The sequence below is a fragment of the Phyllobates terribilis genome, unplaced genomic scaffold (genome assembly GCF_046119375.1).
Source record: "Phyllobates terribilis strain yellow unplaced genomic scaffold, ASM4611937v1 Scaffold_3__8_contigs__length_932513732, whole genome shotgun sequence".
Taxonomy (NCBI): domain Eukaryota; kingdom Metazoa; phylum Chordata; class Amphibia; order Anura; family Dendrobatidae; genus Phyllobates; species Phyllobates terribilis.
The window spans coordinates 480,182,511-480,254,599 of record NW_027362763.1 but is presented as its reverse complement, the minus strand read 5'-3'; positions in this window follow the sequence as shown (position 1 = coordinate 480,254,599).

Sequence of the window (72,089 nt, the reverse complement as noted above, 5' to 3'; positions counted from 1 at the left end):
TTTCTTGTTCTCCTCTCTCACTCTCTCTGGGCCTGGGGCTGCTCTGCTCCTCTGCTTTCTTCCACTGCTCTGCAAAGTCTTCACTACAACAGGCTGACTGACCCTGCTCTTAGATGGTGCCCACCTTAAATACTCCCTCTATGTGTGAGCTCAGGTGACCAGCACCCAATGAGCTCCTAACTTTACCCAGGCTGCTCCCCCTATCTGCCCCTACACTACTGGGATGTACCACCCCCCTCCCACTCCAGCCAGGAACAGACTCGGTCGTACCTGCACATTTCTAAGTGGGAGTACCGTTGGTCCGTTCCTCGGAAATGGGATGTGTGTAGTGCATGCAGCTTTCTGAGCTCAGTTCCACACTCCATCCTTACCCGGGAGTGGAATACCACACCTCTGGCTTGAGGTGCAATACCCCTGTAGCAGCCGAATCCTCAGGGTGCTACATAGACATTGTCTGGTTGGAGCATATGTTGTTATAAAACCTCTATATAATGCTCAACAGTGATAATGCTTTTCAAGATGTGTAAACTGCCCATGCTATAAGCACTAATACAACCCCGTACCATCAGTGATGCCGGCTTTTGAACTGTGTGCTGATAACAAGCTGGATGGTCCCTCTCCTCTTGAGTCTGCAGGACACAGTGTCTGTGGTTTCCATTAAATAAAAAAATCAAATTTTGATTCATCTGACCACATAACAGTTTTCTATTTTGCTTAAGTCCATTGTAAATGGGTTTTGGCCCGGAGAAGATGGCAGCATTTCCAGATTGTGTTGATATATGGCGTTTTCTTTGCTTGATAGAGCTCAAATTTGCATCTGTGAATTGCAAAGAGAACTTTTTCCACAGAGAATGATTTCTAGAATTGTTTCTGAGCTAATGGAGTGATTTGAATGATCGAATCATGCTTGTTTTTAATGCAGTGCTGCTTGAGGGCCCGATTACGAGCACCCAATATTGACTGCCATTCTTATCCATTGTGCACATGGATTGCTTCAGAATCTCTGAGTCTTTTGATAATACTATGTACTTTAGTTGGTGGGATAGTATTTGCATTATACATGGAGGAATATTTTTCTGAAATTGTTCCACAATTCTTAGACACAGATGTTCACAGATTGATGAACCTCTGACCATCTTTGCTTCTGAAAGACTCTGCCTATCTAACATGCTCTGTTTATACATTCTTGTGACCCTCCAGCTGTTTTTCATTAGCACCACTTACTTTTCCAGCCTTTTTTAATCCCTTTCCCTTTTGCTTTGATGCAGGCTCGCACACTGAACCCGCATTTTCCCCACACATGAAGGTTGATTTAATCAGCCATCATGTGCTTTAAACAACTGCAGGTAGAGAGGAGCTCCGCCTGTGTCTGTTAACCTGTTATATCCCACTGTCAATCTCTGACAGCGGCATTTAACATGCGCCGACAGGGGGGATGCATCATTCCACACTCCCATCAGTGCGCCCATGACATGATTGCCGGCCGTCGATGGGTTGCCATGACAGCAAGGTATCTGCTGATGGATGACACCTGTGCCTGTCATAATTTTCCTCCTTTGAAAGCCAGCCTGTAGTTGGCATTCATAGGAAATCGTGATTTTCACTAATGCAGAGCTATGTATAGCACAAGCGATCGAACAATCGTAGCTTCAAGTCCCCTAAGGGAAATCCAGTAAAAAGTGGAAAAAAAGTTTTTTTAAATATGACAAAAATAAAGAAAAACACAAAAGGTCAAATCACCCTCTTTTGCACTATTAGAAATAAAACAATAATAATAAACATATTTGGTATCACTGCATTCGTAAAAGTCTTATCTATCTTATCAATCAAAACATAGAATAAATTAATCTGATCGGTAAACAGCATAACAAGAAAAAAATCAAAACACCAGAATGACATTTATGGCTGCTGCAACATTGTAATAGAGTGCAATAAGAGGCAATAAAAACATTAAATCTCCTCCAAAATGGGATCACTAAAAACGTCTGATCAGGGTACAAAAAATAAGCCCTCACACAGCCCCATATCTCGAAAAATGAAAATGTTATGGATCTCAGAAAATGGCGACACAAATGGCTTTTTGTTTCTTACAAATTTCCAAGTTTTTTTCACCACCTAAATAAAAAAAACTACACATGTTTGGCATCTGCATACTTGTACTGACCTGGAGAATCAAATTGCAAGGTCACTTTTACCATATATAGTGAGCATGGTAAATACAAAAAAACAAAAAATTGTTGTGGAATTGCACTTTTTTTGCACCTAATTTTTTTTCCAACTTTCCAGGGCATCACATGAAAAAATGAATGACGGCATTAAAAAGTACAACTTGTCCCTCAAGAAAACAAGCCCCCCATAAGGCTATGTTGATGGAAATTTCAAAAAGTTATGGCTCTTGGTTGAAGGGGAGGAAAAATGTAAAAAAAAAAAACAATGGAAAATTACAAGGTTGTGAAGGGTAAGACTTTTTTTAAGATGTGTTGCTGTAATCAAAATCCATTTTTAAATTAATTAATATTTTTGGAAAAATGTCTAACTTTCGCCGTCTGATCTGTGTTCTATGTTCTATTGTAAATAAAATGTATATTAGAGATGTTCAAGACATAATATTCCTGTTTTATTTACATTTTACACAGTGTGGCACTCCAGGAGTCCGGTTGCCACATTGGCATTGCCTCCCTCACAGGGGGTGATGCCATGCCTTGAAGCAAGGAGGGGTCCCCTTATCAGGTAACACCAGCATCCAACACATTTCCTGGCTCCAGACCAGAAGGGGGAGCTCTAATCCGGTTTCAGGGGAGCTTCATCTTTAAATTGGAGCCTGGAGGCGGGGTTTAGAAAAGTCGGTTGGAGTGAGAAAAGGCAGTTGGAGACAGGCGAGAGATGAGGGAGAACCTGGGGAGGGGAGCTGAGACCAAGCTTGCCCCAGAGAAAAGTGCAAGAAACCGGACACCGGAGTCAGTGGTTGTTTGGGGTACTGAAGTCCCGGCAGCTAAATCCGGAGGGTAGGAGACTGCAGGTCTCCTGGCCCCACCAAACGCCTAGCGGCTCAGCAGCATTCTAGAGCCCGGAGCCACCACGAAGGAGCGACACCTGAAAAAGGCTCGAGCTGCCTGCCATACGGGCGAGGATTAAACGATTGCTCAGGAAAGAGGGTCGCAGCATAGCTTTAAGCAGCAGGGCCAGAGAGGACAGTGCAGAAGGAAGGCCTACAACTCCACCTGGCGAGGTGGATCCCCAAATTGCTTCTAGGCCACCCGGATCTCCATTACCTTCGGTTATCAGTGCCCCGGTCTACACCATCAAACCTCAAGTAAAGGTAGAGGATACCACCATTCTTGTGTCGTCTGGTCATTATCTGCACCCTCAGCCCTGCACTACACTGTCCCTGCTGACAACATCTACCTTTTCAAATCACCATATACTGCCCTGTAGCTTAGCTCTGCCCGTGGAGAGCTGAACCAACTCTGCTGCGTCATCATCAGCCCCAGTGGATCTGCACCGCAGTGGCAGCCCCATATAGCCACATACCACGGGTGGCGTCACAAAACTTTTCCCCTAAACAAGCTGTCCTTGCTTTTTAATGACCGCCTAGGGCCCCGGACCGGGTCAAGCCCCCGTGACAATCCCAAGGAACCGACCAAACCGGTGGCGAGTACCCCATGGTCCTAGGGGGCGTGTCAACAGCATCCCAACTTTTTTGGAATTGGGGTTGCAAAATACCTACAGGTAAATACCGGTGAACCACTGCGACTTTAAAAGAAATATTAAAATTTGAGTGCTCAGTAGTTGATACCAAGGACTCTCATATTTTAATATATTTTTTATTTTTCTATCTACTGGCTAACACGGTACAAAGATATATTTTCCTCAGTGACTTTGAAATTCCAGTATTTTTGATGATAAGAATAGGAATTCCAGACAAGCCTGGCATAAACCGTAATACACTCTGTTGATGCAAATGTGAGCAATGCCTTATTAATGAAAACAGGTTTTCCAACAGGATTATTATTATGTCAACATTTATGTGATGGGTAATGTTTTGCACTTTTTCACTAGAAAATGTAAAATATTTTCAAAATAAATTAAGTTTGTCAGAGTCCGTCAGCTCAAAAAAGACTTCCTTGGACTGACTTGGTAGTAGCCACTTCACCTAGCAGGTCTGAAAGGAATCCAGGCCTTCACCCTTTAACCTCTTATTCAGGGATCTGAAGTTACAAAAGGGCCCCCTGGGTTGTGCCCACAGAGTTGCTGCTGTCTGGGGACAGTGAGTGAACCTAAGGTAAGGATAGTCAAATCAAAACTAAACACGGTCTGTATCTGGAGGGGTAAAATCAGAAGGCGAAAACGTAGTCAAGGAATAGACAGGTCAGATACCTGAAGGTCAGACATGCAATACAACATAGAGTATTTCCATAAATACTACATAGGACTCCTGGAATAATTGGTAATTTCATTGAATTTTCAAGAGGTTTGTTTTAATTTAACAATATGCACAATCCATGTTTTCCATGAATATTTATTAACTACAGCTAAATGTCCCAAGTGACAACTTTCAAATAGAATATACATAGAAAAGAGAAGAGTGACTCAATTCAATCATGCCACATTAAAATGAGTTTAACACAGTCCCGTGTTTCCACAGTGACATTTCCTGTTTAATAAAGATAGTCATTCTAGAGCGCATATCTCCAACCACAGCTAATGCCCATGATTGCTTTTGGGAGATGTGAAGGAAAGTACATAATTATACTGGTATAGATGTATGGCACAACAAAATTGTTTCCTTTATGGTAATGTAAAAGGCAGGAATCCGTAACAGTTTCAGCTCTGGGTTTAATCGTCATGCCATTATAGAGCTATTATCTACTTTGTGAATGTTAGCAATCCTGGCACTTGCTGCAAAAATAGGAAACTCACAAGGACTTAAATAACTTTTCTTTTTAGAATTAATTCCTGCAAGCACTGATGATTGGAAGTCGCGCTGGGGTGCCGTAACAGTAAAGCTGTAAAAATATCACCGTCATATCATCAATTTTATATTTATGATTTGCTCTGAGAAATGTTGTATAATTTCAAGATGTTACATATAAACTTCCTGGCAATATTATTGCTGTATATTTCATATCTGAAACATAATGATCTCATCATTTCACTTTATTTTACCTTAAAATGTTCAAGTGATAAATATGTGTGCATTAATTGAGTTGCTTTGTACATATTTGACTAGATGTTAGCATAATGGCACTTGTAAATAACCCAAAATTCTACCGCTGCTCAATTACTATGTTTACATTTCTGCTGAAATAATAAAAAACATGAAAAAAGTTGTAAAATATGGACACATGCAGAACATGATTATAACCTAGATACTAAGAATGAAGCAAGTTACTGTTTTAGAATTTATATTGGTAAACTAATTCTGAATATATTTTTTTGGGGGACTTAGTAATCCTGTTTTTTTTTTTTTTGTAATTACGGTAATTCATTTAGAGATTCACTAACTTATCTAAATTTTTCTCAAAAATTGGGTTTGCATCAAAAAGGCTCATAGCAAGTTGCAAATATCTTTAGTTGCCTTTAAATGATACATGTAACTGTCTGAGGTCTTCTAGGACTGTATTGAACCTATTTTTGAGCTCTTTATCATAAATACTTGATTATAAATGTCAACATGAGCTAAACATATCTGACTATGGGTAAACAGTTTGTAACCATTCAGAACCAACAGCCTGTTTAATAACATACTGCAGTAACATATTTTTAATACTTTAAAATATTAAAAAAGGTACAATAATTATCCCTCTTAGTATTTTGTCATCAGACACACAATTCTGTCACTGCCTGTAAGTCCACGAGTACAACTGCCATTTCGTGCATGGGACAAAATAAGAATTCGACTGCCTAAGCCTTTGGTACACACCCAATGTTGTTGACAAAGAATTTCCAGACCAAGGAAACCGAGGGAAGAAGAGAATCAGGGTTCTACTCCTCAATGCATGATCTTCTCCTTTCATGTGACTTACTGTTAACAAATTACACTTGTGGGTGCAACGGGCCCACCAAAGTTGATGTGCAAGGCCTGATTAGAGGTGTTGTGATTAACAAGTTTGGAGAATCAATAGACAGCACACACACAGTGTCCATCAAGAGATTCCACTTTAATAAAATGTGGGTGAGGTTTATATACACCCGTCAAAGTCTCACCCTTCATTTCTCCATCATCTGCTGGCTGTTCTGTCTGATCCAGGGTAGTCATTTTTGCAGCTGTGGAAATGTGTAGTCCACCTTTGGGGAATCTGTTTTTATGACATGAGTCTTAATGTACAGTGGGTACATGTTGGCAGTACGTCCAGTATTTGTCAGTCAGGAATACACCTTTTGCCGTCTTATCTCAAGAAGCACCACAGGCAGAGGAAGTGTCTCTGCAGTCTGGGTTCTGTTGTCCACAGTTCCAACATGTCCATCCTGCAGGTCAATTGCACCTGCGAAGTAGGGATGGCAAAAAGACTACTCGGAGTGGTAGTCAGTTGAATTGTTCATGGGTCATACATATGATAACATACTTATTGCCATTCCAAACATCTTTGTAACCACCCCTCTTCACATCCTTTGAAACTTTCAACCAACTCTGGATGGTACCTTCCAAACTATGATCCTTCAACCAACCACCATTATTCTGTATAAATCTTTCAAATTTAATATAATTTCTAACACTACTTGAAAGCATTCCTGCCCTTCTCAACAATTTTGCACATTTCTCCACTGTACCCTTTCCTTCTCTACTTTCAACTGATATGCAGTTCCGACAATATTATTCTCATCGCCATCTTCTTCCCTCTGCAGGTTGCTTCCCATCTTGCTTTACTCTTTACTTGAGCATGGATTCCTCTACTGAAACTGATTGAACTTTATGCTTATTTCGGAATTTCAAAGCAAGGCAAACAGCTGCAGGGCTCTGGCCTTCTCCTTCTTCCTTCTTGTTCTATCTAGAATTTTAGTCCTTCTGGCGCATACAGGGACACCACGGGAGGTTCTACCCTTTATTCACAACCAATGCAGAATTTTATGTAGTTCGAATACTTTAGCTATTCTTTTATGTTCTCTACAGAACAACCACAAACCAAAGCATGCTGGTGCATTTAAAAACAACACAGAAGAAAAGAACAACAATCAATCTCCTGAGAGAATGGTGTCATTTACTCATACATCAAATTTCTTTTTATACAGGATAACTGACCGGACTTTGTATACAACTCACCAGAACTCAGAAAGCATGACCAAGAAGGTACAGATAAATTGTAAGAAAACGTTTCTTACCTTGCTGTTTGTAAGCGACCACTTTATTTGTCCATTATGCAAGACATCAATCAAAGTAAGGACTACTTTGATTGATGGGAGTATTTGTTTTCCTGTTCCTTTCAGGCGCCAAAATTTACTGTGGACCCACCAGAGTTGACTTGTAAGGCCAGATTGCTGGTGTTGTGATGAACGGGCTCGGAGAATCAATAGACAGCACACACACGCGGTATCCAGCAAGAGATTCCGCTTTAATGATATGTGGATGGGGTTTATATACACTGCTGAAGAGAAAGGGTTTTATGCCAAGAAGCAAGCAACTGTTTTGTAGGATTTAGAGATAGATATGTCTAGGTATCTGGTTTGATTCAGTTTCTCAGGCACTTGTAATGTGAAGGGGGCTTTCTTTGTAGATACTTGTACTTGATAGATTTAGACAAAATGGGGACTGAGAAGACAAAATGGATCCTGATTTCCCACACAATCCTGAATGAAGAACTTGAAGAGAATTGTGATGCTGTAGCTGAAGAACTCTAGCACCAGAAGATTTAGCCATTATTAATGCGAATTAAAATCTGTTGAACCTGGAGCCTTGGAAGAAGTGATGCCTTATTAAAATAACTGTTTAAACCCTTCCTGACATGGGCAATTTCCATTTTAGTAGTTTCATTTTTTCCTCCCCTCCTTCCAATAGCCATGACTTTTTTTTAATTTTCTGTCCACATTGACATATGAGGGCTTGTTTTTTGTGGGACAAGTTGTACTTTTGATGACATCATAAAATCTACCACATAAGATCCTGAAAAACGTGAAAAAATCCAAGTGCGGTGAAATTGCAAAAAAACCCATAGTGCTCAGGTTTTTTGGGGACTGTTTTTGCAGTGTACAATGTGTGGTAAAAATAACCTAGCAATATGATTGTCCTCATAAGTACGATTATGGTGATACCAAAGTTTCATTATTTTAGAAGTGACAAAAATTAGAAACTTGTAAAAAAAAACTTTACCGATGGGCTAATTTTTTGTAGGGCAAGACAACATTTTTATTGACACCATTTTGGGATAGATATGACATCTTGATTGCTTCTTACAGCAGTTTTTAAAATATTTTATTAGATTAGACCTTTATGGATGCAGCAATACCATATATGCTTATTTTCTTTGCTTTTTTTAAAATTATCTTTATTTTTCATGGGGGGAAAGGTGGATGATTCAAAGTTCTTTTTTTTGTGTCCAATTTGATTTTTTTCTCAGTTTTTTTATGTTGTTCCAATACACACAAAGGAAATAAATATATGTGTCAAAAACATATATAACAGACACACACATATATATAACAACACACATACCTCCTTATAGGCAACATTAAGGAGTATACTGGAATATGGACACAAGTGAAAGTTTAAATTTTTTATATATTTTATTAAGTCATAATTAAAACAATCATCACAACGTTAAAAATTAAGCAGGAAAACAATTTCTATCAGCACACAGGATTATACATGTGGGTCTCAAGCCAAGGCTGAATTTTAAGATTTTAAGTAGTCCAAAAGTAATTAGATTAATAAAAGTAAAATTCATCAATACATTTATAATCTCCAAATGGGTCTAAAGTGTCCATACCATAAAGTGACAGTGCCGATACTATATTCTTAATGCCCAGACTATATGATCTAAAGTGACCGAGCTAACAGCAATAATATATTGTCAAATTCATACCTGAAAGGATAATGCCTATCAATGAACTATTGCATCCAACCCAGCCAATCTAAATATCATTGCACAAAATTTAGAAATAAACATTTCTAACATGCAAAAACAAAAACCAAAAAAATTAGTGATCCATATAGCCACCTTTCTTTATGATGACACTCAACAGCCTTTCATCCGTAGATTCTGTCAGTTGCTTGATCGGTTTTTGATCAACATTGCGTGCAGTAGCTACCACAGCCTCCCAGACACTGTTCCAAGAGGTGTACTGTTTTCCCTCCCTGTAGATCTCACATTTTATGATGGACCACAGGTTCTCTATGGGGTTCAGATCAGGTGAACAAGGGGGCCATGTCATTATTTTTTCTTCTTTTAGACTTTTACTGGCCAGGCATGCTGTGGAGTAGTTGGATGCATGTGATGGAGCACTGTGCTGCATGAAAATAATGTTTTTCTTGAACGATACCGATTTCTTCCTGTACCACTGCTTGAAGAAGTTGTCTTCCAGAAACTGGCAGTAGGTCTGGGAGTTGAGCTTCACTCCATCCTCAACCCGAAAAGGTCCCACAAGTTCATCTTTGATGATACCAGCCCATACCAGTACCCCACCTCCACCTTACTGGCGTGTGAGTTGGAGTGGAGGTCTCTGCGCTTTACTGATCCAGCCTCTGGCCCATCAAGAGTCACTCTCATTTCATCAGTCCATAAAACCTTTGAAATATCAGTCTTAAGATATTTCTTGGCCCATTCTTGACGTTTTATCTTATGTTTCTTGGTCAAAGGTGGTCATTTTTCAGCCTTCCTTACCTTGGCCATGTTCCTGAGTATCGCATACCTTGTGCTTTTTGATACTCCAGTAACATTGCAGCTCTGAAATATGACAAAACTGGTGGCGAATGGCATCTTGGCAGCTTCACGCTTGATTTTCCTCAATTCATGGGCAGTTATTTTGCGCCTTTTTTGGCCAACACGCTTCTTGCGACCCTGTTGGCTATTTGCCATGAAACGCTTAATTGTTCGGTGATCACGCTTCAAATGTTTGGAAATTTCAAGACTGCTGCATCCTCTGCAGGACATCTCACAATTTTGGACTTTTCAGAGCCCGTCAAATCTCTCTTCTGACCCATTTTGCCAAAGGAAAGGAAGTTGCCTAATAATTAAGCACACCTTATATAGTGTGTTGATGTCATTAGTCAACACCCCTCCTCATTACAGAGATGCACAACACCAGATTTACTTAATTGGTAGTTGGCTCTCAAGCCTATGCAGCTTGGAGTAGGACAACATGTATAAAAAGTATCATGTGATCAAAATACTCATTTGCCTAATAATTCTGCACACAGTGTATGTATATATTGTGACAAAGTCTCTGATATTATATGCGAAGGGAGGTAAGTGTCACTCCGGATGCTCTCCTGGGTGAACTGAGACCTACTGAATTTCTGCCAGCATGTTATATGCTGGGTGTTATAAATAAGAAAAAATTCAGCTCACCCCTGAGATGCTATTCCAATCCAGGAGGAGCACGGTGTCCCTGCTGCTGCACAGCGCTTGAGGTAATTGAGGAAATAGGAGTTGGAACCAGCTCAACACACCGGAATAATTAAAAAATTGCAAAATCTTTAATAGAAATTCTTTAAGAATGAAGTTGATAAAAAAATTGGGCATCTCAGACAACAAAGCAATAAAGAGGGGTGGTGTGTATAACCGGAATCAATCCATATGCATTTCGAGCTACATGGCTCTTGAACACTGGATGAAGAGTGGAATGCAAACTTGGATTTAAATATACTCCCACATAATCAAGAGAAAACAAAAACACATGGTACATTATGTGAGACTGCACAGAAGGGAAAAAAAGAGGGGATGCAGAAATGTGTACAAGGAATATATAATTAAAAACAATGAAAAAATAAAATTAGGACATAACAAAACATCGCAGAACATTATTGAAGAAAGAAAAAATTGTACAAATTACAAGAAAGGCAAATATGGTAATGCAAAGTTAAAAAATCTGACCAAAAAATCAGACCAGAAAAGCTGACCAAAGAAGAAATATATATAGTGAATTGTGCACTGAAAAAGAACTAGTAATGCAGCATCACTTCTCGTCTGAGGTTCAATCCTAATGGAATGTAAGTATTCAAAGAAAAGATCCAGTATGCTTCTTTATTGCGTACTGCACCCGTGTGATTACCTGCTCTAATATGTCTAGGTATGTGTTCAATGGCATATGCACGAAAACCTACTATACTACCATTGTGACTTTCCACAAAATGTCTGTAAACGTGTGATATGTTTCTATCTGTGGATTCTTCAATATCATAGAGATGTTCTCTTACTCTAGATTTCATATTTCGGATTGTGGAACCGACATTTTTGAGATTGCCAATTACGCACTCAATAACATAATGTTGCAGAGTTCATCTTCTTACTGTCACCACTGTACTTACGAGAGCTTCAATCAGCAAGATAACTTGAGTAAACAGTATTTACTTCATACTGGTTAAACATGAGATACAATACAGTGTCACACAGTCCGTGTGCTGCTTACATAACACATTCAGGAAAGAAAAAAAAACACACACAGGAAGTAAAAACAACCAACAATTGAGAGATTTCCTCCCACCATACAGCAAGCATATAACTTTACACACTATCGCCATCTGCTGTCCGGTTAGTATAAAGTCCTCCTTTCACTTATAATAAGTCCTAATTTGTTGCATATGCCAACATCCTTTCTCAACAGTAAGGACTTATTCAATCAAACCCAACTTTTTTATTAGTCTCTGGTGTTTATCAGCATTCAACGCCTTCGTGAAGATGTCTGCTGTCATTTCTTCAGTAGGACAATACTCTAACTTCAAGACTCCTTGTTCCTGATGATCTCTCAAGAAATATTTCACATCAATATGCTTGGTTCTTGGATTGACTCTTTCCATCTGAGCAAGAACAAGACATCCTTGATTGTCCTCTTTCAGTTTTGTTGGTTCCAACTGTGGTTGTCCTAATTCTGTCAACAATTGTCTTAACCACAGTACTTCTTGACTCGCATGTGCTGCGGCAACATATTCTGCTTCTGTTGAAGACAGTGTCACAATTGACTGTTTCTTACTTGTGCAACTTATTGGTCCACCTGAGAGAAAAAAAATATGTCCACTGGTAGATCTTCTGTCAGTTGGATCTCCAGCCCAATCTGCATCAACATATCCTGTTAAAATGCAATTATCACTTGTGGGTAATTTCAGCTTAACATTGCTAGTTCCTTTCAAATAACGCATTATTCTCTTCACGGCATTCCAATCAGCTTTATTTGGTTTTGAGACCATTCTACTCAGGATTCCTACTGCTGCTGCGATGTCTGGTCTTGTAACGGTCGCTAGATACAGTAGTTTTCCTATTGCTGTTCTGTATTCTTCATTATTTGGTAGAATATTTTTTTCACTGTTCATATCTTTGAGATAATTAGTTTCCATTGGAGACTTTACTGTTTTTGCATCCTTTAATCCAAATTTTTCTGTTATGTCTTGAATCATGTGATTTTGATTCAGTAGGAAACTTCCGTCTTCTTCTCTTTCTACCTGTATTCCTAGGTACTGTTTTACATTTCCTAAGTCTTTGATTTCTAAATGTTGCTTCAGGATTTTTAGAATGTTTTCTTTATCCCTTTCTTGTTTAAAACAAATCAAAATGTCGTCTACATATATGAGTACATCAATCCATCTATTAATCAGCCTTTTTGTGTACAAGCATGGATCAGCTTTGCTTCTTTGGAATTTTTCATTTGTAAGTACTTCCGTGATTTTGTCATTCCACACTTTAGCTGCTTGCTTTAAACCATATATGCTTTTCTGTAGTTTGCAAACTTTGGATTTCTTTCATCTTTGAATCCTGGAGGTTGTTCCATGTAAATGTCTTCTGTTAAATCTCCATTCAGAAAAGCTGTCTTTACATATAGATGTCTCAGTTCCATCTGTTTCATTGCTGCAACTGTAAGTAAAGTTCTTATTATAGTGTGTTTGACAACTGGAGCAAATGTCTCATCATAGTCTTCTCCATATTTTTGAGAATACCCTTTAGCTACAAGTCTTGCCCGGTATCTTTCAGCTGTGCCATCTGTTTGGTATTTTACTTTAAAAATCCATTTACATCCTTTGGTTTTTCTTCCTTCTGGCAAATCTGTTACTGTCCATGTATTTGAATCATGCATGGATTTAATTTCTGAGAGAAACCAAGAACAAGAAAAATACCCAAATAACTGAAAGCAGATGTATAAATCGCACAGTGCAAAAATAATAATAAATAATAAAAGGTATTTAGTTAACATAATTTTGATCAAAATAATGTGAAAGCCATCCCGCCACTTCACGGCAACCCTTGTCCATATGTATGTCACTTGTCAAATGGTAAGGTTTTTAATATTAGAGTTAGGACTGTCCCATAAGGGTTGCCGTGAAGTTGCGGGATGGCTTTCACATTATTTTGATCAAAATTATGTTAACTAAATACCCTTTATTATTTATTATTATTTTTGCACTGTGCGATTTATGCATCTACTTTCAGTTATTTGGGTATTTTTCTTGTTCTTGGTTTCTCTCTGTTTAATGGCCTTGTGTGAACATGCATTTACATTTTGCATGCACATCAACTTACGTTTCAGTTCAGACCTTCAGGTTTTTTCTTTGCAGTCAATATGCTTTAGTGCATATAAAAGGGTGTGGCCGCCCTTTGTCTGGGCTGAGACGCTCATTTTGCCTCAGTTTTATGCTTACACTAGGGATCAGTCTCTCTGCCCTTGTCCATATGTATATCACTTGACAAATGGTAAGGTTTTTAATATTAGAGTTAGAACTGTCCCATAAGGGTTGCCGTGAAGTGGCGGGTTGGCTTTCACATTATTTTGATCAAAATGATGTTAACTAAATACCCTTTATTATTTATTATTATTTTTGCACTGTGCGATTTACACATCTACTTTCAGTTATTTGGGTATTTTTCTTGTTCTTGGTTTCTCTCTGTTTAATGGCCTTGTGTGAACATGCATTTACATTTTGCATGCATATCAACTTACGTTTCAGTTCAGACCATCAGGTTTTTTATGGATTTAATTTCTGTTTCTGTTGCTTCTATCCATTTATTTGCTTCTTCTTCAGGAAGTTTAGATATGTCTTCCCAAGAGGTAGGCTCATAGATTTTTCTTATGCTTGTCTTGTACGAGAGACGTTTTGGTGGTTTTCCTTTGTTCTCTCTCGTTGAAAGTCTTGGTTCTGTGTCTGTTTGTAGTTGTGATTCCTCACTTTCAGTATTTTGTTCTTCATTGATTTCTACTTCTTTCTCATCAGATATTTCTTCAGTTATGTCACTATTGTTTTTTTCATTTTTTGTTTCAACTGAAATCATTATGTCTTCATTTAAATCTTCAATGAATGTCACACTGTTACTCACCGTAACTCTGTCTGTTTTGGGATCTAGGATTCTATATCCTTTGCAATTTTGACTATATCCAACAAATATTCCTTCCATGGATCTGTTTTGAAGTTTGGAACGTTTTTCTGTTGGAATGAATATAAAAACTTTACATCCAAAAACTTTTAAATGATTGACACTTGGTTTCATACCTTGCCACAGTTCATATGGAGTTTTCATCAGTTTTCTGGAAAAAAAGTCGGTTCTGTAGATATGTAGCTGTCATTGCTGCCTCACCCCAATATTTCTCTGGTAGTTTGGAATCCATCAGCATACATCTTATCATTTCTGTTAGAGTTCTGTTTTTCCTTTCTGCTACTCCATTTTGTTCAGGTGTGTATGGAACAGTATTCTGGTGTTCTATTCCATTTTGTCTTAAGTATTCTTCTATTCTGTGACCTGTAAATTCACCTCCATTATCACTTCTGATGACAATTGGCTTGCTTTGAAATTTGTTACTTGATCTTGTTACATAGTCTACAAGTTTATCAAAAACTTCACTTTTGTTCTTAATTAAGTATGTGACTGTGTATCTTGAGTAGTCGTCTATAAAATTCAACATGTATCTATTGCCTCCTGATGTAGTCACTTTCATGGGTCCACATACATCAGTATGCACCAAATCAAGTGGTCTTTCGCTTTTCATCTCACTTTCTTTTGGAATAGATATCCTTCTGGCTTTGGATTTTATACAACATTCACATCTTATGGTAATTGAGCAATCTGATATCTTTAAATCTTTTGTCAATTCTTTTCTCTGTAGTTCCCTTATACTGTCAGGGTGTCTATGTCCTAGACGTATATGCCACATGTGAATACAGTTTTTGTGATCATGTGTACATACCTTCATCTGTTCCTTTGGTGTGTCAAAATGATATAACTGTTCATCTGCCTTGACTTTGGTTATCACCTTGTTTCCTGCAATAATTGCACACTCATTGTCTTTGAATTTTACTGTAAGTCCTTTTGCTGTTAAACGTTTCACAGATAATAATCCGCCTTCCAATTTTGGAACATACAACTAGAGATGAGCGGTGTTCGAATCAAACTGTTCGCCAATCTCAAATTCGAGCTGTTTTGGGCGGTGTTCGAGCCGTTCAACGAACCCGAACGATTTGAAAAAAATGCGGCTTTTCGAGGTTATGTTCGATAACTGTTCGTGCACCCAAATCGTAACTGGATTTTTTCACAGTAATGCTGATAATAAATGTTAATACACAGTTTGAGTGTACAGCGGGGCGGGGGGAGGGGCATGGGATGGATCTCTGCAGAAATAATGAAGATCTCCATTTCTTTTTCTCTTTCCCGCATTTACAGTGGGGAAGTGCAGTCTGTCAGCCTATCAGCAGTGCACACACGGAGCGAAGTGCTTTTTTTCACACAAGCAAGGGCATGTGTCATTGGCTGTGTATGTCACATGTCCTATAAGACCCAGCCATTTTCCCCGTCGCCACCATTTTCTCACTGCTGCAGCTGAGTGTTGGACAGCACTGCGGCTGCTGTTAGCGCTATATTGTGTAACTGAATTGCAAGCGAATTTTCTCTTAAATAGACAGAAAGGTTTAGGGAGTAGGGACTAGTTTGCAATTGCAGCCCTTTTGAGGGCTAGGTTACAGCAGTTCCTAGCACTTTTAGCAAGCAGGTCTGTGCTCTTAAATTGACAGATAGGTTGGGAGTAGTGACTAGTTGTAATTACAGCCCTTTTGAGGGCTAGGTTACATCAGTTCCTATCACTATTTGCCAGGCAGGTCTGTTTTAGTGCTGTGCCAGTGTTTTTCACAGCATTTGTCTAAATCTAGCTAAGCAAATCCTTTTGGGCCTCTTGCAGTGTGTGTTAGTCAGTGGATTAGCCTATCTGTGTTGCAAGCTACACCACCTGTGTATGTAATACAAATTTTTTACTGCAACTAGCCAAGTAAAACCTTTTGGGCATGTAGCAGTGTGTGGTACTCAATCTATTAGGCCATCTATACCAAGCTCCACCAGCTTTGAAATTAATAATAATTTTAAGCTGCATCTTGCCTGTAAAATAATTTTGGGCATTTTAGCAGTGTGTGGTACTCATTCTATTAGGCCATCTATACTAAGCTCCACCAGCTTTCAAATTACTAATAATTTTTAGCTGCATCTTGCCTGGAAAATAATTTTGGGCATATTAGCAGTGTGTGGTACTCATTGTATTAGGCCATCTATACCAAGCTCCACAAGCTTTGAAATGAATAATAATTTTTAGCTGCATCTTGCCTGGAAAATAATTTCGGGCATATTAGCAGTGTGTGGTACTCATTCTATTAGGCCATCTATACAAAGCTCCAACAGCTTTCAAATTATAAATAATTTTTAGCTGCATCTTGCCTGGAAAATAATTTTGGGCATAGTAGTAGTGTGTGGTACTCATTGTATTAGGCCATCTATACCAAGCTCCACCAGCTTTGAAATTAATAATACTTTTTAGCTGCATCTTGCCTGTAAAATAATTTTGGGCTTATTAGCAGTGTGTGGTGCTCATTCTATTAGGTCATCTATACTAAGCTCCACCAGCTTTCAAATTACTAATAATTTTTAGCTGCATCTTGCCTGTAAAATAATTTTCGGCATAGCAGCAGTGTGTGGTACTCATTGTATTAGGCCATCTATACCAATCTCCACCAGTTTAGAAATTAATAATAATTTTTAGCTGCATCATGCCTGGAAAATAATGTTGGGCATAGTAGTAGTGTGTGGTACTCATTGTATTAGGCCATCTATATCAAGCTCCACCAGCTTTGAAATTAATATTATTTTTAGCTGCATCTTGCCTGGAAAATAATTTTGGGCATAGTAGTAGTGTGTGGTATTCATTGTATTAGGCCATCTATACCAAGCTCCATCAGCTTGGAAATTAATAATAATTTTTAGCTGCATCTTGCCTGTAAAATAATTTTGGGCATATTAGCAGTGTGTGGTACTCATTCTATTAGGCCATATATACTAAGCTACACCAGCTTTCAAATTACTAATAATTTTTAGCTGCATCTTGCCTGGAAAATAATTTTGGACAAAGTAGTAGTGTGTGGTACTCATTGTATTAGGCCATCTATATCAAGCTCCACCAGCTTTGAAATTTATAATTATTTTTAGCTGCATCTTGCCTGGAAAATAATTTTGGGCAAAGTAGCAGTGTGTGGTACACATTGTATTAGGCCATCTATACTAATCTCCACCAGTTTTGAAATTAATAATAATTTTTAGCTGCATCTTGCCTGGAAAATAATTTTGGGCATAGTAGTAGTGTGTGGTACTCATTGTATAAGGCCATCTATACCAAGCTCCACCAGCTTTGAAATTAATAATAATTTTTAGCAGCATCTTGCCTGGAAAATAATTTTGGGCAAAGTAGTAGTGTGTGGTACTCATTGTATAAGGCCATCTATACCAAGCTCCACCAGCTTTGAAATTAATAATAATTTTTAGCTGCATCTTGCCTGTAAAATTTTTTTGGGCATATTAGCAGTGTGTGGAACTCATTCAATTAGGCCATCTATACTAATCTCCACCAGCTTTCAAATTACTAATAATTTTTAGCTGCATCTTGCCTGAAAAATAATTTTGGGCATAGTAGCAGTGTGTGGTACTCGTTGTATCGGTCCATCTATACCAAGCTCCACCAGTTTTGAAATTAATAATAATTTTTAGCTGCATCTTGCCTGGAACATAATTTTGGGCATAGTAGTAGTGTGTGGTACTCATTGTATTAGGCCATCTATACTAAGCTCCACCAGCTTTGAAATTAATAATTATTTTTAGCTGCATCTTGCCTGGAAAATAATTTTGGGCATAGCAGCAGTGTGTGGTACTCATTGTATTAGGCCATCTATACCAAGCTCCACCAGTTTTGAAATTAATAATAATTTTTAGCTGCATCATGCCTGGAAAACAATGTTGGGCATAGTAGTAGTGTGTGGAACTCATTGTATTAGGCCATCTGTACCAAGCTCCACCAGCTTTGAAATTAATAATAATTTTTAGCTGCATCTTGCCTGGAAAATAATTTTGGGCATAGTAGTAGTGTGTGGTACTCATTGTATTAGGCCATCTATACTAAGCTCCACCAGCTTGGAAATTAATAATAATTTTTAGCTGCATCTTGCCTGGAAAATAATTTTGGGCATGGTAGTAGTGTGTGGCACTCATTGTATTAGGCCATCTATACCAAGCTCCACCAGCTTTAAAATTAATAATTTTTTTTAGCTGCATCTTGCCTGTAAAATAATTTTGGGCATATTAGCAGTGTGAGGTACTCATTCTATTAGGCCATCTATACTAATCTCCAACAGCTTTCAAATTACTAATAATTTTTAGCTGCATCTTGCCTGAAAAATAATTTTGGGCATAGTAGCAGTGTGTGGTACTCGTTGTATCGGGCCATCTATACCAAGCTCCACCAGTTTTGAAATTAATAATAATTTTTAGCTGCATCTTGCCTGGAACATAATTTTGGGCATAGTAGTAGTGTGTGGTACTCATTGTATTAGGCCATCTATACTAAGCTCCACCAGCTTTGAAATTAATAATTATTTTTAGCTGCATCTTGCCTGGAAAATATTTTTGGGCATAGCAGCAGTGTGTGGTACTCATTGTATTAGGCCATCTATACCAAGCTCCACCAGTTTTGAAATTAATAATAATTTTTAGCTGCATCATGCCTGGAAAACAATGTTGGGCATAGTAGTAGTGTGTGGAACTCATTGTATTAGGCCATCTGTACCAAGCTCCACCAGCTTTGAAATTAATAATAATTTTTAGCTGCATCTTGCCTGGAAAATAATTTTGGGCATAGTAGTAGTGTGTGGTACTCATTGTATTAGGCCATCTATACTAAGCTCCACCAGCTTGGAAATTAATAATAATTTTTAGCTGCATCTTGCCTGGAAAATAATTTTGGGCATGGTAGTAGTGTGTGGCACTCATTGTATTAGGCCATCTATACCAAGCTCCACCAGCTTTAAAATTAATAATTTTTTTTAGCTGCATCTTGCCTGTAAAATAATTTTGGGCATATTAGCAGTGTGAGGTACTCATTCTATTAGGCCATCTATACTAATCTCCAACAGCTTTCAAATTACTAATAATTTTTGGCTGCATCTTGCCTGGAAAATAATTTTGGGCATAGTAGCAGTGTGTGGTACTCGTTGTATTAGGCCATCTATACCAAGCTCCACCAGTTTTGAAATTAATAATAATTTTTAGCTGCATCTTGCCTTGAAAATAATTTTGGGCATATTAGCAGTGTGTGGTTCTCATTGTATTAGGCCATCTATACCAAGCTCCACAAGCTTTGAAATTAATAATAATTTTTAGCTGCATCTTGCCTGGAAAATAATTTTGGGCATATTAGCAGTGCGTGGTACTCATTCTATTAGGCCATGTATACTAAACTCCACCAGCTTTCAAATTACTAATAGTTTTTAGCTGCATCTTGCCTGGAAAATAATTTTGGGCATAGTAGTAGTGTGTGGTACTCATTGTATTAGGCCATCTATACCAAGCTCCACCAGCTTTGAAATTAATAATAATTTTTACCTGCATCTTGCCTGTAAAACAATTTTGGGCATATTAGCAGTGTGTGGTACTCATTGTATTAGGCCATCTATACTAAGCTCCACCAGCTTTCAAATTACTAATAATTTTTAGCTGCATCTTGCCTGGAAAATAATTTTGGGCATAGTAGTAGTGTGTGGTACTCATTGTATTAGGCAATCTATACCAAGCTCCACCAGCTTTGAAATTAATAATAATTTTTAGCTGCATCTTGCCTGGAAAACAATTTTGGGCATAGTAGTAGCGTGTGGTATTCATTGTAATAGGCCATCTATACCAAGCTCCATCAGCTTGGAAATTAATAATAATTTTTAGCTTCATCTTGCCTGTAAAATAATTTTGGGCATGTTAGCAGTGTGTGGTACTCATTCTATTAGGCCATCTATACTAAGCTCCACCAGCTTTCAAATTACTAATAATTGTTAGCAGCATCTTGCCTGGAAAATAATTTTGGGCATAGTAGCATTGTGTGGTACTCATTGTATTAGGCCATCTCTACCAAGCTCCACCAGTTTTGAAATTAATCATAATTTTTAGCTGCGTCTTGCATGGAACATAATTTTGGGCATAGTAGTAGTGTGTGGTACTCATTGTATTAGGTCATCTATACCAAGCTCCATCAGCTTTGAAATTAATAACAATTTTTAGCTGCATCTTGCCTGTAAAATATTTTTGGGCATATTAGCAGTGTGTGGTACTCATTCTATTAGGCTATCTATACTAATCTCCACCAGCTTTCAAATTACTAATAATTTTTAGCTGCATCTTGCCTGGAAAATAATTTTGGGCATAGTAGCAGTGTGTGGTACTCGTTGTATCAGGCCATCTATACCAAGCTCCACCAGTTTTGAAATTAATCATAATTTTTAGCTGCATCTTGCCTGGAACATAATTTTGGGCATAGTAGTACTGTGTGGTACTCATTGTATTAGGCCATCTATACTAAGCTCCACCAGCTTTGAAATTAATAATAATTTTTAGCTGCATCTTGCCTGGAAAATAATTTTGGGCATAGCAGCAGTGTGTGGTACTCATTGTATTAGGCCATCTATACCAAGCTCCATCAGTTTTGAAATTAATAATAATTTTTAGCTGCTTCATGCCTGGAAAATAATGTTGGGCATAGTAGTAGTGTGTGGAACTCATTGTATTAGGCCATCTGTACCAAGCTCCACCAGCTTTGAAATTAATAATAATTTTTAGCTGCATCTTGCCTGGAAAATAATTTTGGGCATAGTAGTATTGTGTGGTACTCATTGTATTAGGCCATCTATACTAAGCTCCACCAGCTTGGAAATTAATAATAATTTTTAGCTGCATCTTGCCTGGAAAATTATTTTGGGCATAGTAGCAGTGTGCGGTACTCGTTGTATTAGGCCATCTATACCAAGCTCCACCAGTTTTGAAATTAATAATAATTTTTAGCTGCATCTTGCCTTGAAAATAATTTTGGGCATATTAGCAGTGTGTGGTACTCATTGTATTAGGCCATCTATACCAAGCTCCACAAGCTTTGAAATGAATAATAATTTTTAGCTGCATCTTGCCTGGAAAATTATTTTGGGCATATTAGCAGTGTGTGGTACTCATTCTAATAGGCCATCTATACTAAGCTCCACCAGCTTTCAAATTACTAATAATTTTTAGCTGCATCTTGCCTGGAAAATAATTTTGGGCATAGTAGTAGTGTGTGGTACTCATTGTATTAGGCCATCTATACCAAGCTCCACCAGCTTTGAAATTAATAATAATTTTTAGCTGCATCTTGCCTGTAAAATAATTTTGGGCATATTAGCAGTGTGTGGTACTCATTCTATTAGGCCATCTATACTAATCTCCACCAGCTTTCAAATTACTAATAATTTTTAGCTGCATCTTGCCTGTAAAATAATTTTGGGCATATTAGCAGTGTGTGGTACTCGTTGTATTAGGCCATCTATACCAAGCTCCACCAGTTTTGAAATTAATTATAATTTTTAGCTGCATCTTGCCTGGAACAAAATTTTGGGCATAGTAGTAGTGTGTGGTACTTATTGTATTAGGTCATCTATACAAAGCTCCATGAGCTTGGAAATTAATATAAATTTTTAGCTGCATCTTGCCTGGAAAATAATTTTGGGCATATTAGCAGTGTGTGGTACTCATTCTATTAGGCCATCTATACTAAGCTCCACCAGCTTTCAAATTACTAATAATTTTTAGCTGCATCTTGCCTGGAAAATAATTTTGGGCATAGTAGCAGTGTGTGGTACTCATTGTATTAGGCCATCTATACCAAGCTCCAAGAGTTTTGAAATTAATAATAATTTTTAGCTGCATCTTGCCTGGAAAATAATTTTGGGCATAGTAGTAGTGTGTGGTACTCATTGTATTAGGCCATCTATACCAAGCTCCACCAGCTTTGAAATTAATAATAATTTTTAGCTGCATCTTGCCTGGAAAATAATTTTGGGCATAGTAGTAGCGTGTGGTATTCATTGTAATAGGCCATCTTTACCAAGCTCCATCATCTTGGAAATTAATAATAATTTTTAGCTGCACCTTGCCTGTAAAATAATTTTGGGCATATTAGCAGTGTGTGGTACTCATTCTATTAGACCATCTATACTAAGCTCCACCAGCTTTCAAATTACTAATAATTTTTAGCAGCATCTTGCCTGGAAAATAATTTTGGGCATAGTAGCATTGTGTGGTACTCATTGTATTAGGCCATCTATACCAAGCTCCACCAGTTTTGAAATTAATAATAATTTTTAGCTGCATCTTGCCTGGAACATAATTTTGGGCATAGTAGTAGTGTGTGGTACTCATTGTATTAGGTTATCTATACCAAGCTCCACCAGCTTTGAAATTAATAATAATTTTTAGCTGCATCTTGCCTGTAAAATAATTTTGGGCATATTAGCAGTGTGTGGTACTCATTCTATTAGGCCATCTATACTAATCTCCACCAGCTTTCAAATTACTAATAATTTTTAGCTGCATCTTGCCTGGAAAATAATTTTGGGCATATTAGCAGTGTGTGGTGCTCATTCTATTAGGCCATCTATACTAAGCTCCACCAGCTTTCAAATTACTAATAATTTTTAGCTGCATCTTGCCTGGAAAATAATTTTGGGCATAGTAGTAGTGTGTGGTACTCATTGTATTAGGCCATCCATACCAAGCTCCACCAGCTTTGAAATTAATAATAATTTTTAGCTGCATCTTGCCTGTAAAATTATTTTGGGCATATTAGCAGTGTGTGGTACTCATTCTATTAGGCTATCTATACTAATCTCCACCAGCTTTCAAATTACTAATAATTTTTAGCTGCATCTTGCCTGGAAAATAATTTTGGGCATTGTAGCTGTGTGTGGTACTCGTTGTATCAGGCCATCTATACCAAGCTCCACCAGTTTTGAAATTAATAATAATGTTTAGCTGCATCTTGCCTGGAACATAATTTTGGGTATAGTAGTACTGTGTGGTACTCATTGTATTAGGCCATCTATACTAAGCTCCACCAGCTTTGAAATTAATAATAATTTTTAGCTGCATCTTGCCTGGAAAATAATTTTGGGCATAGCAGCAGTGTGTGGTACTCATTGTATTAGGCCATCTATACCAAGCTCCATCAGTTTTGAAATTAATAATAATTTTTAGCTGCATCATGCCTGGAAAATAATGTTGGGCATAGTAGTAGTGTGTGGAACTCATTGTATTAGGCCATCTGTACCAAGCTCCACCAGCTTTGAAATTAATAATAATTTTTAGCTGCATCTTGCCTGGAAAATAATTTTGGGCATAGTAGTAGTGTGTGGTACTCATTGTATTAGGCCATCTATACTAAGCTCCACCAGCTTGGAAATTAATAATAATTTTTAGCTGCATCTTGCCTGGAAAATTATTTTGGGCATAGTAGCAGTGTGTGGTACTCATTCTATTAGGCCATCTATACTAAGCTCCACCAGCTTTCAAATTACTAATAATTTTTAGCTGCATCTTGCCTGGAAAATAATTTTGGGCATAGTAGCAGTGTGTGGTACTCATTGTATTAGGCCATCTATACCAAGCTCCAAGAGTTTTGAAATTAATAATAATTTTTAGCTGCATCTTGCCTGGAAAATAATTTTGGGCATAGTAGTAGTGTGTGGTACTCATTGTATTAGGCCATCTATACCAAGCTCCACCAGCTTTGAAATTAATAATAATTTTTAGCTGCATCTTGCCTGGAAAATAATTTTGGGCATAGTAGTAGCGTGTGGTATTCATTGTAATAGGCCATCTTTACCAAGCTCCATCATCTTGGAAATTAATAATAATTTTTAGCTGCACCTTGCCTGTAAAATAATTTTGGGCATATTAGCAGTGTGTGGTACTCATTCTATTAGACCATCTATACTAAGCTCCACCAGCTTTCAAATTACTAATAATTTTTAGCAGCATCTTGCCTGGAAAATAATTTTGGGCATAGTAGCATTGTGTGGTACTCATTGTATTAGGCCATCTATACCAAGCTCCACCAGTTTTGAAATTAATAATAATTTTTAGCTGCATCTTGCCTGGAACATAATTTTGGGCATAGTAGTAGTGTGTGGTACTCATTGTATTAGGTTATCTATACCAAGCTCCACCAGCTTTGAAATTAATAATAATTTTTAGCTGCATCTTGCCTGTAAAATAATTTTGGGCATATTAGCAGTGTGTGGTACTCATTCTATTAGGCCATCTATACTAATCTCCACCAGCTTTCAAATTACTAATAATTTTTAGCTGCATCTTGCCTGGAAAATAATTTTGGGCATATTAGCAGTGTGTGGTGCTCATTCTATTAGGCCATCTATACTAAGCTCCACCAGCTTTCAAATTACTAATAATTTTTAGCTGCATCTTGCCTGGAAAATAATTTTGGGCATAGTAGTAGTGTGTGGTACTCATTGTATTAGGCCATCCATACCAAGCTCCACCAGCTTTGAAATTAATAATAATTTTTAGCTGCATCTTGCCTGTAAAATTATTTTGGGCATATTAGCAGTGTGTGGTACTCATTCTATTAGGCTATCTATACTAATCTCCACCAGCTTTCAAATTACTAATAATTTTTAGCTGCATCTTGCCTGGAAAATAATTTTGGGCATTGTAGCTGTGTGTGGTACTCGTTGTATCAGGCCATCTATACCAAGCTCCACCAGTTTTGAAATTAATAATAATGTTTAGCTGCATCTTGCCTGGAACATAATTTTGGGTATAGTAGTACTGTGTGGTACTCATTGTATTAGGCCATCTATACTAAGCTCCACCAGCTTTGAAATTAATAATAATTTTTAGCTGCATCTTGCCTGGAAAATAATTTTGGGCATAGCAGCAGTGTGTGGTACTCATTGTATTAGGCCATCTATACCAAGCTCCATCAGTTTTGAAATTAATAATAATTTTTAGCTGCATCATGCCTGGAAAATAATGTTGGGCATAGTAGTAGTGTGTGGAACTCATTGTATTAGGCCATCTGTACCAAGCTCCACCAGCTTTGAAATTAATAATAATTTTTAGCTGCATCTTGCCTGGAAAATAATTTTGGGCATAGTAGTAGTGTGTGGTACTCATTGTATTAGGCCATCTATACTAAGCTCCACCAGCTTGGAAATTAATAATAATTTTTAGCTGCATCTTGCCTGAAAAATAATTTTGGGCATAGCAGCAGTGTGTGGTACTCATTGTATTAGGCCATCTATACCAAGCTCCACAAGCTTTGAAATGAATAATAATTTTTAGCTGCATCTTGCCTGGAAAATAATTTTGGGCATATTAGCAGTGTGTGGTACTCATTCTATTAGTCCATCTATACTAAGCTCCACCAGCTTTCAAATTACTAATAATTTTTAGCTGCATCTTGCCCGGAAAATAATTTTGGGCATAGTAGTAGTGTGTGGTACTCATTGTATTAGGCCATCTATACCAAGCTCCACCAGCTTTGAAATTAATAATAATTTTTAGCTGCATCTTGCCTGTAAAATAATTTTGGGCATATTAGCAGTGTGTGGTACTCATTCTATTAGGGCATCTATACTAATCTCCACCAGCTTTCAAATTACTAATCATTTTTAGCTGCATCTTGCCTGGAAAATAATTTTGGGCATATTAGCAGTGTGTGGTACTCATTGTATTAGGCCATCTATACCAAGCTCCACCAGTTTTGAAATTAAAAATAATTTTTAGCTGCATCTTGCCTGGAAAATAATTTTGGGCATAGTAGTAGTGTGTGGTACACATTGTATTAGGTCATCTATACCAAGCTCCATCAGCTTGGAAATTAATATTAATTTTTAGCTGCTACTTGCCTGGAAAATAATTTTGGGCATTTTAGCAGTGTGTGGTACTTATTCTATTAGGCCATCTATACTAAGCTCCACCAGCTTTGAAATTAATAATAATTTTTAGCTGCATCTTGCCTGGAAAATAATTTTGGGCATAGTAGCAGTGTGTGGTACTCATTGTATTAGGCCATCTATACCAAGCTCCACCAGTTTTGAAATTAATAACAATTTTTAGCTGCATCTTGCCTGGAAAATAATTTTGGGCATAGTAGTAGTGTGTGGTACTCATTGTATTAGGCCATCTATACCAAGCTCCACCAGCTTTGAAATTAATAATAATTTTTAGCTGCATCTTGCCTGGAAAATAATTTTGGGCATAGTAGTAGCGTGTGGTATTCTTTGTAATAGGCCATCTATACCAAGCTCCATCAGCTTGGAAATTAATAATAATTTTTAGCTGCACCTTGCCTGTAAAATAATTTTGGGCATATTAGCAGTGTGTGGTACTCATTCAATTAGGCCATCTATACTAAGCTCCACCAGCTTTCAAATTACTAATAATTTTTAGCAGCATCTTGCCTGGAAAATAATTTTGGGCATAGTAGCATTGTGTGGTACTCATTGTATTAGGCCATCTATACCAAGCTCCACCAGTTTTGAAATTAATAATAATTTTTAGCTGCATCTTGCCTGGAACATAATTTTGGGCATAGTAGTAGTGTGTGGTACTCATTGTATTAGGTCATCTATACCAAGCTCCACCAGGTTTGAAATTAATAATAATTTTTAGCTGCATCTTGCCTGTAAAAGAATTTTGGGCATATTAGCAGTGTGTGGTAATCATTTTATTAGGCCATCTATACTAATCTCCACCAGCTTTCAAAATACTAATAATTTTTAGCTGCAAATTGCCTGGACAATAATTTTGGGCATAGTAGCAGTGTGTGGTACTCATTGTATTAGGCCATCTATACCAAGCTCCACCAGTTTTGAAATTAATAATAATTTTTAGCTGCATCTTGCCTGGAGAATAATTTTGGGCATTGTAGTAGTGTGTGGTACTCATTGTATTAGGCCATGTATACCAAGCTCCACCAGCTTTGAAATTAATAATAATTTTTAGCTGCATCTTGCCTGGAAAATAATTTTGGGCATAGTAGTAGTGTGTGGTACTCATTGTATTAGGCCATCTATACCAAGCTTCACCAGCTTTGAAATTAATAATAATTTTTAGCTGCATCTTGCCTGTAAAATTATTTTGGGCATATTAGCAGTGTGTGGTACTCATTCTATTAGGCCATCTATACTAATCTCCACCAGCTTTCAAATTACTAATATTTTTTAGCTGCATCTTGCCTGGAAAATAATTTTGGGCATAGTAGCAGTGTGTGGTACTCGTTGTATCAGGCCATCTATACCAAGCTCCACCAGTTTTGAAATTAATAATAATTTTTAGCTGCACCTTGCCTGGAACATAATTTTGGGCATAGTAGTACTGTGTGGTACTCATTGTATTAGGCCATCTATACTAAGCTCCACCAGCTTTGAAATTAATAATAATTTTTAGCTGCATCTTGCCTGGAAAATAATTTTGGGCATAGCAGCAGTGTGTGGTACTCATTGTATTAGGCCATCTATTCCAAGGTCCATCAGTTTTGAAATTAATAATAATTTTTAGCTGCATCATGCCTGGAAAATAATGTTGGGCATAGTAGTATTGTGTGGAACTCATTGTATTAGGCTATTTGTACCAAGCTCCACCAGCTTTGAAATTAATAATAATTTTTAGCTGCATCTTGCCTGGAAAATAATTTTGGGCATAGTAGTAGTGTGTGGTAATCATTGTATTAGTCCATCTATACTAAGCTCCACTAGCTTGGAAATTAATAATAATTTTTAGCTGCATCTTGCCTGGAATATAATTTTGGGCATAGTAGCAGTGTGTGGCACTCGTTGTATTAGGCCATCTATACCAAGCTCCACCAGTTTTGAAATTAATAATACTTTTTAGCTGCATCTTGCCTTGAAAATAATTTTGGGCATATTAGCAGTGTGTGGTACTCATTGTATTAGGCCATCTATACTAAGCTCCACCAGCTTGGAAATTAATAATAATTTTTAGCTGCATCTTGCCTGAAAAATAATTTTGGGCATAGCAGCAGTGTGTGGTACTCATTGTATTAGGCCATCTATACCAAGCTCCACAAGCTTTGAAATGAATAATAATTTTTAGCTGCATCTTGCCTGGAAAATAATTTTGGGCATATTAGCAGTGTGTGGTACTCATTCTATTAGTCCATCTATAATAAGCTCCACCAGCTTTCAAATTACTAATAATTTTTAGCTGCATCTTGCCTGGAAAATAATTTTGGGCATAGTAGTAGTGTGTGGTACTCATTGTATTAGGCCATCTATACCAAGCTCCACCAGTTTTGAAATTAATAATAATTTTTAGCTGCATCTTGCCTGGAACATAATTTTGGACATAGTAGTAGCGTGTGGTACTCATTGTATTAGATCATCTATACCAAGCTCCATCAGCTTGGAAATTAATATTAATTTTTAGCTGCATCTTGCCTGGAAAATAATTTTGGGCATATTAGCAGTGTGTGGAACTCATTCTATTAGGCCATCTATACTAAGCTCCACCATCTTTCAAATTACTAATAATTTTTAGCTGCATCTTGCCTGGAAAATAATTTTGGGCATAGTAGCAGTGTGTGGTACTCATTGTATTAGGCCATCTATACCAAGCTCCACCAGTTTTGAAATTAATAATAATTTTTAGATGCATCTTGCCTGGAAAATAATTTTGGGCATAGTAGTAGTGTGTGGTACTCATTGTATTAGGCCATCTATACCAAGCTCCACCAGCTTTGAAATTAATAATAATTTTTAGCTGCATCTTGCCTGGAAAATAATTTTGGGCATAGTAGTAGCGTGTGGTATTCATTGTAATAGGCCATCTATACCAAGCTCCATCAGCTTGGAAATTAATAATAATTTTTAGCTTCATCTTGCCTGTAAAATAATTTTGGGCATATTAGCAGTGTGTGGTACTCATTCTATTAAGCCATCTATACTAAGCTCCACCAGCTTTCAAATTACTAATAATTTTTAGCAGCATCTTGCCTGGAAAATAATTTTGGGCATAGTAGCATTGTGTGGTACTCATTGTATTAGGCCATCTATACCAAGGTCCACCAGTTTTGAAATTAATAATAATTTTTAGCTGCATCTTGCCTGGAACATAATTTTGGGCATAGTAGTAGTGTGTGGTACTCATTGTATTAGGTCATCTATACCAAGCTCCACCAGCTTTGAAATTAATAATAATTTTTAGCTGCATCTTGCCTGTAAAATAATTTTGGGCATATTAGCAGTGTGTGGTACTCATTCTATTAGGCCATCTATACTAATCTCCACCAGCTTTCAAATTACTAATAATTTTTTGCTGCATCTTGCCTGGAAAATAATTTTGGGCATACTAGCAGTATGTGGTACTCATTGTATTAGGCCATCTATACCAAGCTCCACCAGTTTTGAAATTAATAATAATTTTTAGCTGCATCTGGCCTGGAACATAATTTTGGGCATAGTAGTAGTGTGTGGTACTCATTGTATTAGGCCATCTATACCAAGCTCCACCAGCTTTCAAATTAATAATAATTTTTAGCTGCATCTTGCCTGGAAAATAATTTTGGGCATAATAGTAGTGTTTGGTACTCATTGTATCAGGCCATCTATACCAAGCTCCACCAGTTTTGAAATTAATAATAATTTTTAGCTGCATCTTGCCTGGACCATAATTTTGGGCATAGTAGTACTGTGTGGTACTCATTGTATTAGGCCATCTATACTAAGCTCCACCAGCTTTGAAATTAATAATAATTTTTAGCTGCATCTTGTCTGGAAAATAATTTTGGGCATAGCAGCAGTGTGTGGTACTCATTGTATTAGGCCATCTATACCAAGCTCCATGAGTTTTGAAATTAATAATAATTTTTAGCTGCATCATGCCTGGAAAATAATGTTGGGCATAGTAGTAGTGTGTGGAACTCATTGTATTAGGCCATCTGTACCAAGCTCCACCAGCTTTGAAATTAATAATAATTTTTAGCTGCATCATGCCTGGAAAATAATGTTGGGCATAGTAGTAGTGTGTGGAACTCATTGTATTAGGCCATCTGTACCAAGCTCCACCAGCTTTGAAATTAATAATAATTTTTAGCTGCATCTTGCCTGGAAAATAATTTTGGGCATATTAGCAGTGTGTTGTACTCATTGTATTAGCCCATCTATACCAAGCTCCACAAGCTTTGAAATTCATAATAATTTTTGGATGCATCTTGCCTGGAAAATAATTTTGGGCATATTAGCAGTGTGTGGTACTCATTCTATTAGGCCATCTATACTAATCTCCACCAGCTTTCAAATTACTGATAATTTTTAGCTGCATCATGCCTGGAAAATAATGTTGGGCATAGTAGTGCTGTGTGGAACTCATTGTATTAGGCCATCTGTACCAAGCTCCACCAGCTTTGAAATTAATAATAATTTTTAGCTGCATCTTGCCTGGAAAATAATTTTGGGCATAGTAGTAGTGTGTGGTACTCATTGTATTAGGCCATCTATACTAAGCTCCACCACCTTTCAAATTACTAATAATTTTTAGCTGCATCTTGCCTGGAAAATAATTTTGGGCATAGTAGCAGTGTGTGGTACTCATTGTATTAGGCCATCTATACCAAGCTCCACCAGTTTTGAAATTAATAATAATTTTTAGCTGCATCTTGCCTGGAACATAATTTTGGGCATAGTAGTAGTGTGTGGTACTCATTGTATTAGGCCATCTATACCAAGCTCCACCAGCTTTGAAATTAATATTAATTTTTAGCTGCATCTTGCCTGGAAAATAATTTTGGGCATAGCAGCAGTGTGTGGTACTCATTGTATTAGGCCATCTATACCAAGCTCCACCAGTTTTGAAATTGATAATAATTTTTAGCTGCATCATGCCTGAAAAATAATGTTGGGCATAGTAGTAGTGTGTGGTACTCATTGTATTAGGTCATCTATACCAAGCTCCACCAGCTTTGAAATTAATAATAATTTTTAGCTGCATCTTGCCTGGAAAATAATTTTGGGCATAGTAGTAGTATGTGGTATTCATTGTATTAGGCCATCTATACCACGCTCCATCAGCTTGGAAATTAATAATAATTTTTAGCTGCATCTTGCCTGGAAAATAATTTTGGGCATATTAGCAGTGTGTGGTACTCATTCTATTAGGCCATCTATACTAAGCTCCACCATTTTTCAAATTACTAATAATTTTTAGCTGCATCTTGCCTGGAAAATAATTTTGGGCATAGTAGCAGTGTGTGGTACTCATTGTATTAGGCCATCTATACCAAGCTCCACCAGTTTTGAAATTAATAACAATTTTTAGCTGCATCTTGCCTGGAAAATAATTTTGGGCATAGTAGTAGTGTGTTGTACTCATTGTATTAGGCCATCTATACCAAGCTCCACCAGCTTTGAAATTAATAATAATTTTTAGCTGCATCTTGCCTGGAAAATAATTTTGGGCATAGTAGTAGTGTGTGGTATTCATTGTATTAGGCCATCTATACCAAGCTCCATCAGCTTGGAAATTACTAAAAATTTTTAGCTGCATCTTGCCTGTAAAATAATTTTGGGCATATTAGCAGTGTGTGGTACTCATTCTGTTAGGCCATCTATACTAAGCTCCACAAGCTTTCAAATTACTAATAATTTTTAGCAGCATCTTGCCTGGAAAATTATTTTGGACATAGTAGCAGTGTGTGGTACTCATTGTATTAGGCCATCTATACCAAGCTCCACCAGTTTTGAAATTAATAATAATTTTTAGCTGCATCTTGCCTGGAATATAATTTTGGGCATAGTAGTAGTGTGTGGTACTCATTGTATTAGGTCATCTATACCAAGCTCCACCAGCTTTGAAATTAATAATAATTTTTAGCTGCATCTTGCCTGTAAAATAATTTTGGGCATATTAGCAGTGTGTGGTACTCATTCTATTAGGCCATCTATACTAATCTCCACCAGCTTTCAAATTACTAATAATTTTTAGCTGCATCTTGCCTGGAAAATAATTTTGGGCATAGTAGCAGTGTGTGGTACTCATTGTATTAGGCCATCTATACCAAGCTACACCTGTTTTGAAATTAATAATAATTTTTAGCTGCATCTTGCCTGGAACATAATTTTGGGCATAGTAGTAGTGTGTGGCACTCATTGTATTAGGCCATCTATACAAAGCTCCACCAGTTTTGAAATTAATAAGAATTTTTAGCTGCATCATGCCTGGAAAATAATTTTGGACTTAGTAGCAGTGTGTGGTACTCATTGTATTAGGCCATCTATACCAAGCTCCACCAGTTTTGAAATTAATAATAATTTTTAGCTGCATCTTGCCTGGAATATAATTTTGGGCATAGTAGCAGTGTGTGGTACTCATTTTATTAAGTCATCTATACCAAGCTCCACCAGCTTTGAAATTAATAATAATTTTTAGCTGCATCTTGCCTGTAAAATAATTTTGGGCATATTAGCAGTGTGTGGTACTCATTCTATTAGGCCATCTATACTAATCTCCACCAGCTTTCAAATTACTAATAATTTTTAGCTGCATCTTGCCTGGAAAATAATTTTGGGCATAGTAGCAGTGTGTGGTACTCATTGTATTAGGCCATCTATACCAAGCTACACCTGTTTTGAAATTAATAATAATTTTTAGCTGCATCTTGTCTGTAAAATAATTTTGGGCTTATTAGCTGTGTGTGGTGCTCATTCTATTAGGCCATCTATACTAAGCTCCACCAGCTTTCAAATTATTAATAATTTTTAGCTGCATCTTGCTGTAAAATAATTTTGGGCATAGCAGCAGTGTGTGGTACTCATTGTATTAGGCCAGCTATACCAATCTCCACCAGTTTAGAAAATAATAATAATTTTTAGCTGCATCATGCCTGGAAAATAATGTTGGGCATAGTAGTAGTGTGTGGTACTCATTGTATTAGGCCATCTATATCAAGCTCCACCAGCTTTGAAATTAGTAATTATTTTTAGCTGCATCTTGTCTGGAAAATAATTTTGGGCATAGTAGCAGTGTGTGGTACTCGTTGTATTAGGCCATCAATACCAAGCTCCATCAGTTTTGAAATTATTAATAATTTTTAGCTGCATCTTGCTGTAAAATAATTTTGGGCATAGCAGCAGTGTGTGGTACTCATTGTATTAGGCCAGCTATACCAATCTCCACCAGCTTTGAAATTAATAATAATTTTTAGCTGCATCTTGCCTGGAAAATAATTTTGGGCATAGCAGCAGTGTGTGGTACTCATTGTATTAGGCCATCTATACCAAGCTCCACCAGTTTTGAAATTAATAATAATTTTTAGCTGCATCTTGCCTGGAAAATAATTTTTTGCATAGTAGTAGTGTGTTGTACTCATTGTATTAGGTCATCTATACCAAGCTCCACCAGCTTTGAAATTAATAATAATTTTTAGCTGCATCTTGCCTGTAAAATAATTTTGGGCATATTAGCAGTGTGTGGTACTCATTCTATTAGGCCATCTATACTAATCTCCACCAGCTTTCAAATTACTAATAATTTTTAGCTGCATCTTGCCTGGAAAATAATTTTGGGCATAGTAGCAGTGTGTGGTACTCATTGTATTAGGCCATCTATACCAAGCTCCACCAGTTTTGAAATTAATAATAATTTTTAGCTGCATCTTGCCTGGAACATAATTTTGGGCATAGTAGTAGTGTGTGGTACTCATTGTATTAGGCCATCTATACCAAGCTCCACCAGCTTTGAAATTAATAATAATTTTTAGCTGCATCTTGCCTGGAAAATAATTTTGGGCATAGTAGTAGTGTGTGGTACTCATTGTATTAGGCCATCTATACCAAGCTCCACCAGCTTTGAAATTAATAATAATTTTTAGGTGCATCTTGCCTGTAAAATTATTTTGGGCATATTAGCAGTGTGTGGTACTCATTCTATTAGGCCATCTATACTAATCTCCACCAGCTTTCAAATTACTAATAATTTTTAGCTGCATCTTGCCTGGAAAATAATTTTGGGCATAGTAGCAGTGTGTGGTACTCATTGTATTAGCCCCTCTATACCAAGCTCCACCAGTTTTGAAATTAATAATAATTTTTAGCTGCATCTTGCCTGGAAAATAATTTTGGGCATATTAGCAGTGTGTGGTACTCATTGTATTAGGCCATCTATACCAAGCTCCACAAGCTTTGAAATTAATAATAATTTTTAGCTGCATCTTGCCTGGAAAATAATTTTGGGCATATTAGCAGTTTGTGGTACTCATTCTATTAGGCCATATATACTAAGCTCCACCAGCTTTCAAATTAATAATAATTTTTAGCTGCATCTTGCCTGGAAAATAATTTTGGGCATAGTAGCAGTGTGTGGTACACATTGTATTAGGCCATCAATACTAATCTCCACCAGTTTTGAAATTAATAATAATTTTTAGCTGCATCTTGCCTGGAAAATTATTTTGGGCATAGTAGTAGTGTGTGGTACTCATTGTATAAGGCCATCTATACCAAGCTCCACCAGCTTTGAAATTAATAATAATTTTTAGCTGCATCTTGCCTGGAAAATAATTTTGGGCATAGTAGTAGTGTGTGGTATTCATTGTATTAGGCCATCTATACAAAGCTCCACCAGCTTAGAAATTATTGATAACTTTTAGCTGCATCTTGCCTGTAAAATTATTTTGGGCATATTAGCAGTGTGTGGTACTCATTCTATTAGGCCATCTATACTAATCTCCACCAGCTTTCAAATTACTAATAATTTTTAGCTGCATCATGCCTGGAAAATAATGTTGGGCATAGTAGTACTGTGTGGAACTCATTGTATTAGACCATCTGTACCAAGCTCCACCAGCTTTGAAATTAATAATAATTTTTAGCTGCATCTTGCCTGGAAAATAATTTTGGGCATAGTAGTAGTGTGTGGTACTCATTGTATTAGGCCATCTATACTAAGCTCCACCAGCTTTCAAATTACTAATAATTTTTAGCTGCATCTTGCCTGGAAAATAATTTTGGGCATAGTAGCAGTGTTTGGTACTCATTGTATTAGGCCATCTATACCAAGCTCCACCAGTTTTGAAATTAATAATAATTTTTAGCTGCATTTTGCCTGGAACATAATTTTGGGCATAGTAGTAGTGTGTGGTACTCATTGTATTAGGCCATCTATACCAAGCTCCACCAGCTTTGAAATTAATAATAATTTTTAGCTGCATCTTGCCTGGAAAATAATTTTGGGCATAGCAGCAGTGTGTGGTACTCATTGTATTAGGCCATCTATACCAAGCTCCACCAGCTTTGAAATTAATTATAATTTTTAGCTGCATCTTGCCTGGAAAATAATTTTGGGCATAGTAGTAGTGTGTGGTATTCATTGTATTAGGCCATCTATACCAAGCTCCACCAGCTTAGAAATTAATAATAATTTTTAGCTGCATCTTGCCTGTAAAATTATTTTGGGCATATTAGCAGTGTGTGGTACTCATTCTATTAGGCCATCTATACTAATCTCCACCAGCTTTCAAATTACTAATAATTTTTAGCTGCATCATGCCTGGAAAATAATGTTGGGCATAGTAGTACTGTGTGGAACTCATTGTATTAGGCCATCTGTACCAAGCTCCACCAGCTTTGAAATTAATAATAATTTTTAGCTGCATCTTGCCTGGAAAATAATTTTGGGCATAGTAGTAGTGTGTGGTACTCATTGTATTAGGCCATCTATACTAAGCTCCACCACCTTTCAAATTACTAATAATTTTTAGCTGCATCTTGCCTGGAAAATAATTTTGGGCATAGTAGCAGTGTGTGGTACTCATTGTATTAGGCCATCTATACCAAGCTCCACCAGTTTTGAAATTAATAATAATTTTTAGCTGCATCTTGCCTGGAACATAATTTTGGGCATAGTAGTAGTGTGTGGTACTCATTGTATTAGGCCATCTATACCAAGCTCCACCAGCTTTGAAATTAATATTAATTTTTAGCTGCATCTTGCCTGGAAAATAATTTTGGGCATAGCAGCAGTGTGTGGTACTCATTGTATTAGGCCATCTATACCAAGCTCCACCAGTTTTGAAATTAATAACAATTTTTAGCTGCATCTTGCCTGGAAAATAATTTTGGGCATAGTAGTAGTGTGTTGTACTCATTGTATTAGGCCATCTATACCAAGCTCCACCAGCTTTGAAATTAATAATAATTTTTAGCTGCATCTTGCCTGGAAAATAATTTTGGGCATAGTAGTAGTGTGTGGTATTCATTGTATTAGGCCATCTATACCAAGCTCCATCAGCTTGGAAATTACTAAAAATTTTTAGCTGCATCTTGCCTGTAAAATAATTTTGGGCATATTAGCAGTGTGTGGTACTCATTCTGTTAGGCCATCTATACTAAGCTCCACAAGCTTTCAAATTACTAATAATTTTTAGCAGCATCTTGCCTGGAAAATTATTTTGGACATAGTAGCAGTGTGTGGTACTCATTGTATTAGGCCATCTATACCAAGCTCCACCAGTTTTGAAATTAATAACAATTTTTAGCTGCATCTTGCCTGGAAAATAATTTTGGGCATAGTAGTAGTGTGTTGTACTCATTGTATTAGGCCATCTATACCAAGCTCCACCAGCTTTGAAATTAATAATAATTTTTAGCTGCATCTTGCCTGGAAAATAATTTTGGGCATAGTAGTAGTGTGTGGTATTCATTGTATTAGGCCATCTATACCAAGCTCCATCAGCTTGGAAATTACTAAAAATTTTTAGCTGCATCTTGCCTGTAAAATAATTTTGGGCATATTAGCAGTGTGTGGTACTCATTCTGTTAGGCCATCTATACTAAGCTCCACAAGCTTTCAAATTACTAATAATTTTTAGCAGCATCTTGCCTGGAAAATTATTTTGGACATAGTAGCAGTGTGTGGTACTCATTGTATTAGGCCATCTATACCAAGCTCCACCAGTTTTGAAATTAATAATAATTTTTAGCTGCATCTTGCCTGGAATATAATTTTGGGCATAGTAGTAGTGTGTGGTACTCATTGTATTAGGTCATCTATACCAAGCTCCACCAGCTTTGAAATTAATAATAATTTTTAGCTGCATCTTGCCTGTAAAATAATTTTGTGCATATTAGCAGTGTGTGGTACTCATTCTATTAGGCCATCTATACTAATCTCCACCAGCTTTCAAATTACTAATAATTTTTAGCTGCATCTTGCCTGGAAAATAATTTTGGGCATAGTAGCAGTGTGTGGTACTCATTGTATTAGGCCATCTATACCAAGCTACACCTGTTTTGAAATTAATAATAATTTTTAGCTGCATCTTGCCTGGAACATAATTTTGGGCATAGTAGTAGTGTGTGGCACTCATTGTATTAGGCCATCTATACCAAGCTCCACCAGTTTTGAAATTAATAATAATTTTTAGCTGCATCTTGCCTGGAATATAATTTTGGGCATAGTAGCAGTGTGTGGTACTCATTGTATTAAGTCATCTATACCAAGCTCCACCAGCTTTGAAATTAATAATAATTTTTAGCTGCATCTTGCCTGTAAAATAATTTTGGGCATATTAGCAGTGTGTGGTACTCATTCTATTAGGCCATCTATACTAATCTCCACCAGCTTTCAAATTACTAATAATTTTTAGCTGCATCTTGCCTGGAAAATAATTTTGGGCATAGTAGCAGTGTGTGGTACTCATTGTATTAGGCCATCTATATCAAGCTACACCTGTTTTGAAGTTAATAATAATTTTTAGCTGCATCTTGCCTGGAACATAATTTTGGGCATAGTAGTACTGTGTGGTACTCATTGTATTAGGCCATCTAAACCAAGCTCCACCAGCTTTGAAATTAATTATAATTTTTAGCTGCATCTAGCCCGGAAAATAATTTTTCTTCCCAATAATGGTAGCAATAGAAATATGGGGCGCGCGCCTGGCTGACAAAAATATACTCTTCATAACAAAAAACACCAGCCTAGTGCACTGCATTAATAAGATGGCATCATTTTCTCTCAAAGTTCTAGGCCTACTATGCAGGCTAGCATTCCTGTGCCTAAAAACACAATGTATGGGTCCACGCTAGCCACGATGCTGAGGGGTCTAAAGCTGCTGCTAACGCTTTATGACAAATCAATTGGCAGATTTTCACAGAGCTCCTCCCCAACGCCCACCCATCGGGCAACAGTTGCCCACCCTCCCTATGGGATCTAGTGGCGAATAGTTGATGCCATTAATCAGAGCGTCAGTTGCCCCGTCGAGGTGGCAAGCATACGGTAAGGCATGGGAAGAGTGGACACGACTAGTAGCAGGCAGACGGGTTGACCAATGTGAACAAGCCAGATTACAAGTCACCATAGAATTTCTCCACCAGCTAATGATGAGGGGCATATCAGGGGCGTCAGCGCAGCGGTGTCTGACCGGAGTAGCATTTCACTTCCAACTACTGAATTGGGGAGATGTGACAAAGAGATTCATCATCAGACAATCCATAAAAGGGTGGAAAAGGGGTCAGCCAAGTCAGGAGTGTAGACGTCCCGTCCCGTGTCACTAAAACTGATTTCTCACATCATATCCCTAACACCATTAACATGACACTCACAATTTGAAGCAACACTACTGTCTACTGCATTTGCGATCGCCTTCTTCGGGGCGCTATGCATACCTCCTTCTAACAAAAGGGGGCCGGCCGTGTCCTGGTGTGCATTTTTTCTTGAAACCTTGGCTGGTGAGTACCATTGCCTTTTGCTATTTTTTAAAAATTCTGTCTATTGTTCTGGCTATGCTGTCCGCTATGCATAAGCGAATTAGTCCCTCAATCCAAAATTACCACCAGTGGAGGCATATTACACCAGGACGTAATCATAGCCAATAATGCAATGCGTCTACGCATACGCCAATCAAAAATGGTTCCAGCGGGCAGGGGCACTTGGGTACTTCTACAACCCACAAACGGTACACTGAGTCGGGTAACAATAGTAAAAACATAAATAACCATCAGATCACAAAGTAATTTCTTCCTATCACTCATTGATGGAATGCCATTATCAAGATACCAGTTCCAAGCTATATTTAATAAATGCATAACATCGACAGAGAACCACCCCAAAGATTATGGGACACACTCATTCCGCATAGGCGCGGCCACGGAAGCAGCAAGAGCAGGACTGTCAGAAACGGAAGTTCAGAGGATAGGGAGATGGCGATCCACGTGTTTGGCGAGATACATAAGACCGGACTTGTTATCCTAACGTGGTTTGTTTCTTTTACAGGTGATGCTAAGCCAACAGTGTGGGTGATAGGCCACTCGCATATATATTGGGCAGAAAAAAGGGCGAAAGTCCACCCAGGCGGGAGAAAATTAGAGTTTCATAACACATATTTCAACTGGAGAGGTATTAGAGGCCTGCTATGGCCACAGGTACTAATGGAGGTAATCAAGGTAGGGAGAGAGGCAAGAGGTCCGGTCATCTTAGTTATACAGGCCGGGGGAAACGACCTAGGTCATCACAAGAGCGCATAACTAATGGCAATAATGAAACTAGACACTGAGCGCTTCAGAGAATTTTTCACAAAACTAACTATAGTATGGTCAGAGATTGTGCCGATAGCGGTATGGCAAGGTGCGTGAGACATCACGGCCATCGAACGGACAAGGCCAGTAATAAATATTCGGATGGCAAAATTTAGAAGAGACAGAGGTGGTGTAGTGATACAACACTGACAACTGGAAGGAGATAAAGCAGGCCTCATACGGCCCGACGGTGTTCACTTTAATGGATATTGGACTGGACATTTTCCTGTCAGGACTCCAGGACGGAGTGGAACAAGCGTTAAGAGTGATGGATGGGGGTCAGAGTCCTGCATACGAGTACGCAGGATCCTCCGTGGCCTGGAAATAGAAATGACATGTTGGAGAGTTACACTTGTTGGCCAACTTGCCGGTGTGGAGACCCAGGGCATGCTGCAACAAGCTGAATTATTTTAGAAATAAAATGCCTTTCTAATGGAATGAGTATAAAGAGTTAATAATGCTGTGACCGATCCTCACCCATCCAGTTGTAAGAGTTACATTATTGTATTGTCAAGGAAAGGGGAGCGGTAGGGGGGCTGAGCGTCTGGGCTCGGTTGGGGGTCCCCACAGTCTGCCTAGGCTAGATGCATTTAAAAATTCTTATTAGATACACAGGCGGTGCAGCTTGATTCGCAGCTGGGCTACTATGCCCAAAGTATTGCCTAGGCTAGATGCAGTTAAAAATTCTACGCTGACTAGCAGACACTGAAGCTTTGGAGCAGACCTCTGAGTAAACAGCTCTTCAGACTCAACCATCTGTGTTACCCCAAGCCATAGTGTATGTAGCTTCTTACAGTTAAAAAGGGGGTGGGGTGACCCAACCCACCTGGAATTGACGATGCCAACGTCACGTAAAACACAGCAAGGGAACTCCTAAAAGAGTCTCCATTTTTTCCAAAAATTGTGGCACAGACACCACTTAAGTGGCATCAATTGCCCCAGAGTTGCTTAAAACGGTTGGTGAGGTGATTTTACCAAATCCTCAATCTTTTAGCCTCTCCAGGGTGACACAGGGGTAGAAAAGTCCTTGCGGATCCATGATTTGTTCATCTTTATGAACGTGAGTCTGTCTACATTCTCAGTGGACAGCCGCGTGTCAGCACACCACCAACAGCGCTGAACACACATTCAGAGAGAGCGCTGGCCGCAGGGCATGAAAAGATCTCCAAGGCATGAGTGGCGAGCTCCGGATATTTTTCCAGATTGGAATCCCAAAATGAGCAAGGGTCCAGTGACACAGTCATGGCTTCGATGTTCACTTGGAGATACTCCTGTACCATCCTCTCTAGGCGTTGACTAGGTGTCAGACTTCTTGTCTCCTGTGGCCTTGCAAAGGATGGTCTAAAAAAGTGGTGAAACGATTCCACAAAATTGCTGTTACCAGCAGATACTGTGTTACTGTTACGGTTTGAGTGATGAAAACTCGATAGTCCCACGGTTTTCAAGTTAGAACTGTGAGATTCACTACGTGCACCACTGGTGTTTTGTGGAAAAGCACATGTAAGATTCTGCAACAGGCTCTGCTGATACTCCTGCATGTGTGAATCCCTTTCTATGGCAGGAATTATTTCGGCAAATTTACTTTTGTACCGGGGATCTAAGAGTGTGGCAACCCAGTAGTCGGGATTACTTCGAATTCTGACAATCCAAGGGTCATGTTGCAGGTAGTGCAGCAAGAAGGCACTCATGTGTCTTGCGCATCCAGGAGGACAAAGTCCTTGTTGTGTTGGTAGCGAGGTAAGAATCATGCTTCTTTCCTCTGCCCTCTCCCCTCCACCTCACACAACAGAAATGTGATCAAGGTCTCCCTCATCTGATGAGTCTTCCATGCCCATCGCCAGTTCGTCCTCCACTTCTTCCTCGGCTCCTGCACCTTCCTCAACAGTTTGGCTGCTACCATGCGCCCTGGTTAATCCCTCTCCCCCACCCTCCCATGCCTGCTGCCTTGGTGCTGCCGACCGTCTGGACCTTGGAGATGTTATCCCTTCCGCATACGACTCCTCCTCTACATCCTCCACCTCCTCTTGTCCCACCACCTGACTCTGAATTCTGTTTAACGTGTGCTCCAGCATGTAAATCACCGGAATAGTCATGGTGATAATGGCATCGTCAGCACTAAACATCTTCGTCGCCATTTCAAAACTGTGCAGAAGGGTGTGTGGCGCCCCTGAGGGTTCAGTCACCACAGAGGTACTGCATCTCACCCAGAGGTGTGGTATCTCACCCTCAGGTAAGGAAGGAGTATGGCTCGGGACCCTAACACCTGCATCCAACACATATCCGCAGTGGGGGTAGGGCGAGATTGCTCCTAAGGGAGAGCACAGTCCCAGGTCCCTAGCTGGCGGGAGGGTCCTATGTAGTGGGTGTGGGTGGAGAAAGCAGCTTAGGGGAGCACATGACAGGGAGAGTATAAATAGGAAGCCATCTTAGAAAGAGCCAGCCAATCAGAGGAGGAGAAGTGACAGGAGCAGAGGCTCTGCATGAGCTCTGCTCCGGAGGCGGGTCTAGCCTGGGAGGCCCAGGACTGAAGGAGAAAAGAGAGGAGTGGGAGCAGGAAGGCTCCAGGAACCGAAGGGACCCTAGGGGTACGGGCCGTGCAGAAGGCCACCCGTACGCCCGCTGTTGCCAGGAGGTAGAGGGGTCTGGCCAGATAAGGGGAACCGGTCCCTCAACTAGCAGAGAAACAGCAAGGCTCAACTAGAAACCAGAGGCTGCAGCATTTCATGTACTGCAGGCAAAAGTCCACACCAGTCTCACTAAGAAGGTAGCCACATAGGACCCAGGAGACGGAACACACGTCGCCCGCCAAGGCCCGAGGATACCGGATAGAAGTGTCACTGGGTGTGAGGTGCAGGGAGAAGGCCAGAGAAAGGACACACAGAAGGGGGTCCTGCTAAGTACTCCGGAGCTATCTGGGGGTGGACTGAGCCCCTCACTGAGTACGCACAGCACGACGGGGGAGATTGCTCTGGTACCTGTAATCTGGACTGCAACAACTGTGAGTAAATATCTTGGGACTTACTCTGTGTTCATTAATGACTCCCTGCACTACAACCACCATCATCCACCAATACTGCCCTGAAGCTAAACTCTTCCTGTGGGGAGTAATAATACCATTGCTGCAAAACCACCAGCTTCAGAGGACTGTTCCTCAGCGGCGGCCCCTTTGGCCGCACTCCATAGGTGGCGTAGTCGGACATTATAAAAACCATATATACAAATTACCCTTGGATTGACCGCCCTGGGTCATGGACCGGGTCACCGCCACAGTGACTACAACCCCCAGCATCTACCGGCCTGGCTCCGGGTACCCCACGGCCCAGGGGGCGCGTCAACTTCATAGGTCCCTGATCTGAGACCACTCCTGCAGCGTGATTTGCCCCACCTCTGGATCTCGTTGGCCCAGGCTATACGTCAGAACGTATTGCACCCGGGCTTGTCGGTGCTGCCACAGTCGCTGCAACATGTGCAGAGTTGAATTCCACCATGTCGGCACATCGCATTTCAGCCGGTGAACTGGCAGGCCCAACGACTTCTGTAGAGATGTAAGTCGTTGAGCTGCGGGATGCGAACGGCAGAAGTGAGCACACAGCGACCATGCCCTCTGCAGAAGGCCATCTAGTCCGGGATAGTGGGCTAAAAATTGCTGGACAACCAGGTTCAACACGTGAGTCATACAAGGCAAGTGTGTGACATTGCCCCGGTGAAGGGCCGCACCCAGGTTTGCAGCATTGTCGCACACGGCCTTCCCTGGTTGCAGGTCCAGTGGAGACAACCATTCATGAAACTGGGTCTCCAGAGCTGACCACAACTCCTCAGCTGTGTGACTCACATTTCCCAGACATTTCAAAGTAAACACCGCCTGACGCCATTGAGCCCTGCTGCCAGCATAGTAAGGAGGTGTGCAGGATTCCTTCTGCGCAGTTAGAAAGCGGGTGGCATTACCAGACAGGCTTTGGGTGCAGGTGGAGGACCGAGAGGAGGTTGAGGAGGCAGAAGCAGTGGAGGAACTTCTAGATAAAGAGGATTGATGTACAACTCGTGGGGACGGCAAGACTTGGACAGCAGCCCCTTGTCCTGCTGTCACCATAGTTACCCAGTGCCCAGTCAGCGACATGTAACGCCCCTGTCCATGCCTACTCGTCCAAGTGTCTGTGGTGAAATGCACCCTGTCACACACAGAGTTTCTCAAAGAAGCGGTGATGTTGTGTGTGACATGCTGGTGTAGCGCAGGCACACCTTTCTTTGAGAAGTAGTGCCGACTGGGCATCTGGTACTGGGGCACTGCGACGGACATAAGGTCTCGAAAATCCTCTGTGTCCACCAGGCGAAAAGGCAGCATTTCTGTAGCCCACAGCTTGCAGATGGTGAAATTCAACCTCTTAGCTTTGTCATGGCTAGGCGGAAATGGTCTTTACTTGTCCACATCTGAGGGACCGAGGGCTGGCTGTTGTGCTTAGACGGGGTTGAGTAGGGTGTCCCCAGCAAACTGCCGGTCTGTGAGGAAGATGCAGGCGGAAAAGTTAGGTTGCCTTTATCCAAAGGTGGTGCTCTCGATGTCGGAGAGCACTCAACACCAGCTGGTGTTTCCACTTCCAAATGAAATGATGACCTGCCAATCACACTGGCGGTTGCGGGTAAAGAGGTGGCAGGTCTGCATCCAAAAACATGTGTGACTGCAGTCCCCCCAGTCACAGAGGATGAAGAGGCCGCGGATGCACAAGATGGGGCAAACGGTGGTTGGCCCGGCCCGCTAGGCCACATTGTAGCACAGTGAGCTGCCCACTGCAACTTATGCTTCATATCCATCTGACGGTTCAAGCATGAAGTACTCAAACTATGGATTTTTGGGCCTCTACTTAGCTTTTGGTGACAAATATTACAGATAACACTAGTTGGGTCATCCTTATTGATCTGAAAAATTGCCCAGGCTATGCAAGGCTTAGAGCCCATGTGACCTGAAGAGCCACTACGACTTGTGGTCAGAGGCAGAGTTGTGTTTGAGGATGCAGTTGTTGACGTGCTTCCAGTACTCCGTCTCTGTCCAGGAAGGCGCAACCTAACCTCGTCGTCAATAGCATCTGTGACGCCCAGCTGCGCTTGGTATCACAGATCCTAGAAGAGTGCATTGATGGAATTCTCCACAAGAGGCCCCCATAAACATTCACACATCTCCACCTTCCACCTCAGACAAGCAGAGGGAGCCCGTTAGGGATATAAATAGGGAAGGTGGAGCTAGGCAGTTCAGTTCCTTGAAGAGTTCCTGCAGTAGAGAAGCCTAAGAGAGGTCAATCTGCAGTGGAGCTCAGTCTAGTCTAGAGAGCTCAGTTAATAGTTGAGCAGTGGAGCACGAGGCTCCTGCTAGCTAGATTCAGGGAGCCCAGTTAGAGCTTAAGGTGTGCCGGCGCCATAAGATCGGTGAAGCGCGGCAAGCTGCCGTTAGTGTGTATAGCCTAGTGAGGGCCCGAGTAGGCCGAAGGCGAGTGGAGAGTTAGTACATAGGGGGCAGAGGAGCTTAACCAGCTCACCCCGAAGCATTTACCAGACACCGGATCCAAGCTTACCGGGATCTCTATGACCCAGTAAGGCATAACCGGAATCCCTGGAGAACTACAAGTCCCAGGATCGCTAAGGTGCTGATATGTAACAGAGCCAGGAGATTCTTAGGCCCCACATACTGGGAGCGTGAACTCCAAGACAAGGCCCTACCACAAGGTCAGCCAGCGCAGAACAGAGACAAAGTTAGGCCTAGCACCAGGCAGGTCAGAAACTTACTACGCAGAGGCAAGAAAAAGGAGGCCCTACACCTGCTCATTGGGGAGGATCCTGATATGCACCCTTCACCCTACAGTGCCTGAATTTCCACCAGTAAAAGGTACTGAAGTGACTACCGTGTCCGTTCCCGTTCTTGCTCTGACCCAGCTGGGTCTCGCCTGTCCTGCATTCCCCCTGCATACGCTTTTCTGAGGCCTAGCTCCACCTGTGGGGAGCTATACCATCGAGCTGCCTTATCACCGGCCTCAGTGGACTGCTGCAGCGCTGGTGCTTCTCACCAGATACCACAGGTGGCGTCACGAACTCTTATAAAATTAACAATTATCCACCCTTTTAAAGAGTGACCCCAGGGTACGGCCTGGGTGCCGACCACCGCGACATCCCCAAGGCCAGGCAAAGGCCCAGGTACCGAGTCATCCCCATCCCCTGGGCTAGTCACATCCTCCTCCACCTCCTCTGCTGACCTCATCGACTGGCTGACTGTGGGTTGACAGTAAGTTGGATCTCCAGTCTCGTCATCATCACCCTGTGTGTTCTCACACCCGTCGTCCTCAGAGCCAACCTCTTCCTGCCCTGACCGAAAAGTCAAGTTGTCGCTCCAATCAGGTATTTGAGTCTCATCATGGTCTTCATCATTGTCTCCACCAACAGGAGTTACAGTTTTGGAACGAGGGTCTACATTATGCTCAGAACCTTCTTCATCTGGTCCTGGATCCGACTCATAAAGATTCTGGGCATCAGTGCAGATCATTTCCTCATCTGGATTAACAGAAGCTCTGGAGCAGACCTCCATTTCACAGGCTATAGTATGAGTAAACAGCTGTGCAGACTCACCCATCTGTGTTACCCCATACTCAGACGGGCAGCTGGAGACTTGGGAGCTGTGAGGAAGCAAGTGCGATTGGTGTGACACCTCTGAGGACTGGAGTATTTGTGATGTTGAAGTTGAGGTGGAGGAGAGCCCACTTGAAGGAGCACTGTTTTTGTGCCTCATCTGGAATTTGTAGCGATGGGCGTGTCCGTAAGAAAGGTCGTATCACATTGTCCACGAAAAGAAGTAGACATCTTAGTTTGGCTGGAAGATGGTCTTTCTTCTGCAGATGTTACCCCCCCCCACCACGGGGGGGCTCGACCCACCAGCGGACAGGCACCAGTATTGGGAGAGGGGGGCTGGCCGTCAGGGTCCACCGCGGCTCTGGCATAAACCCGGCGACACGGAGGTCGCACGGGCAGGAACAGACTGGCCGTGTCGGATTGGCACTCCAGCGTTGTCCCTCTGCCCGCTCGCGCCCGTAACCTCAAAGGGATGCGCAAGCGGCTTTTCTTCTCAGGGCTGTTCCCCGCCCAGCTGGAACGTGGGGGAGCTCAGGTCGGCCTTCCACTGTACTCCCTTACCTCCCTCGCCCTCTTTCCTTCTTCCGTTCTCCATCTAACCCCTCGGCTCTGTGGTGTCCGCTCTCCCTCCAGCTCTCTCCTTCTCACAGGTGGACTACCGCGTGTATTCACACTGTGGCGAATCTTTTGGGCCCAGGCATAAGAAGCTGTTGAGGTAATGGATAATATGTGCCCCCTTAGAAACGTCCATTGCAACCCATTCGAGGAAGCAACTAAACGCCTCAAATAGTGAGCAGGATCTGGAGCACCCCATGGGCAAACAGCGATCTATATAGTATGCTCCTTCCCAGAAGCAGCCCAATAGGTGGACACTATTCGGAGGCACAGGTAGTAAGTAACCGGAATGCCACATCAATGTCTGTTTTGGCCATTAGGGTGACCCTTCCCAACTTCTTGATCCGCCTGATTGCCTTGTCAAAGGATGTACAGTATATACTACTGTACTTGCTTCCGCGTCGATGTTGTCGTTTACGGACCTGCCCCTTGGATATGACAAATGGTGGATTAGTCCTAATGTATTGGGTTCCGTTTTTGGCACAACTCACAACGGGGATACCACTACATCTTGTAAGGAAAGTGTTCTGAATGGAACCGCCATTCTACCTAAAGATATTTCTTTTTTTAATTTTCTTGTCACGACGTCTGGGTGTTGGTAGGCTGATTTTAGATTTTTACCCCAGCCTTTCTTGATTTTAGAAGGGCATGACATGCCTATATAAGTGTCTCCCCCTCCTTTTACTCCTCCACCTCTTTTCTTTTCACTTGACTATATGTACTTGTCACTTTTCCATGTGTTAGTTGTGTCTTCTGAGCAGTTTTTCAGCTTTTGGACACCTTTGAAGTGTTTTCTATGTGTTTTCTATGTGTTTCTATGTGTTTTTGTTTGCCTGCCATTGGTTTTAATGGTGTTTGAAGGTGTTCGACGAACAGTTTGGCAAACATACGGGTGTTCGACGAACCGAACCGAACTCGAACACTACGGGGGTGGCTCAACACTACATACAACACATCCTGTACAAGTATCTTTGAATCTTGTCCAAACTTGTTTGAACAATTTAGCATACCTTGTCCGATACCTTCTGCGGTTATTTTGCTTCCATCTGCAAGATAAATGGCTTCTTTCTTATCTAAATCAAGATCAGTAAAGAAATTCTTGTCACTTGTCATATCACTCGCTGCTCCTGAATCAATAAACCAACCAAGTGATGATTTCTTGTCTGTTACTTTAACCTCTTTACAGCCCATGATGTACTAATTCACGTCTGTGCCCTGGGTTTTAAGAGCCTGACCCGTATTAGTACTTAATCGCGATCGCGCGCGCACACAGGCTGAGCGGGCGCGATCGCCGCCGCGTGTCAGCTGATTGTCACAGCTGACACCCTGTACTATGTGCAGGGATCAGTCCCGCACCGCTCCCGACACATTAACCCCCGCAATGCTGCGATCAAAGTCGATCGCAGCATTGCGGTGGCAAGGGGAGGTGATCGGTATACTCACCTCCTCTTCCGGACTCCAGCGCTATCTGCCGCGGCTTCCCGGGTGTTGCCATGACGATCCAATGTCATTATGGCAATAACCGGGTCACCAGGCAGCAGGAACATTGTTTGGTCACGCGCAGTGCACGACCAAACAATGTTCTCACTGTGCAGCGCTGGTGCTCCATCCCTATGCTATGCAGGCGATCAGAATAAAAAAAGTGAAAGTCCCAGAGTAGGACAAAGTAAAAAAGTGTAAAAAGTCCCAGAAAGTGAAAAAAATAAAATAAAATTGTAAAAATATTTTTAAAAAAATAAAAAAAATAATCCACCAAAAATAAAAATATAATGTACCCATCAATAAATATTATTATGAAAAAAAAGCAAACAAACAATAAAAGTACACATATTTGGTATCGCCGCGTCCGGAACGGCCTGACCTATAAAACTGTTCCACTAGTTAACCCCTTCAATGAACACGGTAAAAAAAAAAAAAAAAATGAAGCAAAAAACAATGCTTTATCACCATACCGCAAAACAAAAAATGGAATAACACGCGATCAAAAAGACGAATATAAATAAAAATGGTACCGCTGAAAATGTCCTGCAAGAAACAAGCTGCCATACAGCTTCATCAACCGAAAAATCCAAAAGTTATAGCTCTCAGAATAAAGCGATGCAAAAAAATTATTTTTTCTATAAAATAGCTTTTATTGTGTAAAAGCGCCAACACATAGAAAAAAGATATAAATGTGGTACCGCTGTAAACGTACTGACCCGAAGAATAAAACTTTGCGGGGATTGCCTGCCATGCACGAGCGATCCCCGCATGTTTTTTTTGGGTGTCTAATAACCGTGAAACATGCGGGGCAGGGACTCAAGCATGTCACTCGAGCACACGCAGTACATGGTGCATACCTGAGTACCCGATGCAAACTCAAGTAGTGAGCACTTGCGCTCAAGACTAATGACAACTTATTCAATATGATGACCTAATGTTATCAAATTCTGTGTCGTACCTCTGGGCTCAAAATGTTCACTATACCCCTTGATAAAATCCTTGAGGGGTCTAGTTTCCAAAATGGGGTCACTTGTGGGTGTTTCCACTGTTTAGGCACACAGGGGCCCTCCAAACTCGACATGGTGTCCGCTAACAAATTGAATGGAAAATCGGCTCAAATTGTTAGCGGACACCATGTTGCGTTTGGAGAGCCCCTGTGTGCCTAAACATTGGAGCTTCCCCACAAGTGACCCCATTTTGGAAACTAGACCCCAAAAGGCACCTATCTAGATGCATAGTGAGCACTTGGAACCCCCAGATGCTTCACAAATTGATTCGTAAAAATGAAAAAGTGAAAAAAAAAAACTTTTTCATTTTTACGGATTAATTTGTGAAGCACCTGGGGGTTCAAAATGCTCACCACCCATCTAGATAAGTTCCCAGGGGGGTCTAGTTTCCAAAATGGGGTCACTTGTGGTGGGTTTCTACTGTTTAGGCACATCAGGGGCTCTCCAAATGCAACATGGCATCCGCTAATTATTCAAGCAAATTTTACAATCGAAAATTCAAATGGCGCTCCTTCCCTTCCGAGCCCTGGCGTGCCCCCAAATAGTGGTTTTTCCCCACATATGGGGTATCTGCGTGCCCATGGGAAATTGCACAACAAATTTTGGGGTCCAATTTTTCCTGTTACCCCTGCGAAAATAAAAAAAAATGGGTCTAAAATAACATTTTTGTGCAAAAAGTTAAATGTTCATTTTTATCTTCCACATTCCAAAAATTCCTGTGAAGCACCTGAAGGGTTAATAAAGTTCTTGAATGTGGTTTTGAGCACCTTGAGGGGTGCAGTTTTTAGAATGGTGTCACTTTGGGGTATTTTCAGTCATAAAGACCTCTCAAAGTGACTTCAAATGTGATGTGGTCCCTAGAAAAATGGTTTTGCAAATTTTGTGGGAAAAATGAGAAATCGCTGGTCAACTTTTAACCCTTATAGCTCCATAACAAAAAAAAAATTGTTGTTCCAAATTGTGCTGATGTAAAGTAAACATGTGGGAAATGTTATTTATTAACTATTTTGTGTGACATATCTCTCTGATTTAAGAGCATAAAAATTCAAATTTTGAAAATTGCAAAATTTTCAAAATTTTTGCCAAATTTCCGTTTTTTTCACAAATAAACGCAAGTGATATCAAAGAAATTTTACAACGATCATGAAGTACAATATGTCTCGAAAAAACATTCTCTGAATCAGGGGGATCCGTTGAAGTGTTCCTGAGTAATTGCCTCATAAAGTGACAGTGGTCAGAATTGTAAAAATTGGCCTGGTCATTAACGTGCAAACCACCTTGGGTTGTAAAGGGGTTAAATGTGCCATTCCAATTATTCTCACATGAATCAGAAATTATGTTTTTTACTTTCTGTGTATGCTTTTTATGTTGTAATTTTTGTTGTTCTGCTTTCCATATGGTACAGTCTTTCTTTAAATGACCTTTTTTCTGACATCTGAAGCATTCTCTTGTCTCTTTATTATAGGGTTTTTTAAATTCTGTAGCTTTCAGAGCATTTTCACTGTCCTTTTCAGTAGAAGAATCATCTCTTTGTTCTTTTCTTCTCTGATATTCATCTATTAGTCTTGTTTTCACAAAATCTAATGTAATGTCAGTTTCTGGTCTCGTCTCAAGGGCATTTATCAAGGCTGTATACGAATCTGGTTAACTGCACAATAATATAGCTGCTACATGACTTTCTTTAATGTCTTCACCAATAGATGTTAGCTGTGATATCACTTCCATCATTGAGAATATGTGCTTCTGCATGTCGTCATTTGCACTCAATCTCATACTGTAAAGCTTTTCTTAATAAAAATAACTTGTGATTCAAGCTAGGTCTTTCATACAGTTTTTTTAATTCTTCCCACATTCCTTTAGCTGTTTCTTCATTTCTTATATGTATTAATTGAGCATCATCCGCTAATAAGCTAATGGTGGCTCTTGCTTGTCTATTCTTCTTATCCCATGTCTGATTATCTTGATCTGGTCTTTCTGTAACAATTACTTCCCATAAATCATCCTTAGATAACAACATCTCTACTTTGAATTTCCATAACTAATAGTTTTCACTATTCAGTTTAGCTACTGTAAATTTCAGTTCTGTGTTACTCATCATCTTTATATAGTCTTACTTGTTTAGAGAGTTGTACTGAAGATATTCTCCTGTTTTTTCTTCTTGCTGATAGTTCCTGTATGTCCTGCCTGTGTTGAATTCTTTGTAATTATATCCAGCTCCTGAGATCATGAATTCCTCTGTCACTCTGTATCTGGATTTATTTCCTTCTGTTTACAGAGCTTATCTGTGTGCTCCGTTATCTGGGGTTATAAACCAGGATCCTCTTGTAGTGCAGGCCTGTAGTGTCTGGGCTTTAGTGTCTGGGCTCCGGCCTGGGCTGCCTGGGCCCATAACCTGTCACAGAGTGCATCTTCTTACAGTCACCACTGTACTTACGAGAGCTTCAATCAGCAAGATATCTTGAGTAAACAGTATTTACTTCATACTGGTTAAACTTGAGATACAATTCAGTGTCACACAGTCTGTGTGCTGCTTACGTAACACATTCAGGAAAGAAAAAAAACACACACACAGGAAGTAAAAACAACCAACAATTGAGAGCTTTCCTCCCACCATACAGCAAGCATATAACTTTACTCACTATCGCCATCTGCTGTCTGGTTAGTATAAAGTCCTCCTTTCACTTATAATAAGTCCTAATTTGTTGCATATGCCAACACATAAACCACGTGATCACTGAACCATTCAAAAAGTTTTTTTATAAAAAAACTTCTTGCTGTGGTCATGATTAAAAAAATGATCGGTTTTAAAAGAAACTTTGCAAGTTTGCACGGAAATTGGCTGCACTTGTAATAGCCTTTAAGAGACAACCACGTTTGGGAACTGGGTTTGTTGGAAAGATTAAAATGCAGACTTGGAGATAATGAGTTACCTAATGTTCCTGCTTTACAATCCTGACACCATCTTTCAATATATCCATAACAATGGGATCGTCATATAAAATAGGTAAATTGCGCTGCACTATTCAGGAGACAGACTGAAAGTATGGACTTTTTTTTATCTTTGGGTTCTGATTTTTTATTAATTAAATCGACTCTATGCTGATTGGTGGCAATTTTCAGTGCTCTATTTAGACTCCACGTTGGATGGTGATGGTCAGATAAACGTCGTCTAATGTTTTCAGATTCAATCCGAAAGCTCACAGAGGTGCTACAGTTTCTTTTGGCTCTGATAAATTTGCCTTAGTGACATGAGAAGGATGGAAACTACATGCATCTAAAATTGTATTGCCAGCTGAGGGCTTCCTATGTGTTTGGCTAGCGACAGTTCATCCATCAGAACCAGTCAGTTCCAAGTCCAAGAATGTAATTTTTGCATGATGGTGAACTGCAAATTGAACTGGATGTTATTCAGATAGGAAACAAAGTCTGCAATTTGGGACTCTTCATCACCCCAGACAATAATCAAATTGTCTATATATCTGGGGTATAGTTTTATAGACAAAGAATAAGGGTTGCATATGGAATATATAAAGCATTCTTCCCACCATGCCATGTCAAATTTGCCACAGATGGTGAGAATTTGGCCCCCATTGCCACTCCACTGATTTGCAGCAAAACTTTCCATTAAACATGAAATAATTATGCTGATGTAGAAAGGAAAGTACAGATTTTATATATTCCTTAAGATCAGGGGTATAAGAGCTATACTTATCTAGATGATGCTGGATGGCCAGAACAGCTATGTGTTGGGGTATACAGGTGTAAATTGAAGAAACGTCACATGTTACCAAGGAATATGAGTGGGACCATTTGAAGTCATGAAACATGCATAGCAAATCTCTTGAATCTTGCAAAAAACCCGGTATTCGGTGTACTAAGAGTTGTAGTGCATCTAACCACGCACCCAAGTGCTAAGTGAGCCAATACCTGAGACTATTGGTCCAATAGGAATAGGTGATAAAGACTTATGTTTCTTTGATAGTGCATATATGATAGGAATAACAGGAGAAGTTACATGCAAAAATTCTGCTTCTTTTTTAGAAAAATACCCATGGAAAAACCTTCATCAATTATTTTCTTAATTTTCTCACCAAAAAATAAAATAGGATCGCTGGTAAGTGATAGATAGATGTCTCTGTCCTGTAAATGCGAGTCAATGGCTGGAATATAATCAAAATTATTCAGAACAACCACTGAGCCGCTCTTATCGGACATTTTTATAACTATGTTTTTATTAGACATAAGATTTTTCAAAGCAATACTCTCATCTTTGGTGAGATTAAATTTTTTTGAAGGGCTAAACGTATCTTGTAGGTGTCTCAATTCCTTTGTAATAACATCTTGGAACCTGTCCATAACAGAAGTTCTACTATGGACAGGATAAAAACTTGGGTTTTTGGTATTGAAACCTGCTATCTTGTTGGGCAAAGACGTATCTTGTGTAGACAGAGAGGTTAATTCTCACAAATTAATAAGCGCTTGTTGTTCACAAAAATCAAGATTTTTAAATTCATTAGCAATAATTTCAAGTGCCGGTACTACTTGATTCCTCAGTCCAAAAATGTTTTTTCACAGTCAAATCCCGTATGAATTTATTAATATCTTGAACGGTATTGAAAACATCCAGTTTGTCATTAAATGGAGCAAAGTTCATCCCTTTAGATAAGAGACTCTGTTCAGAGGGAGACAGATCGTACGATAACAAATTAATGACATTTACAGTAGGATCCGTTTAGTCTTGCTCCGCAGCTGTCTGTCCAATGGCGGATTTACGACAGCTGTGTTTGCGACCTTTTCTTCTGTACCGTTTTTTGCCGGTCGAGAATTTTTGATGTAAGACAGATGTGTGACAACAGAAGAAATTTCACTGCTGTCTTCATCCACAGATACACATCAGAAACTGCAGTGTCTGGAGAAGAAAAATTAACAGATGAAGGTTTGCAATTTCTGTTCTTGTTCTTATTCTTCTTGGGAGTGTAGCTTTTTAGAATGGACTTTGGTGTGTGGGGCATTTTCTCCCATCTACCATATTCATAAAGCTGTTTTTTTGTAGTCCATAACATCCCTGTTGAACTTTCTTTTTTTGTAGGAAACAATCTGATTTTCCAAATCGGCAATCTTGGCTTTAATTTCTTTATTAAGAGAATCACATTTTTCAACAGGTATCGCAGTTTTAATTAAATCTGTTTGTATAGAAATCTCATTTTGGACTTTTTTGAGTTCAGCATCTTCATAACGGACAATTAGTTGGATCAGTTTTGCAGAACAGTTAGACAGAATTATGTTCCATTCATGGACAAATTCAGAGGAGTAAACTGTGGTAACCCCCTGTGATACGTAGCCCATGGGGATCATATTTTTTTGTAGGTAATTTTCCAAGTAACTATGGTCCCACCAAATACGAGTTTCTTTCAAAGACAATATTTTTAGACTGTAAATTAAGTTCTTCAAATCTGTGTAAGTTTCTGTGCTGATTGCACCATCTGTGCAGAATAGCATAGCAGCACGTTCCAGTCTAGAGTTACTAGTGCTGTTTTCCATGATGGAATTTGGAAAAATAGGAAAAAGTCCAATCTATACAACAACACACCCATATATTATAAAAAATTAGCAGACTACGTGGTCCGTCAAGACATTAAATGCAATGTTGTGTATGGGGAATGTGTGTTGAGCTAGTTCCAACTCCAATTTCCTCAGTTACCTCCAGCGCTGTGAAGCAGCGGAGACGCTGTGCTCCTCCCGGATTGGACTAGCATCTCGGGGGTGAGCTGAAGTTTTTCTTATTTATTGCTATTGCTGTTTTTTCATGCTCCCCATACACAACATTGCATTTATTGCGGTACGCAATAAAGAAGCGTACTGGATCTTTTCTTTGAATACTTACGTTCAATTAGGACTGAACCTCAGACGAGAAGTGATGCTGCATTACTAGTTCTTTTTCAGTGCACAATTCACTATATATATTTATTCTTTGGTCAGCTTTTCTGGTCTGATTTTATGGTCAGATTTTTTTACTTTGCTTTGCCATATTTGTCTTTCTTGTTATTTGTACAATTTTTTCTTTCTTCATTAATGATCTGAGATGTTTTGCTATGTCCTAATTTTATTTTTTCATTGTTTTTAATCATATATTCCTTGTGCACATTTCTGCATCCCCCTCTTTTTTTCCCCTCTGTGCAGTTTCACATATGTACCATGTGTTTTTGTTTTCCTTTGATTATGTGGGAGTATATTTAAATCCAAGTTTGCTTTCCACTCTTCATCCAGTGTTCAAGAGCCATGTAGCTCGAAATGCATATGGATTGATTCCTGTTATACACACCACCCCTCTTTATTGCTTTGTTGTCTGAGATGTCCAATTTTTTATCAATTTCATTCTTAAAGGATTTCTAATAAAGATTTTGCACATTTTTAATTACTCCAGTGTGTTGAGCTGGTTCCAACTTCAATTTCCTCAATATGCTGGGGGTTACCTCTTTTAAAGGGTGTGGTTTTATGGGAATAACGTAGAGATGGGAGGGAAGTCATTCCCCATACCTCCACCTCAGGGTGTGGCTGAGCCAGCTTTAAATGTTCAGTCCTGTTTTTTTTCTCTGTGTTGTGTTTGGAGAGGTAAGGTCTCCAGACTGGACAGTCATAGCTCAGAGAGGAGCTGAAGGCTGGACAAAACCTGTGTGAGCGAACCGCATACACACATATGGACTGTGCTATTGTTTATCTTTCATTTTGTTGTTTTGCCAATAAGGCCGTGTTTATTTTTGCTAGAGTTGCAGGGCTTTATGCCATACAATAAAGCCTGCAGAGAAAACGCGGTTCCTGAGTCTACTTCCGGAAGAAGCCGAGGAAGTCGACATACCACAGTTGGTGTGAGAGTGCGTGCAAGATTCCAGGAACACGTGTACCTGCCACAGAGACTTGTGGATGTCTTGGTTGAAGGCCGGCAGCCAGCCAGAGAAGTCTGGCAGCATGGAGGAGCTCATTATGCATCTGGTGCAGAGCCAACAACAGATTCCCCAACAGCACTTGCACAGCCAACAGCAGCACCAGGAGACGTTCAAACTGTTGTTGCAACAGATCCAGTTGCAACAAAAGGTGCAACAGCAGCACCAGCAGGAACAGCAGCAGCAGATACTGCTTCTGGCAGACGCCATCCAGGACAGGGCAACCGCCCCACCCCCAGGGCCGACTGATGACTCCCACGTCAGGAAGGCGGTAAGACGGGCCATGCAGAAGATGACCCCTGGGGATTATGTAGAAGCATTTCTGACTGTCTTTGAGAAGGTAGCTGATCGGGAGAGACTTCCACCAGTACAGTGGGCAGAGATTCTGGCACCATATTTGTGCAGGGAACTCCAAAATGCATATTACGACTTGGCACTGCAGGATGCCAAGGAATGCGCCAAGCTAAAAACAGAGATCTTAGCACACCTGGGAGTAAATATGGTGGTGAGAGCCCAACGAGTCTACTATTGGGTTTATGCCAGTGACAAACCCACACGCTCACAGATGTTTGACCTACTGCATCTCGTTCAGAAGTGGTTGTGTGGCACCCCAGGGGTCTGGTTTCCACAGTAACAGCAATGTTATGTCTGAGAGCAGGTGGGAGGTCTCTTGGTCAGGAATCCTATGCATGCCACACCTCCTGCCCAGTCCTGGGAGGGGAAGGACTTCCCCTATATAAACCTAGGGCTGAGGCAGGGTTAGTGAGTAGAGAAGAAGTAGAGACAGAGAAGAGAAGTAGATATAGGAAAAGAACATCAGGAGCTCTGTGGGCGCAGTGCTACAAGGAGTCAGGGGCTGGCAGCTGCAGAGCTCGCCCTGACTAAGAAGCTATCACCGGACCCGGAGTCCGAGGCTGTGGGGACTAACTCCTATCCAGCAGCAGAAACCGACCGGCAGGGGATTTCAGGTCCTCTGGCCAAGAAACCCGAAGGCACGGTCACACGCGTGGGACCAGCACCGCCGTCGTGGAGCGGAAGCTACTAGAAGGCCCCGAGTCACCGGCCATACGGGTGAGCACCACACGGTACACTCAGGGACGTGGGCTACTTATACCCGCCTCTAGCAAGGTAGCCAGAAGAGTACAGTTAGTTTGGGAGGCCTACAACTCCGCCTGGCCAGGGGAGATCCCATCTGCTCAAGGACTGACCAGGCCCCAATCGCTAGCAGTACTCCGGGAGGGTCTATCTTTGTCACCAGTAAAGACCCTGAACTACACCGTACCGTCTCCGAGTGGTTCCTGCTACCCCCATCATCCACGTCGGCTGCCCTGAGGCCATACCCCTCCCGTTGGGGGTGATACTATCACGCTGCACAATCCTACCACCGGCCTCAGCGGTCTGCCCTGCAGCGGCAGCTCCTTCGCTGCATTCAACGGGTGGCGTAGTCGTACAACATCTACCGCTAATACAGTGCCACTTAGTCTGACTCCCTGGGCACGGACCGGGTCACCGCCACGAGACTACAACCCTCAACAGATCCGGCTCCGGGTAAGCTCCCGCGTGCGCAACGCTGCGCGACACAGGCCCAGGGGTGCGTCAACTTTTGGCGTAGTCGGCAGGATTTCGTGCCCGCAACCACCGGGTATTGCGTGCCTGAAAAAGACTGTTCAAACTTACCTGTGGTGAAGATTCCCGCCATCCGGCGCCATCTTCCGCTTCCTTCCCGCCATCGGTGGAGTTTTCCCGCCATTCGGCGCCATCTTCGGCCTTCTTCCCGCCAGCCGTGGAGTTTTCCCGCCATTGGACGCCATCTTGAGGACGCCGCGCGGGAAGAAGAGGGGCGTGGACTCCGAAAGCGCGCGAGAACTGAAGCCCCGGACGTTGCGTAAGGTCCTGGAAGGAGCCCAGCAGACGCCGACGTCACAGGAGCGCGACGGAAGGTCCTCAACCCTGACGATCCACTGCGGAGCCGCGGCCTACGGAAGAGGATCATCGCAAGGTAGGCCACGGTCCACTAGGGGGGAGAAGGATGTCGGATACGGAGGAGAGCTTCACCGCTTCAACCCCCGCCAGCGCCACCGCTGTTGCGGTCATGCCTTTCACCATGCCCTATATCCCGGGGGCAGCCTGGCTACCCCAGTACTCAGGGGAGTCACATACCCTGCATGACTTTAGAGAAAAGCTGGATAGCCTCTTCCAGGTGTATCCCCTCACAGAGGAGCAAAAAGTGAGCATCCTGGTGGCCCAATTAACCGGGGCAGCCCAGAGGGAGGTAAAGTCCTGGCCACCTGGGAGGAGGACTGTCGCAGAGATACTAACCCGGCTGAGGGACACCTTTGATACCCGCACCTCAGCCGAGATCAAGCTTAGATTCTACGGGTGCAACAGCGTAGATTCAACAGCGGGCACATGAGAGTATAAGGGACTATGCCCTGAACCTACAAGAGGCCCTGAGAGCCATTAAGCAGACCGACCCTGACGGCGTGGGAGACGAGGACAGGCTGTTGACTGAACAATTTATAGAGGGTTTATATTGCAATGCCCACCGAACCCAGTTGCGGGCAATGGCCTTACAGGACCCTCATCTGGGATTTGCACAGTTCAAGGACAGAGCCATCCGGGTGCTCCGAGAACCAGCACCAGGTGGCGTTGTGACCCACAGACGCCCCACTACCACTTACCACCAGGAGGCGGCGCCCTTGTCAGCAGGGCCTGTGGGAGCTGATGCGCAGGCTTTGAACAATGACCCGGCTCCAGACCTGCACCATCAGGTCCAAGATCTAGTTAAAGCATTGCTGCGCTAACCCGAACTGTGCAGTCTTTACAGGTTTCCACCCCAGGGAAGATCCAGCTGGCATCCGGACCGGAGGACATCCCGTGGCGTCGACCAAGGAGGACCCCACCGGCCAGAGGAAGACCCAGCGACCGATACAACGAGGACGGACAACCCATCTGCCGCCGCTGCAATCAACCCGGACATATGGCAAGGTACTGTCCTTTAAACTGGCACAACCTGGGGTAGAGGGCCAACCCCCAGGAAAAAGATCATCAGGCCCATCGAACTGGCGCGACGGATATGTGGGAGGACGTCCAGTCTTGCCTGTGGTACTGGATGGCATCCCTATGAGTGCCCTATTGGACACCGGGTCACAGGTCACCACTATCCCGTACGTGCTCTTCAAGCAGTACTGGAATGACTCGGATATCACCCGCTACCCTGACGACGACTTGAGTATCATCGCCAGCAATGGTCAGCCCGTGCCACAGATTGGATTTAAAGAGGTGACCATTAAAATCGGTAGAGTCGAACTGGCAGCACAGGGACTGATCATTGTAGACATTGACAAACACGAGAGTCACCCAAAGATAACTCTAGGAACTAATGTAATTGAAAATTGTCTTGCAGAGGTGATTTTCCTTTTACAACAGGTTGCCAAGAACGCCAGCTCCGGCCAGCAGCGAGTGCTCCAGAAAGAGATCCGGGCACTGATGCGACGGCAACAGATAGAACTCTCCGGTGGTGAGATTGGTAGCGTAAGAATGTGTGACCCTTTCCCTATTGCCATGCCCCCAAAAAGTGAAATGATGATTTGGTGCCGGGCAGCTATTGGTCTGAGAGGTAGAGATTACCAGGCAATGGTAGAACCAGTTTACTCAGACAGTAGGCCCACCATTTTGACAGCACGGGGGGTGGTCAATGTACGCCATGGGAGGGTGCCCGTTCGCATAATAAATATCGGGAAGAGGGAAGTGTACCTGCCCCGGTATGCCACGCTAGCCAAATTGTATACCATCAATCAAAATTCCATACAGTCCGTAGAACCCTTGCCTCCATCTTCCCCGGAGGAAGGTAACGGCTCTAAGGAAACAATGGAGGACTGGTGTCAGCAACTACATTTGGGTACTGACTCCACTCCCTCACACCAGAAACAGGGAGTCTATCGGGTGGTTCAAGAGTACGAGAGAGTGTTTAGTAAACACCCGTTAGACTTCGGGCGAGTCAAAGGGGTAGAACACCACATCCCCACGGGAGACCATCTTCCCATAAAAGAGAGGTATCGACCCGTACCCCCTGCACACTACCAACACGCTAAGGGGATGCTTAGGGACATGAAGGAGGCTGGGGTGATCAGGGATAGCTGTAGCCCCTGGGCAGCTCCACTAGTCTTAGTCAAAAAGAAAGACAACACCATGAGGATGTGTGTAGATTACCGGAAAATTAACCGTATCACACACAAGGATGCGTACCCCTTACCAAGGATAGAGGAGTCTTTGGCTGCTTTAAGATCTGCTAACTTCTTCTCTACCTTGGATCTCACTAGCGGGTACTGGCAGGTTCCTGTAGCAGAGGCGGACCGGGAGAAGACCGCATTCACCACCCCGATGGGACTTAGCGAGTTTACCTGCATGCCGTTCGGACTCTGCAACGCACCGGGAACCTTCCAACAATTAATGGAGTGCTGTCTGGGCCACAGAAACTTCGAGATGGTCCTGTTGTACCTGCACGATGTCATCGTATATTCCAAGACTTATGAGGACCACCTGAAACACCTGGCGGAAGTGTTCGAAGCTCTGGCAAGCTACGGCTTAAAGGTAAAACCCTCCAAGTGTCACCTCTTGAAACCAAAGGTGCAGTACCTGGGACACGTGGTGAGCGCTGACGGAGTGGCTCCCGACCCTGATAAGATCACCGCAATTAAGGAATGGCCAAGTCCCTCCAGTGTAAAGGAAGTGCGGCAGTTCCTCGGGTTGGTAGGCTATTACCGCAGATTCATCCCCGGTTTCACCAAAAAGGCAGCTCCTATGCAGGACCTCCTGATAGGCCAGTCCCGGAAGGCCAAGAACCAGAAGCCGCCCTTCAAATGGGAGAAGTTAGAAGAAGAGTCCTTCCGCCAGCTGAAGATGGCCCTCACGGGGGATGAAATCCTGGCGTACCCTGATTACAGCCAGCCCTTTATCCTCTACACCGACGCAAGTAACATCGGGCTAGGAGCCGTACTGTCCCAGAACCAGCAGGGGAAAGAACGAGTAATCGCTTACGCTAGCCGAAAACTGCGACCCACCGAAAGAAACCCTGAGAATTACAGCTCATTTAAGCTAGAGTTCCTGGCAGTGGTGTGGGCAGTCACCGAACGCTTTAAGCACTACCTCGCTTCTTCCCGGTTCACCGTGTACACGGATAACAACCCGTTGACACACCTGGACACGGCAAGACTCGGTGCCCTAGAGCAGAGATGGATGGCCCGTCTGTCCAACTACGAGTTCACAATCAAATACCGGGCAGGACGCTCCAATACCAACGCGGACGCCCTGTCCAGGATGCCAAACCTACCGGACGTAGGAGAAGATCCAGAGGGACTGGAAGAAGTCGAACTCCCCGCGTTCCACCGTCATGGGACTATCCAGTATTCCCATCGGGTAAGGAGTAAGCAAGCCGCTACGTTTAACCCCTTGCCTCACTACAACTGGGAGGAAACGCAAGACAGTGACCCTGCCGTCCGGCTGGTAAAGGAGATGCTGACTCGGCCAGAGGCTCGCCTTGACCCAGACGCTCCGGAGGAAGCCAAGCAACTGTGGGCTGAGAAGAGTCGACTGTTCCTTTACAAGGGGAAGTTGTGCCGCAGAATGGTTAACTCCCGGACGCATGAACTAATCTGGCAAGTAGTGGTGCCACGGAGAGACGCAGCCATGGTGATGGAGGCATACCACGACGGGGCTGGACACTTCGGATGGAAGAAGCTGGAGTTCCTGCTGCGTGGGCGGTTCCACTGGGTAGGCATGAGGGGAACCATCGAGAGGTGGTGCAGAGACTGTGGCCCGTGCAACCTAAGAAGGAAGGACCGTGCCAGCCAGAAGACTCCCCTGCAGTCCATCGTCACCCGGCAGCCATTGGAACTGGTAGCCTTGGATCATGTAAAACTGACCCCAAGCAGAAGTGGCTACGTCTACGCGTTAATCATTGTGGATCATTACTCCCGGTTCTTGGTTGTCGTCCCCGTTAAGGACTTAACGGCTCAAACAGCAGCTAGAGCCTTCCAGCAGCACTTCTGCCGTCCACACGGGTACCCGGACCAAGTGCTGACGGACCAGGGACCTGCCTTTGAAGCGGAGGTCTTCCAGGAATTCTGCAATCTGTATGGCTGCCGGAAGATAAGGACGACACCCTATCATCCGCAAACTAATGGACTTTGTGAGAAAATGAACCAGGTGGTAATGGATCTCCTGAAAACGTTGCCCCTGGAAGAACGCAGTCTGTGGCCTGAGAAGCTGCCCGATCTGGTGGACCTATACAACCACATCCCGGTAGGTTCCACCAACTGTACCCCGGCTTACCTAATGAGGGCGAGACCTGGTAAGTTAACTGTTGACATGGAAATGGGAGTCCTGACACCCGAGGACACTTCACCAGAAGCAGACTGGGACACAGAGAGGCAGCAGCAGTACCGGAAAGTACAGGAGAGCGTGGAGCGAAGTCTCTGTCAGGCTAGGGAAAGACAAGAGAAAACTTACAACCAGTATGCTCCCGCTGTTCCCCTGGTACCCGGAGAGCAGGTCTTGAAGAGGAAAAGACGGCTCCACAAGTTGGACGACCAGTGGGAGAAGGACCCGTACACCGTACTGCCCTCAAGCCACGAGAACCCGAAAGTCTGTACCATCAGTAAAGACGGAGGGGAGACCATAGCCATTGTATCCCAGGATCACCTGAAGAAGTGTCCTGAACAGCTACGGAACCCTGAAGAGGAACAAGAAGACCATCGACCCGTAGAGGAAAGGGAAGATATGGTTAGTACTGTGCTCGGAGACTTCCCTCGGTCCTGGACTCAAGTCAATGGTGCAGTTGTGGTACCCGTCCTCACGTTCCTCCAACCAGCATCCCAAGTGCCTACGGAGCAACAGGTAGAGCTGGAAGAGCAGCCGGTCCAGGAGGCAGAAGACTCCACACAAGCAGAACAGGAGGATCAACCCTCTGCTTATAGTGAGCCTGCCGTACCCCTAGTGAGCCAAAGAGCCGGTAGACAGCTGCCCAGTTTACCCTTGACAGCTCCTACACCCTGTAGTTCAGGGCTAGACAGTCAGCTCCGTAGGTCCACTAGGGCCACTAGAGGCCAGTTACCCGCACGTTGGAGGATTTGAAGTGTATAAATTGTTTTATTTGTGGTTACCTGTTTTTCTTGTTGCTTGTGTATAATTATGTGTTTCTAGTTATTTATAGGAGTCCTTGGTGGATTTACCGGGAATCCTTGTACATGGTTGGAGCGTAACCTAGGAATGGACTAAAGACTGTTAAGGACTCGGGGCAGGACAGACCCCTACCTGGTTACGTCTCCCTGTTTTGGTGAAATGGACACCTTGCTTTTCTTCAAAAACTGCACCCGGTTGCGGACACGCCGTGACCATCTTTATATGTTTTTCTTATTGTACTATTATTGTTTATACCTTGTTATGTTTAAAAAATATGTTTAGTCCCGGAGTACTAAATTTCACTAGGGGGGAATGTGGCACCCCAGGGGTCTGGTTTCCACAGTAACAGCAATGTTATGTCTGAGAGCAGGTGGAAGGTCTCTTGGTCAGGAATCCTATGCATGCCACACCTCCTGCCCAGTCCTGGGAGGGGAAGGACTTCCCCTATATAAACCTAGGGCTGAGGCAGGTTTAGTGAGTAGAGAAGAAGTAGAGACAGAGAAGAGAAGTAGATATAGGAAAAGAACATCAGGAGCTCTGTGGGCGCAGTGCTACAAGGAGTCAGGGGCTGGCAGCTGCAGAGCTCGCCCTGACTAAGAAGCTATCACCGGACCCGGAGTCCGAGGCTGTGGGGACTAACTCCTATCCAGCAGCAGAAACCGACCGGCAGGGGATTTCAGGTCCTCTGGCCAAGAAACCCGAAGGCACGGTCACACGCGTGGGACCAGCACCGCCGTCGTGGAGCGGAAGCTACTAGAAGGCCCCGAGTCACCGGCCATACGGGTGAGCACCACACGGTACACTCAGGGACGTGGGCTACTTATACCCGCCTCTAGCAAGGTAGCCAGAAGAGTACAGTTAGTTTGGGAGGCCTACAACTCCGCCTGGCCAGGGGAGATCCCATCTGCTCAAGGACTGACCAGGCCCCAATCGCTAGCAGTACTCCGGGAGGGTCTATCTTTGTCACCAGTAAAGACCCTGAACTACACCGTACCGTCTCCGAGTGGTTCCTGCTACCCCCATCATCCACGTCGGCTGCCCTGAGGCCATACCCCTCCCGTTGGGGGTGATACTATCACGCTGCACAATCCTACCACCGGCCTCAGCGGTCTGCCCTGCAGCGGCAGCTCCTTCGCTGCATTCAACGGGTGGCGTAGTCGTACAACATCTACCGCTAATACAGCGCCACTTAGTCTGACTCCCTGGGCACGGACCGGGTCACCGCCACGAGACTACAACCCTCAACAGATCCGGCTCCGGGTAAGCTCCCGCGTGCGCAACGCTGCGCGACACAGGCCCAGGGGTGCGTCAGTTGCAGCGAGAGTCCTCCACTCTGGCCCAGATGGTTGAGCGGGTCGTGATTGTAAGATTTGTGCACTCCCTTCCCAAGCCAGTACAGACTTGGGTTGCCCAAGGCGATCCCCAGAATGCAGATGACTTCATCGGCCTGGTAGACAGGTACCAGGTGGTTGAGAAATCCCTTGGGAAACCAGAGATAGTCACTCCTCCATACTGGGATACCCAAAAGGGGGCAGGTTCACCATGGAAGGGGTCTACAGCCACCACTGGGGGGTGTCCCACTCCCACTGAAGGTGCCACAAGGACTGTTGCTAAAGATCTAGTCTGTTGGCGATGCCACAACCCTGGACATGTAGCCGCCAGGTGTCATATGTCCCCCGATCCCATGGACTGCAACCTAGGCAGACAGGTCTCCTATTATGCTTATTCAGACTGAAATGTGGTCTGTCAACCCGGCAAGGGGCTGCAGGCATGTGCCAAGTCCGTTAATGGGATGATGTGCTTGGACTGTTGGATTCAGGGAGTCTAGTGACCCTAATCAGTCCCAACCTTCCCCACCAGCTGATCTCTGCCAAGACTGTGGGCATTCACTGCATACATGGGGATGCTAAGGACTACCCTGTGGCCACAGTTACAGTGGGAACAGACAGTGGTGCCCAATCCCACGAGGTCGGGATGGTTAAGAACCTGATATATCCTGTCATGTTGGGGTGCGATTTCCCATTGTTCTGGGACTTGTGGGGGAAATGAACAAGACTGGATCGCGTGGACAAATTCCAGGTTCCTAAGGAAATACCCCTGTCGACATCTGATGGGGATGAGTTCCCATTGTGTGTCCTTGACGGCGACGAGGACAAGACTGTGACCGAGGAGGCTGACCTACATGAGTTAGAGGTGACAGGAGAGAAATTTGGGTCTGCTCAAGTTCGGAACTTGACCTTGAAGGGGGCAAGGGACAGCTACTGTCTGTAATGGGGTTGCTCAAGAGCCGAGGTTAGACACCAGGTACCCACACTTTGCAGTTCAGGGGGAGTTATTGTATCGGGTGACCAAACCAAGGGGTGATGAAATAGTGGAGCAGCTATTAGTTCCAGGGCCATACCGACAAAGGGTATTAGATATGGCCCATTCACATGTTCTGGGGGGACACCTGGGTGTCGAGAAAACTCAGTAGAGGAAATTGAGGAGGCTTTACTGGCCAGGGTGTTACCGGCAGATCCTGAACTATTGTAGATCCTGCCCCACCTGCAGATAACCGCACCCTCCTCCCACTTCTGTAGTCCTTTAATCCCCCTGCCTCTGATAGAAATCCCCTTTGAGAGGATTACCTTGGACCTAGTGGGGCCCTTAGTCAAATTGGCCCGGGGCCACCAATACATCCTGGTGGTCATGGACTATGCGACCCGGTACCCAGAAGCATTACCACTGAGGAACTCGTCGAGTAGGAGCATCGCCTGGGAACTTGGGAATGATGCAAAAAGTTTTCACACCTGGATTTGGGGATCCTCTGACATTCTTCCATGCAGATCCTCTCCAGTCCCGTCAGGTTGGATGGTGAACGTTGGCGGACAGCCATTTTCAGGTCTCTCCAGAAATGCTCAATTGGGTTTAGGTCAGGGCTTTGGCTGGGCCAGTCAAGAATGGTCAGAGAGTTATTCTGAAGCCACTCCTTTGTTATTTTAGCTGTGGGCTTAGGGACATTGTCTTGTTGGAAGGTGAACCTTCGGCCAAGTCTGAGGTCCAGAGCACTCTGGAAGGGGTTTTCATCCAGGATATTTCTGCACTTGGCCGCATTCATGTTTCCTTCAATTGCAACCAGTCGTCCTGTCCCTGCAGCTGAAAAAACACCTCCATAGCATGATGCTGCCACCACCATGGTTCACTGTTGGGATTGTATTGGGCAGGTGATGAGCAGTGCCTGGTTTTCTCCACACATACCACTTAGAATTATCACCAAAAAGTTCTATCTTCATCTCATCAGACCAGAGAATCTTATTTCTCATAGTCTGGGAGTCCTTCATGTGTTTTTGAGCAAACTATGCGGGCTTTCATATGTCTTGCACTGAGTAGAGGCTTCCTTCGGGCCACTCTTCCATAAAGGCCTGACTGGTGGAGGGCTGCAGTGATAGTTGACTTTGTGGAACTTTCTCCCATCTCCCTACTGCATCTCTGGAGCTCAGCCACAGTGATCTTGGGGTTCTTCTTTACCTCTCTCACCAAGGCTCTTCTCCCACGATTGCTCAGTTTGGCTGGATGGCCAGGTCTAGGAAGACATCTGGTGGTCCCAAACCTCTTCCATTTAAGGATTATGGAGGCCACTGTGCTCTTAGGTACCTTGAGTACTGCAGAAATTCTTTTCTAACCTTGGCCAGATCTGTGCCTTGCCACAATTCTGTCTCTGAGCTCCTTGGGCAGTTCCTTTGAGCTCATGATTCTTATTTGGTCTGACATGTGAGGTCTTACATAGACAGGTGTGTGCCTTTCCCAATCAAGTCATATCAGTTCAATTAAACACAGCTGGACTCCAATGAAGGAGTAGAACCATCTCAAGGAGGATCACAAGGAAATGGATAGCATGTGACTTAAATATGAGTGTCTAAGCAAAGGGTCTGAATTAGTGTTGAGCGAGTATGTTCTGTCCGAGTACGCTCTGGCCGAGCTCCGAGTATTTATAGCTGCTCGGTGATATGTTTGAATCGCTCCCGTGTGCATGATTTGCAACTGTTTGGCAGCTTTATTACATGTGAGGAATGTATAAGAAATAGACATTCCTCACATGTAATAAAGCTGTCAGTCGCAAATCATGCACACAGGAGTGATTCAAGCATATCACCGAGCAGCTATAAATACTCGGAGCTCGGCCCGAGCGCACTCGGTGAAAGGGTTAACAGAACATACTCACTGAATACTAGTCTGAATACTTATGACCATGTGATATGTCAATTTTTCTTTTTTATTCAAGTTGCAAAAATTTCTACATTTCTGTTTTTTTTTTCAGTCAAGATGGGGTGCAGAGTGTACTTTAATGAGAAAAAAAATGAACTTTTTAGAACTTACCAAATGGCTTCAATGAAAAAAAGAGTGAAAAATTTAAAGGGGTCTGAATACTTTCCATACCCACTGTTTTTACTAGGACTGGACTGCCGAAGGAGATCCTAACGGACCAAGGAACCCTGTTCATGAGCAAGGTAATGAAGTAGCTGTGTAAAGTCCTTCAGATTACCCAGCTGCGAACCTCTGTTTACCATCCGCAGACAGACGGTCTGGTGGAGTGCTTTAATATAATCTTAAAAGCAATGCTCAAAAAGGTTGTAGAGAAGGACGGTCGTGACAGGGACTACCTGCTATGATTCCTGCTCTTCTCGGTAAAAGAGGTCCCACAAGGCTCTACAGGTTTCTCCCCATTTGAGCTATTGTACGGGCGACATCCGCGAGGGCTCCTGGATATTGCCAAGGTAACCTGGGAAGCCGAGGTTACGCCCCACCGGAGCATCATAGAACATTTCTCCCAGATGCAGGAGAGGATGGCGTAAGTGATGCCTATCGTGAAGGCTCATCTCCTCTAAGCACAAGAGGCCCAGGCAAGGATCTATAACTGGTCAGTGAGGCTGAGACAGTTCCAGCCTGGGGATCGTGTACTGGTGCTTATTCCCACCATCGAAAGCAAGTACCTGGCCAAGTGGCAAGGCCCATATGAGGTGGTGGAGAAACTCAGTGAAGTGATCTACAAAGTTTGCACCAAATGTACCTTGTGAACTTGCTCAAGCCGTGGCGAGATCGCGAAACGCTGGGGCTTCTTGTTTGGGAGCCAGTCCGAAAGCCAAAGTTGAGAACGTCACGATAGCAGAGACTATTGCTGGCACAGAAACAACAATGTAGAGAGCTGCTGCAACGGAACCATGACCTGTTCTCGGAGTTGCCAGAGCGTACGGAGGTGGTCGAGCATGACGCGCTGACGGAAGCGCATGTTAGGGTAAACCTCGAACCCTATAGGATTCCTAAATCCCGCCATATGGTAATCTCAGCTGAGGTGAAGAGGGTGCTGGACCTCGGGATGATAGAGGAATGGAAGAGCGGATTGTCAAGTCCCATCGTTCTCTTGCCAAAGCCCGCAGGTTGAGGGAGGTTTCCAAGTGTGATGCATACCCGATGCCCCGCGTCAATGAACTCATCGAGAGGCTTGGACCTGCGAGATATATTACCACCCTCGACTTGACGAAGGGCTACTGGCAGATCCCCATGTTCCAGAGGACCAAGGAGAAAACAGCTTTCCCAACACCTGATGGGTGTTTCCAGTACATGCGAATGCAGGGAGTGCCAGCCACCTTCCAGAGGGCCATGGATCGGATCCTCGGCCCACATAAGAAGTATGCCACAGCCTACCTTGATGACATAGTCGTCTTTAGCCCTGACTTGGCTAGTCATCTGCCAAAGGTACAGGCGATTCTAGATGCTCTAAGGAAGGCAGGATTTACGATAAATCCGAGAAAATGTGCCATTGGGAAGGAGGAGGCCAACTGCTTAGGCTACATCATCGGGAGAGGCAAAATTAAGCCACAGGTCAATAAGATTGAGGCAATTCAGAACTGGCCGCAACTGCTCTCCAAGAAGAAGGTGAGAGCATTTCTTGGAATCGTGGAATATTACCGGCAGTTTCTCCCAAATTTTGCTATGATTGCCGCAATACTGATGGACCTTCTGAAAGGCACAAAATCAAGGATGGCAAAATGGATGGTTGAAACCGAGATGGCGTTTCAACAGCTGAAGCTGGCACTCTGTAAGCAGCCGGTCCTGGTTGCACCAGACTTTACTAAAGAGTTTGTGCTCCTGACAGATGCCTCAGAAGTTGACCTAGGAGCCGTGCTGTTGCAGGAGATAAATGGGGAAGAGCATCCCATCCTGTATATGAGCCAGAAGCTCTCGTCCTGTGAGAAAAATTATGCCATTGTGGAGAAAGAATGCTTAGCCATAAAAATGTGCCATAGACACGCTAAGATATTACCTACTTGGTAAAGGTTTAAATTGGTGTCAGACCATGCCCCTTTGAGATTGTTGAGGGAAAAGAAGCATAAGAATGCCCAAGTAACTAGGTGGTTCTTAGGTCTCCAAGACTTTAATTTTCACATGGAGCATAGACCCGGGAAGTTACACGCTAATGCTGATGCCCTCTCCATAATTCCCTGCTATGTGTCTGAAGGTGCCCAAACTCCCGGCTTTGGGCAGAGGGGGGGAATATGTGACAGAGTCACTGGTATTATATGCGAGGGGAGGTATCTGTCACTCAGGATGCTCTACTGTGTGAACTGAGACTTACTGAATTTCTACCAGCATGTTGTATGCTGGGGGTTACCTCTTTTAAAGGGCATGGTTTTATGGGAATGATGTAGAGATAGGAGGGAAGTCATTCCCCATACCTCCACCTCAGGGTGTGGCTGAGCAAGCTTTAAATGTTCAGTCTTCTTTTTTTTTTTCTCTGTGTTGTATTTGGAGAGGCAAGGTCTCCAGACTGGAAAGCCATAGCTCAGAGAGGAGCTGAAGGCTGGATATAACCTGTGTGGGTGAACCGCACACACACATATGGACTGTGCTTTCGTTTATCTTTTATTTTGTTGTTTTCCAAGTAAGGCCATGTTTATTCTTGTTGGAGTTGCAGAGCTTTATGACATACAATAAAGCCTGCAGAGAAAATGCGGTTCCTGAGTCTACTTACGGAAGCAACCGAGCGAGTCAACCTACCACAATATATATATATTTAGTCATGGCTGAAAGTGTTGGCACCCTTGAAATTGTTCCACAAAATGAAGTATTTATCGCAGAAAATTATTGAAATTCTGCGTTTTGTTATACCCATGTTTATTTCTTTTGTGTGTAGTGGAACAACATGAAAAAACTTATAAAAAGGTAAATTGGACATAATTTCACACAGAACCCCAAAGATGGGACGGACAAAATTGTTGGCACCTTTCCAAAATTGTGGGTAAATAACTTTGTTTCAAGCATGTCATGCTCGTTCAAACTTACCAGTGGCAAGTAAAAGGTGTGGGTAATATGAAAATCTCACCCGAAAGCAGAGAAAAAGGGGAGAATTTTACTCAATCTTTGCATTGTTTGTCTGTTTGTGCCACACTAAGCAGGGAGAACAGAAAGAGGAGAAGAGAACTGTCTGACAACTTGAGAACCAAAATTGTTGATTAATATCAACAATCTTAAGGTTACAAGTACATCTCCAGGGATCTTGATGTTCTTTGTCAATAGTGCTCAACATAATCAAGAATTTTACAACCCATGGCTCGATGTGGACGGCAGAGACAAATTGATGAAAGGGTGTAAAGCAGCATAGCCCAGATGGTGGATAAGCAGTCCCAATCAAGTTCCAAAGAAATTCAAGCTGTCCTGCAGGCTCAGGATGCATCAGTGTCAGCGCGAACTATTCATCGACATTTGTATCAAATGAAACGCTATGGCAGGAAATCCAGTAGGACCCCACTGCTGACACAGAGGCATAAAAAAGCTAGACTGTAGTTTTCCAAAATTTATGTGAGTAAGCTGAAATCCTTTTAGGAAACCCTCTTGTGGACAGATGAGATCAAAATAGAGCTTTTTGGTAAAGCACATCATTCTACTGTTTATCGAAAACGGGATGAAGCCTACAAAGAAAAGAACACAGTACCTACTGTCAAATATGGTGGAGGTTCAAAAATGTTTTGGGGTTGTTTTGCTGCCTCTGGCACTAGATGCCTTGATTGTGTTCAGGACATCATGAAATCTGAAGATTACCTAAGGATTTTGAGTCGCAATTTAGTGCCCAGTGTCAGAAAGCTGGGTTTGCATCCTATGTCATGGCTATTCCAGCAGGACAATAACCCCAAACATACTTTAAGAATAACCCTTAAATGGATA